The 53,270-nt window shown below is 31.6% G+C and overlaps 1 protein-coding gene across 2 annotated transcripts; it reads right to left on the bottom strand.

The window, feature by feature from the left end:
- Positions 1–5,515: 5,515 nt before the first annotated feature.
- Positions 5,516–39,201, bottom strand: LOC134235174 (sex peptide receptor-like). Of its 2 annotated transcripts, XM_062717275.1 has the most exons (3): positions 39,023–39,201; positions 18,019–18,065; positions 5,516–7,798 (listed from the first exon to the last, which is right to left on the bottom strand). In XM_062717275.1, exon 3 carries the CDS (start codon positions 6,811–6,813, stop codon positions 5,560–5,562), a length of 1,254 nt encoding a protein of 417 aa, XP_062573259.1. In that variant the 5' UTR covers positions 6,814–7,798; positions 18,019–18,065; positions 39,023–39,201; the 3' UTR covers positions 5,516–5,559. The 2 variants fall into 2 exon arrangements, with proteins under 2 accessions (XP_062573259.1, XP_062573260.1); XM_062717276.1 differs by lacking the exon at positions 18,019–18,065.
- Positions 39,202–53,270: the final 14,069 nt, after the last annotated feature.

Here is a 53,270-nt window from a genome sequence, read left to right on the forward strand (position 1 = left end):
GGAGATAACAAATATTATTCAAACTAAAAGTCCAATTAACAGTACAAAATTGGAGCAGAGCGGACCTCCAAAAATATCAGAGGTGAGATCAGGGGCCATGGAGAAGGAAGCATTTCCTGCTGACCGACACTACCCGCCTTGTGCTCCTTGTCATAATCTGGAAATAACGAAAATATTTAATCAAAACTTTGGATTAGAACGTTATATTGATGTTATCTCCTAAATTTAGAAAAATATTTATAAAATTCCGTACTGCAAATCATAAATCGTTTGTACAATTTAATAAATGGTTTACAATGGTAATACCGCTGTGTGATAGAATACACGTATGTAAACTTTGATAACGTTTGTACGATTTAATAAATTGCTGATGAATTTCATTATCTATTAGAATGTAAAACGTTTGTACAATTAGAAAAATTACCTCGTTTTACAATTTATTCACGTACAGACCAATTTTTTATCGTACAAAAATTTTTTATGGAACGTAATGTCAAATCGTAAAAGCGGTTTCCTAAAATGTTCAAACGATTTATAAAAATCGTTTATTTTAAAAATCGTATAAACGATTTAATAAATTGTACAAACAATTTGATATATTTTCCTTCCCATTTTATCAAACAAATTGTACCTCGATTTATTATATGTTACCGATTTTTGTTATATAGAAATTATGTACCTCTGACCACTTATTATATATTGTACAAACGATTTATCAAATTGTACAAACGATTTATTAAATTGTACAAATGAACTTAAATCGTACAAACGTTGTCATAATCGTTGAAATAAAAAAAATTTTCTACATTGTTAAAATGGCACGAATACGCCGTCGTAACTTATAATCTGTATGAAAAAAACGTCAGTAAGCATTTGACTTATTTTTAAATTGTATTTGCTGACAAGGTCATTATATCGACCATAGAACTTACGAAATGATGACTTTAAACGAGACTTCTGATATTCTTATTTTAACAACTTGTTTGTCAATAGTTTACTTCGTTCTAGAATTTTTTTAATACGTAGAACATGCTCTCGCGTATCGAATCAACTGAGAGATATAACCATGTATGCAGGTGATGAAGGTATATTGCTGCATTAAGAAGGGAAGGTGACGATTGAAAAGTTAAAGTCATTACGTTAATCATAGAGCTGCTTTGTTATTAGATTACCATTAATGTCTTTTTCAAGTCAAATATCTAAATCTGAAACAGATGTGTCAGAATCTATGGTACCATTGTTATCAAGTTACAGGGATACAATGTATATCGATATCAACAAAAGTGTGGAAATAACCATTGTTAATTGACAATACCTCGTCGATATACAGCGTATTCATATATCGAGTTGAAGGCCACAGCAAGTACGTATTTTCTTCTTTTCACATAAATAGATGTTGCACAAATTTTGCTTCATAGAAATACATAAATAGGTCGGCTAATAACAGCTAAGGGGACAGTTATTCATTTGTGTGATGTAATCTGTAAAATCAAAGTCAAGGTCAATTTAATAATAAAAGGTTTTCTATTTTTCATGATAAATTTTGCAGATTCAACATACATTCCATGCAAGAAAAAAACCCAGAATAAAATGCATATTTAAATGTACAAACTGATTAAAAGAAAAATTTTTCTCAGATGTAGCTAGGCAGTATCAAATGGGAAACTTCCAACAGTAATGCTATCTGATTATTGTCAAGAAATAGAATACATGTATTGCTATACTTAAAGAGAAAAATGAGGGTATTACAAGTTTATACGCTGTTGTATATGAGATTGTGATTACTTGTGTGCAAGAAGTTGCCGCTTATCACTAAAACTGAATTGTGTACTGCAAGTCAAGCAAAAAATGATGAAGGTTTAGTCAAAATGACACTCTTCAACTTTTGTTATCAATCGAATCCAGTAAAGACATGAATGATTAAAACCAAACGTTTGTCTTTTAAATTCAAGATAAAAAGGAAATCAATACAGTAATTCAGTATCCAACAAAAGCCACTTTTTCAGTTTAATTTCCATTTATATTGATGCAACCAAAATGATCAGTTACATAAGAGCGTATGCATTAAAACTCTTTAATAAAGAAATAAATCAAAAAATCTAAGCCAAGTCTCCCTTTTCTGTCTCGGAAATCTTGTCATACATCATATCTAACCAAGGAATAACAAATATGTCAGAGGTCTGCGATTTAATGAAGTAGCTGATATACAAAGAAACGGTGCCATCAGAAGTTATGTGGTATCAAATACTGGGATTGTTTCTATTTGATGGGGCTTTGTTTTTCAGAGTAATTTTTCACTCTCTGACAGAAGATTCTATCGTATGTTATTAAGACCTGGCATCAGTGATTGATAACCCTTAGTTTTTTCATCGTAGCCTGCATTGGGAGAAAGCATCAAGTTTAGTATTTGTATTGTTCTTACTGCAACAAGGAAAGTATTTCAAATACGATTTGATTCTGTAATTAAGATATCTAAAACCTTATAATGTTTTGAATATATACTCAGACAAAATTGGTGGGGTTAAAAATAAATGTGATGGACATCACTCTCCAGGCAATACACAGGAAGACTGCTTTCCAAAAATTTCCTTGGATCCGCCTTTTTAAGAGATCTTACAACTTTAAAACAATAAACCCTTTTTTTAAAATTTAATTTCTGCTATATTAAAAAATATTTTTTAAAACGTGTATAGTTGCTTGAAATAAAACATCATGAAAATTGTTTTGTCAAAATTATAAATTTATTTTTTCAATTCGAAATATTTTGCCTTTACCTATTACTAGTAAGTCCAAACATGTAATGAAACATATGGACATAACGAACAGTATTCGAGATCAAAAGTCCATAGAACAATACAAAATAGGAGCAGGGCAATCACGAACCTCCAAAACATCGGAGGTGGGATCAGATGCCATGGAGGAGTGAGCTCCCGCCGTGTGCTTATTATCATGATCGGGAAATAACAGAAGAATCCATCGTCAATTCAGTGTCTAAATAATGGACTAACAATTAGTATGAAAAACGTCAGTCAGCATTTGGCTCTATCAGGGCTAGAAAAAATGAGGTAATGTTTTGAACCATAATAAAAGAGTACATGTATAAAATATTTAAGCCCGATACGTTACGTTTCAATACATTGATATTTTTTACCTGAAATTCATTAGATGCATTCAAGTCTATCTTTAACGACGTTTTGTGCATTTCATTTTGAACACCTATAAGCTTACTCTGATGGATGTAATATATATTTCTGCTTTTCTGGGTTGTTATCCTTCATGGTCATTTAAAGGTTCCTTTGCCACAAGAGACTCCTAAACTCAACTGTATTTATTCATCGAATTGATTACAAATGAGACCACATGCTTTTGTTTGCCGCATCATTCATGAACCTTTTATTAAAAGGCGATTTCTATTTGAACCGCAAATAAGGCCGCTGGACATTCGATTGGGCAAATATGTATTTCACAACATCTATGGGCATTACATGATTTTACAAGTTTACAAACAATACCAAATGTTAATACATCAATAACTAAATAAAAACGTATCCAAACAACCGTTATAGATGATTTGAAAACTACTTGTTTTTTCCTGTGTTTATTTTTTGCCAGCAGGTATTTACAGTCGAAAGCATTGTCTAGTTATATTTTCTTCATCAAACAACAGAATAATTTAGTGATAATATTTTCACATCACAGTACAAAAATATACAAAATGCAAGTAAATGATCATAATTTTTCTAAATGAGCACAATCAATAAATAAGTATTACACTATGACTCTCTATAACAATCTAAACCCAGAATATGCATACATAGATATGTGTGATTGTCAGGAGAGAGAGAGAGAGAGAGAGAGAGAGAGAGAGAGAGAGAGAGTCTTTCAATTCTTAGATTTTGTGCTTTAAAAATGTTTCTTAGAAAAATGTACTAAACAATGTCAATATCTATTTTTTAAAGGCAGTTGATAGTGATAACTCGAGAATTTTAAACAAAATCTTAATTCATGAAACAATTATATATAAATTACATGGATATCATTAGTTTCCAAATAAATCAAGAATTGATTAATTTTTCTTCAACAAAAAGCAGACGCTTGAACTCTCACTTGTTTCTAATGAGTTTTAGGTTTTATTGTTTGTACATAAAGTTTCAATATAATATAGGAGAAACCTTTCTTGTTTGGATTTCATATATTGAAATTGAGACTTCTCTCCTTGAGCAATGTTGATGAATTACGTTGTTTTCATAAATGTCTTTAGTATTTTAACATTTAATAGATAACATGCGAGTTTTCTAGAGAGTGGAAAGATATATTTTTTTCCTTTTGAAAATAGTCATATTTATGGATTTGCCGTTGAATCCATTCTGTTATACATGTCACGTCTAGAACTGCGACATTCCCTCCTCAATAGAACCTATTTCCCACGTCTTAATATGCTTTAATATCTCGAGAGAGAATCAGTTCCTAGTTGGGCCATGTACAGGTCATCGAGCCTCCAGGATTTGATGCAGAGTGACACTTGATGAAGGAGAACATGGATTCTCCCTAAAAGCCCGGGATAAGTATGTCTTTTAACAGTTTTTTTTTTTACTGTAATGCGATTAAATGAGGTACATTGCTGACTTTTACATTTTGAATTCTTCATACATTGGTTATTTGTTGATTTTTTTCCCGTTAGGTAATAAAATGAATCAGATCAGGAAAGACATAAAAACAAATATGACATTTTTTTTTCAATAATTACGAATACATACAATAGTTAATTATCATTAAAAAGGCCATTCATCGTTAATACCTCATCAAAATTGATTTCCTAGTCTCTCCGGATATCTTATTTGTGTCTTATTGAATAGCTTCTTTAAAAAGCTCGCCAAATTTATATCTGGTAATAATACGTGATTGTTAGCTGTAGTACAATACTATCTAGCTGTGAACCCTAATTACTTGCGTATTTCCATATTAAAGAAAACGAAAGGATGACCAATAACTCTGTTGCATACAATCTAGATAATGTTTAAAACCATGCCTATCGACCATCATCTAAACGAATATAGAAGAATTTCTTAGTAACAATTACTCTTACTATTCTTCTTCTATTAAAAGAAAATAAGGTACATAAAGGTTTTAGTGTCAACTGAATAATTTTTTGCTTTTAAAAGTAATAAAAACATCACTTTTTTTATTTGGAAGTTTTCAGTCGGTTAACAATGATTTTATGAGAAATGTATAACAATATGATTAGACAAATAGAATTTCTACTACGGTTACTTGTCATTTCTTTTGTTTTAAAGATACAGATCGCTACTACTGTATAACATAACCAACAAAATGCTAAATCATAATATTTGATTTTCTATCATAAACAATTTACCATCGAGTGCAAAAGCAAAACATAATTTCATTAAAAATTTCCAGCATAGTTATTTATATAAATGATTTTCTATTATTTCGTAAGATGTACATTAAAAAGATAATAATTATATGAAAATAACCCATAAAACAAATATTGTGCTTTTATTATCACGGATTTCTCTGAAGAGGAAAATAAAATCTTCATCATCCATTCTTTTTATATTCAGATATCTCTACAACGTTTGTTTTATTGTCTTCTTGGTGCATTTTCCCATTTTCCTGTGGTACGGCCGTGTAGTGGGAACATTCTCTTTGCAGAGGCATAGGTTTGCATGTAAATATTCTTTTGAAGGTTTCCCTAAACTGTCGGCTCATTGCACAGTAAATGAGAAAGTTAAGAGGATAAGACACCAGGATAGCTGTATTAGACACGGCTGTCATAAGTAAAAAGTTACTGGTTTCAGATATGTGAATATCAAGCGTATTTTGTATGCTGAACAATATCATAATAACGCCAAGGGGCAGTTCAACGAGCAGAAATAATCCCAAAACAGCCACCAGCATCAGAGTCGTGCAGTTGCTGTCAGCCAGTTTCTTAGATTCATTTTTCTTATTTTGTCGCAACAAGAGTCTACGTCGTAGCTGGGCTTGACGCATGGTCCGGATAAGAAGAGCATTTAAAATCAACAGAAGGGAACAGGGAATGAAGTGGATAAAAATGACTCGAAATCCAAATATAAGATTAAAGTACAAGTCCAAGTCTTCTTGCACAAATGGTCTGTATGGAAACAGACAAGTTGTAATTGTTTTATTTGGAGATCTCTTTGAAGGTATCGAGTGTGGAATAGATTCTGACTCAATGAAACGTGTTGTTTGTGTTAAAGTGGCCACAACATATATGCCAACTGTGGCTCTGATGACATTAGGAACGGTGCAGACTTTTCGGGCGACATCAGTGTGGCAGACATAAATATATCTTAAAATGGCTAAGAAAACGGTCAGCCATATTGAAGCAGTATGGAATATCATTGGCAGATATTCGGTAAATAGTTTGTACACATAACACCAATCGTATGGAGGATATTCGACGTAATTTCCAAGCGTAAAGAAATAAAAGTACATTGGAAGAGGAAAAAGTCCCGTAAGCATATCTGCCAGGGCCATAGCCGCTAATATGATATTAGTCGGTGACCGCATGTGTTTCCGAAGAAGAACAAGCATGACAAGAATGTTGGTAACGATAGTTACTAAAATAAAAATAATAGACACAATCCCATTGATAGGCACTATGTAAGATTGTCCAGGATTCATAATTGGTAAAATATCCTCGTATCCCATGCCGTTACCTGGAGTACTGGCGTTATTGCCATTTGATCTGTTAAACATTTTCTCTGTATGGTCGTATGCAACGAGGGCCGTGAAATTATTTGAAATTTCAAACTTTGCTGACGTCATCATGAAATCAACGTAAATCAGGATGTAGAAGTTTCCATTTTTTCACATTTTTTTATTTTTAATTTAATCGCTCGAACTATGTCCATAAGAGTGACCGCATGCTCCACAATTTTAATTCTTAACAGTCATAATAGATTATTGGATAATATGAATTCAATTTTCAAAGTCAATGTTGAACCGAATGAACAAATAAAAAAAAATAATTACACCTTACCTAAGGATCTTGTAATTTATCTCCAGAGAAAGTACAAGGAATAAATTTATTTTACGCTCACACTTGTCAAGAACTACCTCTGTTCCCGAAATGAGATCTTTTCCTTTTGAAGCAGATAGTCCCTTTGATTTCAAAGACCATGGCTACAAGAGGTTTGTCTGGGATGAGGTTCCGTGAGGTTTGGTGCATAATTGTCCATTGTCCGACGATTACAATGACAAAAGTAAAAACGGAGACTCCTATTGATTGTGTGGCCGCTTTTATGTCGTCATTAAATACTTGAATCTGGTGCGATACTTATCATTGCTATTTTCCGATACAATCTCGGCTTCTTTAACAATGCAGGCAATTGTGTTTTTGTGAGCAAAATTTTTATTTCTAAAAAGCCTCCAATTCAATTCACAGTTTACTGTTCCGATGATGAAGTTGTGTTTAATTATTGGCCCCTGATCGATGTCTTTTGGAATATGTCCCGACCGGCAATTAGTTCCAACCTCAGCCTATGCACCGATCCATACTTGTCAAATCTCTCCCGTGGTTTAAAGGTTATTATTTCACTGTAGCATCTCGAACCATGCTATTAAACTTTTACAATAAAAACACCGCTACTTCATCCTTCGTAATATGCACAATTAACATGTCACTTTATCAGCTAATGGATGGTTAAAAAGCTTTTATATACAATAAATATTAGTTGATTCGGCACTTAATCCAAATGTCTTGTCTAAATAGCAATATAAGGTGAATACTCTGGACATATAAATGCAGGAAAGCCTGGAAAAGAGGAAAAGAAAGTACAACTATGGTTATTCACAGACGAACACATTAACGACATTCATTTTCTCGTATATCAAAAGCATTAGATGTCCGCACAGGTAAATATAAATTGATGAAGCTTTTAATTTTCATCCTTGGTCCGAAAAGAGAAAGAGAGAGAAAAAAGAAAAATCGATGCACTCCCATAGTATTTAATTATGTCTGCACTTATAATCCTTCTGGGTACTCCTACTCAACGCTCCAATTTTTTAATGAAATATGTTTTTCATAAATAGCAAGATTACATTATGAAAATATAGGCATAAGTAATATAAATGCATACTGTATATTCACATAGGAAGGTAGAATTTATTTTAAATCCCAGAGCTTAAAAAATGTAGATTTATCTCCTGCCGCGTCTGATTCACTTTAAGATATAGATCGTCTTTATTGCGCTATATACGTGGGAGCAAACATGCCACGTTATTTAGAGAAAATTATTTGCAAGAGTATATTTTATTTATTTCCCTACTTTTATAACTAGAATTGATATTGACACTAATTAATGACCAATAAAAATAAAATGTAATGAAAACGGCTTTAAAATGATTTAACAGGAAGAAATAAAGATATGATCTGCGCTTTGCAAAAAACAATGGAACGTATATGTATGAGGAAAGTAAAATTTGACGTCTGATTTTCAAACAATAGAAAGAACGCAGCATTTGTACACCTCCTTAATAGCTTGGAAAGTTATGAAAGTAATATGTTCTATTGGGCGCCTGCATGCATAATTATACTATTTGCTACTATACTATTATACTATTTGCTTATTACTTCAAAAAATTCATTTATTTTATTTATTTTGACAGAAAAACAAATTACTTGGTATTGAAATAAAAAAAAATTAAAACTCCAGATATCCTGTGATGAATTCGAAGGAAAAGAAATTAATTAGATATAGATCTCCGCAACGTCTATAATTGTATATATAATTATCAATGAAAATGATTGAAATAAACTGATAAAACTTCAAAATCCAACAAAGACAACGAATCTAACAGGACAAAAAGAAAACGAATCCTGAAAACACACTAGACTTGGAGAAAGAGCTGTCTGTATTGATCAAGTAAATGAATAATCTTTTTGTCAAAATGATATAGAATACAAACATCTGTTGGAAGCATGTCAATCAAAGTAAGACCCAATGATATGTTGTTATTGCTAACAAGGTCATTATTTCGGGCATTCAATTTGCAAAATGCTGACTTAAAACGAAATATTTGAATCATGTCTCCGTTAAAAAAATTAATTGTTCTCTTTTGGAATATGCGTTTGAGTATCACATCAGTTAGATAAAAGCAACATATGCAAGTGATTTTGGAATATAACTGTACAAAAAGGCAAGTTGACAATGAAAAGCTGAAGATATTATTATAGTTTAGTTATCGGTTTGTCACCAGGTCTACAGTCAGGAAAGAAAATCGTAATAGTAAGCAGATCTATATGGTGGGCTCTTATGCATGAAATATGTGGAGATACCGAACAGTAGTCGAGCTGTTCAATGTCCATTATACATTACAAAAAGGGAGCGGAACAACACGGACCTCCAAAACATCAGAGGTGGGATCAGGTGCCATGGAGAAATGAGCATCTTTAATTTTGAGTTCACTTGATTAATGTACCTTTAACATATATTGTTAGTACTATTGTTGAGCACGAACACAGCTCTATAACAAAAAACGAGCATAATTATAAAAAAAACTGAAAAAGGTTCACACAACAATTTTTTTTTTAAAGTGTCTATGTGGTCGTTTAGGTAATCGATCATAAAAAAGATGGGATCCATTTTGTATTAGATATATACACAATCATTTTGTGGCACTTTTTTTGCAAAAAATTGTTTCATTTTCATTCAGCATTCTTTTACCTTCCAACAAATCCAGTCAAAAATATGCAATTAGGTAAAAATAATGAACAGTGATTAAAAGGATTAAGACAAGGAACACACGGCGGGTGTTTGATGTTTTGGAGCTAGGTCTGTGTTTGCTTTGATCCTTTTTGTATTGTTTAACGGACTTTTGGATTTGAATAATATTGTTCGTTATCTCCATATATTTCATTATAAATATTATAAATATTAAACAAATATGTGAAAAAGGCATAAAACTACGAAAGCCCAGAAGGCTCATTCGAGATTCAAGTTTCGAAATACGAGATTCAAAATTCGAGATTCAAGATCCAGATTAACCAGTCAAAAGGCTCATTTGAGATTCGAGATTCGAAATACGAGATTCGAAATTCGAGTTTCATTTATCAGGAATATATTTATTTTTGCATTGTCTACTTTATATAAAGGGTTGTTGACATAATAATAGAGTTATAAATAGTGACTAAAGATTAACAAAATCCCCACCCCTACCCGCCACACCTGCCACTTTTTCCTGACACTGAAAATGTTATTTTAAAAACTTGAAAAGCAATGTAGCCTTGATAAATAAAAACCGAGTAAATTAATCTTTGACCATAACGCTATGGTCAGAGACTTAAATATTAAACCATAACGCTATAGTTCTGCAGCTAATTTAGACTAATCTACTGTTTGATATCAGATAAAATGAATGCTGCATTTATTCTAATTCATATTTGCAATCTGTATTGTATATATAATTGGTAATTAATTCAAGAAATCAAAGCCTTAGATGAAGATAAGTAATTGAAAACTTTATTTATGTACTGAGTATTCCCTCTAATGGGAAAACGAACACGGTTTTTATTCATCAAGGCTACATTGCCTTTCAAGTTTTTAAAGTAACATTTTCAGTGTCGGGAAAAATTGGCAGGTGCGGCGGGTAGGGGTGGGGATTTTGTTAATCTTTAGTCACTATTTATAACTTTATTATTATGTCAACAACCCTTTATATAAAGTAGACAATGCAAAAATATATATATTCCTGATATATGTATTTTATTTAATATTTAAGAAGTCATAATATAAATTGAAGTATATCTTGCTGATCAAAAATCCAATGATTATTTAACTTTCCTTCTATTATATATAACACTCTTTCTTGCATTGTAATTTCATCAAATGACTCATTTGTTATAAATATATTAAACGATTTATTGATAGATAAAACATAATAAAGGGGAGTAATCAAATGTTGAACCCGCATTTGATTGGTTAATCTGGATTTTGAATCTCGAAACTCGGAATTTCGAATCTCGTATTTCGAACCTCGAATCTCGAATGAGCCTTTTGATTGGTTAATCTGGATCTTGAATCTCGAATCTCGAATTTTGAATCTCGTATTTCGAAACTTGAATCTCGAATGAGCCTTCTGGGCTTTCGTATAAAACGGATTCCATGTACAGAGAAGGGACCATATCTTGTTGACAGGTCGCACCCATCGTAAGCCCTATTAACGGAGCATCACGTGGTCAAATTCAGTATAAAAACAAAGGCATATCAGTGAAAGAGGTCAAAGCAAGACATGTAAGAAAATCGATGTAACAGGTCCAAGATGTCAACCTTTAAAAGAAATAGGTTTATTTTGCACCCAGAACCGTCTATTAACTGAGTACTTTTGTTCTAAATATCTTGAGATAAATATCAGGGAAAAATTTAATCTTTTTTGGTACAATATTGTTAATATTAGGAGGCCCCTTTCAAAACATTTTTTGGAGTTTATCACAAATCCAACATGAGAACAAATAAAAGCATATAACTCATTTTGTATCTCTTTCTATTTCATTTCTTTTTAGGATACGATATTCTTTGAATAACTGTCAATTAAAACCAATAAAACGTCAATTGTTCACATTGAAAATGATAAAGTTTTCTTTTAAATGTGCAGACCGCCTGCGTAATTGAATAATTTTGGTTTGCGTCTAACTTGAATGCTTTTTATTAGATTTAGCTAGAAAGAAACTAAACCAAAGCGACATTTGGAACGAGATATTAAAATACACCGTGAAACATATCAAACCACTCTGTCTTAAGCGGAAGATTGACCTAATTATGGATAAGCTATACATATAGATTTAGAAAACTTACAAAGCCCTAATCTCACGTTTCCTTAAGAATTTCTTTTTTGAAGTTATAATTTCAAATTAAACACACCTTAGAAGACAAATTTAATTTCATTCCCTTTGTGTAAAGCTTAGGTAGGAATATGAAGTTTTTTCGCGGCTGTGTTTTGTTATTCCGTCTTCCTCTTATTTCGTCTGCGTTTTTTTTTTCACCCAGCTTTGTTTTATTCAATGAAATATGAAGCAAATGCTCTAAAAACCATTCGAACAATACAAAGCAGGAGTAAAGAAAACTCGGACCTCAAAAACATCAGAGGGGGATCATGCGCCATGGAAGTGCGAGCATCCACTGTCGAGTGGCCACAACAGCCGTGTACTCCCTGACTAATCATTAATAAAATTCAATTAACCTGTCATAGGTCCTGCCCTATCTTTTCCTATCTGGCGTTTTGCTTACCTTCATCAACTTATTATGAACCTGGCCTACCAAATCGTCTTTATCTTATGCCGACATGCATATATATTTTCATTTAAAACACAATGCATACACTGCAGCAAACTGATGAGACAAATTTTAATTGTTGTCACTGGCACCGCACATGTCCTAAATTTTACATTTATGTATTTATTGCTATTTCTATTTTGGTGATCAGGCTTGGTGAACTTTTTTTTTGATCCAGCTTAACATACATAGAGCACACCGACACCATTTTAGTCAATTGAATTGTTACTGAAAGGTTTTGACAGAGCTCCGTCATGGAAGCCTCTTTTATAAGACTTTTATTCCCTTTTCAGTCAGAACTATAATATTTATTGTAAAGATTTCCGTGGAGTTTTGGAATCAAGTATATGTACTGTACATTGCATGCACTTTCTATTTTTGTGTTATTTAGTTCTTTCTGAATAAATACAATTTTCAACTTCACAATTTTCAAACTTTTTTAAATATCATAATATGTGCAACTATAATCATTATGACAAGAATGTTCATTTAAAGTACATACATGTACAACATTTCTGTAAGGTAAACAAAAACTTATATGTTTATATCACTTTCCCTTTCTAAGGTAGAAACTCTTCACAACCACAGACATTTATATTATCAAAATATTACAAACAACCAAATTCATTTTGATTTACAATACTTGTATTGTATTTCTGGTCCTCGTCAAAATATTTAGAAAGACACATACATGTACATCTGGCAAATAATCTATAACAAAATCTTTATTCCTCAAAAGTATACTAACAGCAGTAAATGGGAAACTTCGAGAGAACTATGTAATATATGGAGATATAAATATGCACTTCTCATCTCCTGAAAAATGAAATATGCACAAGTCTGCTATTTGCAACCTAAATAATGAAATGAAATAAATTGAGGTAACGAACTGTATTTTAGATCAAAAATCTACCAAACAATACCAAAATTGGAACAGAGCAAGCAAAGTTCGAACGTGGGATCAGGTACCATGGAGGAGTGAGAATTCCGTACCACCGGTCACACCCGCCGTGTGCTCCACGTCATGATCGAAATAGAGGGAAATCCGACGAAATCCGAAATATAACTAATTAAGGAAGTGATGACTTGAAACTAGACAGCTGATATTCTTGTTTCAGCGTCTTGTTTGTCAATAACTTACCTCGTTTTAGAAATTTTTAATACATAGAGCATCTCTCGCCTATAGCATCAGCTGAGAGATATAAACCCCGTAAGCAGGTGGTGAGGGTATATTGCTGCAACAGTCAGGGAAGTTCACGATTGAAAAATTAAAGACATCACAAGGCTTGGTTGTTAGATCTCCATTAACATTAAATGTAGCTGCAGTTCTGTAGCTCTCCGAAAAAAATTATTGATAGACTGGAGAGCTACAGTGCCACCCATTGAAAAAACTGTATATTTATTGCGCACAAAAAAGTGCGCTCGATTCTTGATTAATTCTACCAAATTCTTACCTCAATTGCAAAAACTGGAAGATTTCAAAAAATTCCTCTCTCCTCTATCAAGTTCTTTCGTAGCTGACATCTGAACGAAGCATATTTGACCGAATTATCTTTGAAAACAAAATGGCAGTATAAATAAGCGAAATGTCCGATGATTGCAATATCAGGGCCAGGAGGAGTATTAACAACAATTATGAGGAATGTTTTGTTGTGGAAAGAGTCAAAGAATATGTTAGGAACACACGGTTAGTAATATTTTGAGACTACAGCTTTAAAAACATGGAGAAATAAATCGAGAACCGAGCGCATTTTTTTGTGCGCAATAAATATGCAGTTTTTTCAATGGGTGGCTCTGTAGCTCTCCGGTCTATCAATATTTTTTTTTTCGGAGAGCTACAGAACTGCAGCTACATTAAATGTACCATGGGCTTGGCGTGGTACATTTATGTCCTAAACATATGTTTTTGTTTTTATTTTGGTGTAAAGAATAATTTTCAAGATTCTCTTCAAAATATGTCTTAATTAACCAAAAAGGAGATTTTATAAGGTCATTTTTTAAAGAAATCCTATTTGTCATTTTCCAATTATTATTACAACTTTTGCCCATCAATCCGATAAAGTGGAGACATAGAGAAAAAAAAACAGAGTTGATTTTTTTTTCTTGTGCAAATTAAATTCTAAAAATGTCTACCTTAAATAAAGTACATGTAATAAATCAGAGTGCCAAATTTCACATAAATTTTATTGATGATGTCTATCACATTAAAGACATTAATATTTAGAACTCCGTAGCATTGTTATTTTTGTGTAAAACTAAATCACCTTAAAACTATAAATTTATTGCCTATTGTAAATCTTGTCAACAAGATACTGATATCTTTCGCATCTTTGTTGCCAATTACATACAATACTCTATTAGTGCAGACAATATCATTTGTTATATTCGCAAACTCTTTTACATAATCGTCATTACTGAATATGTTATCTTTCTGAACTTTTCAGTACGCGTCCCAGTGGAAACATGCTGTAATAATCAGAAAATATCCCATAATTTTGTCGTAAAATAATCAGTTTTCTTTTGTTGATTGTCGTAAATTGAATTAGTGACAGAATATGACCCTGATCGATGCCCGTGATAAGTGCTTCACAGGAAATGATGTAATAATATGTCAACGTTTTATTTATCTAGAACTCCTTTTGCCTGTCTGTTGATGCGTTTTACATTAAAAGAGGATTTTAATGATTCTAATAAATGACCGAAGCGCGACAGAGAGTAATTAAAAAATTGTTAGACGAAGTTTTCAGAGGTATGAGGAAGTTGAGGTCTCAAGAAATTTCAATGGTGTAAATGATGGTTATAATCAGACAACATAAAAGAAGCTATAAGACATATCAGGCATACGTGATGTCTTTGTATGTAAGCTACATGTATATTACAAAACAATTTGATGCCAAGGTAGCAACTTCATGAAAATGATATACAAGCATGTATGATTATCTGATTGCTGGTTAGTATGAAAACCATATCTGTTGGCTTCAACTGAATAATATTCATGGATTCTTTATTTACATGTAAACATGGAGATATGACAATATCTTTTCATATGCACCAATACATATAGTTGAACAGTAATCGATTAGTTGTAGATATGGCGTAAAATAATGGGGGGGAAGTGTCGAAAACTTGTAATTTACACAAAAGAAACTTTTCCATTACACTTGATAGCAACTGTCTGCACTTAGTGTCCATGGTCTCACTTTTAGTGAGAAGTTTAGTATCATCATCGTCTAGGTCAAGTGTAACAGTAAATTTATTTCTCAATTTAGAAAGGCAATGTCCTATAATGGAAAATGGAGATAGGGTATTGGAATGAATTAGCATAGCTAATAGATAAACATGTACATTAAAACGGATTACTCTTCTATCCGGCTCTTTAACCCTTTTTAATATGGTGTTTTTTGCAACAACGAGGAAAGTTGTAGAAAACGCACATCAATAAAAATCACAATTTCGGAGTTTTTTCTCGCAGTTATATCAATAAACCATTAATTATGACATAAAATATTTACATTTCATAATTGTTTTGCACATCATTAAATTCTGCAGAGTCTCACGATTAAAATGATACTTGATTTTTTGAAATCCGTTAATTCTAAGCGAAACTATTAATTTTTTTCAGCAACATGTGAGAAAAAAGAGGGCTTATCGGTCAGTATTGACCGATACGAACGTGAAAGGGTTAAGAAAGTGATTTATAACTTTTGTACCAAAGAGGACTACATACTTTTATGCTTACTTATATTTTATCTACAAAAAAGGAGAAAACATTTCTCTTAAGGTGGTTCGATCCTGAGCTTTTGGGCAGATTTTGGTCTGGACCTTTACTTCTGAAATTCTCCATCATTTTTAAACTCTAACATTAAATCTGGATTCTACAATGCAAATTGAACTATATTCAATGAAAGAAATACGATTAAATTCCATTCAAGTAGAATTTAACCAGGAACTATATTTTTGTGGCGGAAGGTTTTTTTTAAAAGAAAATGATCAGATTTTCCCTTTTGAACTATATATAGTACTGTTAATTTTAGATTCCTATTTTTCTATGCTGGTTGCACACAAAACTGTTTTTGTAGTAAAATGTGTTATGCTGGTTCTGAAATATCTATTAAATCATTTCTTATGAATTCTTTCAACGAATTACGACAAATATAGTAAATATATCCTGAAAGGCCAGAAAAAAAATTGAGTTAAATCTAACATAAAATGACACCTTTTTGATAAGATCTAAAAATTTACATCATATACCCCCACTTTTGATGTTCTTTTCTGAATATTTAAGACAACTTTGACTCAGGAAAAGTTTAAGACTTAAAAATAATTTTCTTGCTTATTTAATTTTCAATCCAAAAAAAATCACGTTTTGTGAGTGCAGAAAGGTAAAATAATTGAATATGCAAAGAAATTTGAAACTTTTTTAGTCACAATTTTAAAGTGTCTTTTTTTAAAATAGACTTATAATTTATTTTGTTCTTTATTTGGATAAAAATATTGAAGGTGTAATTTTTTATTTAGACACAAATTTCAGTGCAAAAAAGGTCATATTAAATGTATTGCAGCGAAAAAATAAGCATTTTGAGCCCCCACCCCCCATTTTTTTTAAATTTGATTTTTAATTAAACAATGTGTGTAGAAACTAAAAGTATACTTGACAAAAAAACTTTTAAGATTTTTAATATCAATAAGCAACCTCGTTAAATAAGTCGTACATTATTGAGAAAAAAAATTGGAAAGTGGTACTATGCCACGAATATAGTTTTCACGTCTTATCATACATAAGGAGGAATTTGTTTTGTAACAAACCTGCACCTTTCTCAGATCGACATGAAACAATCTCACATAAAACACAGGAATAATATTTGAACTCACTACGACCCATCCGGTGATTTCACTGTAGTTTGTCAAAATGATTGCCAATAAAATGCCCATGCAAAGCACGGGACCGGAAGAATTTTGACGAAAGTCATTTACAAAACTATGTCATCTGCTGTCAGATATATGTCTAATTAAGTGAATTTGAGCCACACGTCTTTCTTCTACTGGGGCCTCATAGGAATGTGCTTCATACCAAGCCAAAATACATGTGTAATTTGTGATCGTCTATATGACTAACTTAATCAGTCTAGGGCAAACAATAAATGCATTATGGTCTTTTTATTGTGCATCTCCAGCTTTTCTTTTGATACTTCTTGTTCTGTTGGAGATATTTTACATTCATTTTCGCTTCCTAATTGATATTCTGAATATTTTGTGAGATAAGGTAAGGGAGAAAAAGAGAGAAAGGGGAATGTGGTATATTTTGAGAAAAAAGTAAATAGCATGCCATAATGCATGTATAGTATCCCGTATTATATGATTCAATTCTCTGATAATTTTAAAAAAGAAAAAGAAAGCTTGCCTTATCATTGCAGAAAAAATACAGAGTAGATATCTTTCTTTTAATGGTTTCCTTAAAAAACTTATCCAGGTACGTTATTGTCGAGAAAATATGTCGAACATCTTTAGTTTAGGAATTTTACATCATTACAATAAAATTTAGACTCGAAGATGTACTGAAATTGTATTTATTTTAAAATACTAGAAATTTTATTACCTAGCTTAAAAATGAAAATGATTTCTACATAAACGATAACATAATACAATACGAAATTTAACTAAGTAAGACCAAAATATTGAACATTTAGAATTTAAATACTCTTACCAGATTGAAGAGAGGTTCTAAAAACTGGCATCAAGAATATGCTTCATCTGGAATCAGAAAAGATCAACTGCTGTGATATTGATATGCCTACCAGAAGTAACTTTATTATAATACATGTTGTGTATTATAGATCGTGTACCTATTTACTAAAAATAATATATTTCGTCTTGATGTTTCCTGCTGGTGATTCTTTTTGGAAGTGAGATTTTAGATGCTGAGCATAAAATAGTTTACCATTGTATTTTATTTCAGTTCAGAAACATCCTTAACAATGTTAAACTAGAAGAAAATTTAGAAGATTTGATAGACAGCCATTTGGCTAGATTATCTGTATAACAGTGAATATATTAATTTATACATCAATAATTCGGAGGGTAAAAAGGACATTTTTTAAAGTAGCTCTACTGGAATACTTTTGAAGCAACATTAACTTAACTGATTAATGATTTTGAAAACGATAATGAAACAGAACACACTGACATACAAACCCCCACCCTCACACAATCCAAAGTGGTTCGCTGCTTTTCTGAAGGAGGTTGGATCTTGCAATAAAAAGTTAGAAGACTTTTAAAAAGAAATTCTTGTAATATCTGCACACAGAGAATCTTATCAACTTTTTAAAAAGGGTAGCAATATACTTCCCTGGCGCTTTTGCTCATACATTTAAATAACTACACTTTTTTTCTCAAATTTATATTCGAATTGCTTCAAGTACAATCTAGTTCTTTGTTAAATAGGTAGTTGGTCATTGCGGATAGAAACTTTTAAAATTACTGGAGTTAGTATAATGAATTATATGGAGACAATGAACACTATTTAAGCTTAAGAATCCTCTAAACAATACAAATTTTGAAACAGAGCATGCATACACGAACCTCTTAAACATCAGAGATGGAATTAGGTGCCATGGAGGAGTGAGCATCCTCTACCGATCAAAAATTTGTGATTATTGTACACTCATAAAATGGCAGTTTTCTTCCATTAAAATTCTATTTCTTTTTCGAAAGTCATAGATTTTACTAATTTAAAAAAGAATGTTGATCAGTTATTTTTATATTTATACGAAAAAAAAAAAACGGAGATAAACTTTGTGATTGTATACATAACGTTCATGTTGTTTTTTAAATTTTATGCCAATCATATGAAAACTATCAATAATTTCAAAATAGAATTAGTCCTTTGGTATGATTTGTAAAGAATCGATAGGTTTTGAAAAAAACATCCTGGTTTTATTTATGAAAAGAAAATAATGAAGACGGTTGTGCATATGTTCTTTATGAAGTTTTAAAAATTTAATCTTTATAATAATTTGTCAACGGATAGGCAGAAATACGTCCTTTTTTCGTTTTTGTGACGATACATTGACTTAAAATTTTTAAGAACTGGTAATGCAAAAGTGTTAGAAAATTTAAACAAACTCTAGTACGAAAATCCCCCATTTATTATTTTAGAGTCAATATTTATGTTTTTTAAACTCTCCAATAAACAGGAAAAGAATGTGAACATCTCACAATTTAATTTTTATTAATTATTTCTTTTATATATATATATATATATATATATATATATATTTTTGACAACCTGTAATGTTTCAAAACATGTAAACAGTATGCTGTGTGGCAACTCACTTTGAAAAAATTATGCACTTTGAAAATTTTTTTCAAAGTGTGTTAAAATTGGGACAAAATCAACGCACTTTGAAATTTTTTTTTCAAAGTGCATTAAATTTGGGACACATTAAACGCATTTGAAAATTTTTTTCAAAGTGCGTTGAATGTGTCCCAAATCAAAAATTTTTCAAAGTGCGTTAAGAATGTACATAAACATTTTTACCATGGGGACATTTAACGCAGTTTGAAAAAAAAATATGTATAAAACAAAAAATTCTATACTTATATTTTAGTAATTAAGAAAATCAGTTCGTAACAGTCATATCTTTTGAAAAACTCTTAATTTACATGTACTCATTTAACCTCATTGAGAACAAAGAGAAGACGAGTTGAAGGTCTCTCAGCCCAACTTTTTTTCTTATACATGTATTGTACATAGCCGTCGGTAGCAAATTGAAAGAGGACCCCCTAAGGTAAGCCCAAATTTTCAATGCCTTTATAATGCTAATCTTTGCAAAACATATATGTACCTAAGCCCCCCCCTCCCCCCTTCCTGGTACCGATGCCTATGCTACACCCAAATATATGTACGTATTTGCATAACTTGTATAATAAATTTCAGTAAATAAATTTTAGTTTACATAAAATGCATGCAGATTGGAAAAAAAATAAGTACAGTAAAACATTCAAGAGGGAAAGAATTTTCAAAGAGTGGAAAAATCAAAATCGCTCACTTATAACGAGATAATTACCTCATCATCGTTATAAGAGTTATCGTTATAACAAGATTATCTGTTATAATGTTGTTCTCGTTATAACGAGTTATTTTTCAAAGTGCGTTAATATCTCGTTATAACGAGCACTATCTCGTTATAACAACTTATTTTTTCAAAGTTATAAATTTTATCTCGTTATAACGCAATTTAATTAAAATTATTCAAAGTTAATTTTTCAAAGTGCGTTATAACATCTCTGCCCTTTATCAAATATGATATATTTAAAAGTTATATATGCATATGCATATAAAATCCCATTGGCTTATCTAAAGTTTATAACTAGTGTGTAATTCGAAAAAGCTTTTATTGAAAAACAGCAAACTAGTTTTTAATTGCTTTTGCATGGGTTGTGTACGCCTGTGATTGTAGATCCGTTTATGTACAAACGATATGATTTGATTTTCTTAACAGTTAGTATTTCATTTATATTTGACATTACATGGAACTCAAAATACTTGTATGTTGTAAATGAAGTTATTTCGCAGATTAACACAAAAAGTAAAGGAATTCATATCCCCCTATTTCAAAACAGTTATCTCAAAATAAAAGATCACACTGCAAGTGTATATAATATATGTTATTTTAAACATATATAGACATCATTATCATGTATTAACATGGCTCACTTAGTCATTGATTATGAAACTTTTTCCAAAACATGTATATAGCACTTTTATGAAGAATGATTTTCATTTTGTATTCTTAATTGTCACACCAAGCTGCGTTCACACAAGTTCATTTGTATATTTTTTTAAAATGTGTCCTTGGAGACGTTCACGTATAAATGTGTCACAATGTTTCTGTAAAATTTTCATAATATCAAATTGTGATTATTGACAGCGAAGATAGTTCAAGATTAATATTATTTAAACGTTCTACTGCAAATAAAACGGAGATCTTTTTATAAATTTTAAAGTTAAGTTCGCTGATAATTATTAAACATCAATGGCATTTACAGCCATTTTTAATTCCTATATTTCTACTAAATTTCACTGCGCTGGCTGCGTTCATTAATACGTTTCACAATGCGTTTTATCTCGCTATAACTATAATCATTGATAGGAGATAACTAACTTGTTATAACGAGACGCTTTCGTTATAACGAGTTAATTAAATCGTAATAACGAGATATGTAACTCGTTATAACGAGATAATTAATCGTTATCACCAGGTAAACAAGACAAAATAACATTTAAAAATTTCGTTCCAAAGAGAAAAACTCGTTATAACGAGCATCCGGATAAATCGTTATAACGAGATAATTATATTCGTAATAAATGTAAAACATTTTTGTTTAAATATTCAAGTTAACGAGATGAAAAGACGTTATAATCATGCCAAGAATTAACTCGTTATAAAAAATGATTTAAATAATTTATAACTAAATTATTAACTCGTTATAATGATTAAATTTTTTTTATCTTCGGTTCAGATGTGTTGTTAGATTTTCTTTGAATTTAGGGAAAGAATGTCAAAAAAAAAATAAACACACTGAAAAGTTTCACGTACAAAATTTCATCGAAAGTTATCAGAACAAGATTTGCAATAATGTTTTCTCTTCCATTTTTTCAAAGTGCGTTAATATGGTGCAACAAATACGTTGGAATTATTTTTTCAAAGTGATTAAATATGATCCCTTTGCTCTTGCAATTTGAAAAAATTATTGACAAAGTGCGTAACAACGTGCGTTGTAAAGCGCATTGTGATCAAATATGTTCTTTTAAAAATTATATATGGGAGCGCAATGATCCCATTGGTTTATTCAACATGTGCTATCGCCGTGTAATCGCAGTCGAAAAATTCACAAGACGAAAAAGATCACTGGAAGCATAGAAAAAACGCGATTGCAGAAACGCAGTGCGAAGGGACTCCGCGACATCTCCGTGAGGTCTCTGTGGAACGCAGTCTACGATTTGCGTTAACAGTTAGTATTTCATTTATATTTGACATTACATGGACCTCAAAATACTTGTAGTAATAAATCGAAGCTTATTTTGCGATTAACACAAAAAGTAAAGGAATTCAATGCGTTCTTAAAGTTAGACTGCGATCAAAAGGCGTTTTTTTTGTTTATTTTAAAAGTTATTTTAAACATATATAGACATCAATTATGTTTTCAACATGGCTTGTCACGGCGCTGTAGAAACTTTTTCTTCATACGGCGTATATAGCACTTTTATGAAGAATGATTTTCATTTTGTATTCTTATATATTTAAATATAATTTTTTTTAAAAATATTAATCGTCTTTTAAACTAAATACAGAAGCAATGTTCTGTGCTTTTATTCCAAATTTTTTGAGACCTCTGGCTGCACTAAGAAATTGGAAAATATTATACCAAAAATGATGCAGACACACATCAATACTAAATAATGAAGAAACATTCAGATAAAAAAATTAATTCTTTAATATCTCGGTGAGATTGAAATAAAAGATACCACAGAATCTGACACTCTCTTTCATATTTTGATATTTAACTTGAAAAAGACGTAAATGGCAATCTAACAAACAAGCTTTTAACAACCAAGATAAACGCAATGGCTTTAACTCTTCATTTGTCAACTTCCATTACGTATGCAACAATATACCTTCATAATCCGTATACGTGCTATATATCTCTCAGTTGATTCAATACGCAAGAACATGCTCTCCGTATGAACAATTTCTAAAATGAAGTGAATCATTAACAAACAAGTTGGTAAAACAAGAATATCAGCATTGTTGTTTAATTCTATGGTCGATACCATGAACTTGTCAGCAAATTTATCATTATAAGCCAAATGCTGAATGACGTTTTTCAAACTAATTTTTAGGCCGTTTATAAAACACCAGAATTGTTGACGGGTATTTCCGTTATTTCGCGATCGTGACAAGGAGCACACGGCGGTTGTGACCAGTCAACAGGGGATGCTCACTACTCCATGGCACCTGATCCCACCTCTAATGTTTGAGAAGTTCGTGCTTGCTCTGCTCCAAGTTTTTATTGTTTAAATGACTTTTTAGTTTGAATACTGTTTGTTATCTCATATATGTCATCAATTCTTTTTGAATGTTTTATTGATGTATTTAATATATTCATTTTAGTGAATGAATTCTATCATCTTTTTATCATATTTGTTCAATATACAATGAAAATGGGTATAATAAATATTCAAAGAATGATTGATGGCTTTAATATTGTTTAACGCCTCACTAAAAATACTTACTCAAACAAACTTTGAATGAAAGAGTTGCAGAGATTTGCTAATGTTTGAATTAAATAGTCTTTTACATCAAGTTCTTAACCAGCCAAATAAAGCCTGCTATCGTATAGCTAAAATCCAGAGTTTTGAAATGGTTTTATTTTAGTTTCTATGGTTTCTTTTTGTGGGGAAATGTCAAAATTATTTATAATTATTTCAGTTCCTTTAGCCAAAGTCATTCAATGCTGATCCCTTATCTTGTTTTTTGTTGTTCAAGTAAACAAATGGAATTCATGCAATTACTTAAATTAACTTGTCTCTTTTAAGAAGATATTTTATTAATTATTATACGATTTAACGACTAGAAATAAGACATAATGTCATAAAATGATATAAATACTTCGTGTCATTAACAATTCCTGTTTTTTAGTTTTGTCAGAAAATAGATGAAAAAACTACTCACACATGAGGCCATTTTGCATACTTTTTTAAATGGAGGAAAGAAAATAAGATATTTCCAAGGAAATAAGTGGACGGCGTCACATTGTCTGAACAATCTACACACAAACGTCTTCCGGTGTGTTCCGAAAGGCAAGATTGCATCCAGCAATCATGTGTAATTGAATGTTTGAAAGCAATTACTCTCCGATATCACAGTTGCATTTCAGTGTCAGACCAAACGAGGAGGGAGGGACTTTAGATATTTATTATAGTTTGTGGATCTCGTGTTAAGTTTTTTCGCCCATAATTATATTTATAATTTGCTGCCATGTAGTCGCAAGTATGTTTTCTTTATGATAGTTTTTTATTACGACAAATAAACACACTGATTATATCACGGTATCAGTGCGACTTTGACTGCAACAATACCTTTGAAGTTTTTATTTGATTTAGGGCCATTCTGCGCTCTAACTGTTTTGCCAGAATTCGATAATAAAGCAATTTATGAAGGTAGAGACTGTAAAGTCTAAGAGTACGTCACAATTATGCTGTTACTGTTATATTAAGTTTGTTATAACGACCAAATTGCTTTCGACAGACAGTGAGATGAGGAATGTAACAAAATAATGATTCTCAGTACATTTATATGCATTGAGGTTAATCCAACAACACAAATATCGAAACAAGTAATGAAAATTACCTTCAAAACACATATATATCAGACTTTTGCACACAAAGCGATATCTTTTAAGATTTTGATTGGTTAAAATGGAAAATAATGAAAATTACACTTCAACAGCAGTCTCTCTACAGACATTCATACATTTCTTTTCATGTTTAACATATATATTTTTCAAAAGGTCTCCATGGAGTGTAATTTCAGCCTCCATTAACCAATATTTGAGGCACACAAAGTTTCCGATAAGAAGTGTGTGCATTTCTATTTGAAGCCAGAAAATTTTGATTGGTTAATAATCTATAGTTTTGGTGTGTGTTTTATATATTAACATTGGAATTTTTTTTTGGAAAATGAGACGTATACAGTTTTTATTTCTTCACTGCAATATTTTAGCATTAACGTTTTAAGTGCACTCATTTTAAATTTAAAGCTCTCTCGGATTCAGATCCAAGAATTCACAGATAAACACATCAAATTTTTTCATAAGGAATCGCATTAACTGATATTTGATGGTGAAAACACATTGTCATTCTATAAAATTGCAGTCATTTTTTAAAAATAATACAATATTTAAATTAAGAAACTTCAGAAAAAAACAAACAATTAAAGTTATGATGCTTCGTATATAATTTGTTTTAAGGTTTTACAGTTTTAATTGATATAACAAAGACATTATTTTCCCTATATTTTAAATGCCAAAATTAATTATCAGAATTGTTTAAGTTTAGTATGGCATAAAAAAATTCGGAGTTTCCAAATATCAGATAATTTGAAAATACTTAATATTGGTAGAGAGCATTTAAATTTTTCTAATTTTAAAAGCACCATATATAATGTGCCAGGCATATTTTAAAAGCAGAACTTTTCAGCAATTGTTCTGTACATCCGTTTATATAGAAAGTTACACCAAAAAAGAATTCCGGTATTAAATCTTATGGATATTTTGACACAAAATTTTACAAGATACAAATGACAATGCTTAATCCATTTAACCTGTTCAACAGAAGATATTATTCAGATACATGTAATTTAGGAAAATTCTTTACTCTGGTACCTGTATTGTTCATTTGTAAAACATCAACATGATTCATTGTAAATTCCTTATTCAGTTGCCATTCATAATTTCCAAAATGTCAAGCAAGCGCATTTATCAGTTACTTTTAATATACCAAAAAGAGAGTCCATATATTTATGAACTTTTCAGCAATTGTTTTATTTATATGTTTTATTATAATCCATTTAATGTTCAACAGAACTGAAATTCTTTTCTCATTTGCAAAATATCAACATGATTCATTGTAAATTCCTTAAAATTCATTTGCCATTCATAATTTCCAAAATGTCAAGCAAGCGCATTTTATCAGTTACTTTTAATATACCAATAAAGAATTTTCATGATTAAGTTTATTTTATGTTTTATTATTTAGTTATAAAGTTAACTTTTCTGGAGTTTGTCTCTATTAATTTCCCGATCATGACAAGAAGCATACGGCGGATGTGACCTGTCGGCAGGGGGATGCTCACTCCTCCATAGCACCTGATGCCACCTCTGATGTTTTGGAAGTCCGTGTTTAATTGCTCTGTTCCTAATTTGTATTGTTTTATGGACTTTTGATCTTGAATACTGCTCGTTATCTCCATATGTTTAAACACTTCTTCAAGCAGCAAAATAATGTAATTGTTTCAATCTCTGAAGACACTTGTCCGATTTATGTATTATCCATATCATCCACAAATGATTCGTTAAATAAAGAGTGACGAACGAAAATCAAATAAAAAAATAAATTTAAAATTCTGATTATTTTTTTTCCAAATGATAAGGATATATTTTTTAACTTCTTCAATTGTTAAAGCTCATGAATGATTTTTTCCCAAAACCTTCATATATATATATATTTTCCAAAATTAGGATGAAAGCATAGCTTCTCTTCAAAAGTAGAACATTGAGAGTATACACATTTTGAATTACATGTTCTCAACAATATGACATGTGTATGAAAGAAATAGTATCAAACTGTCTTTTGTATAAAAATCACTTTAAGTTCATCAAATCATTTTCTCTTCTTATCCTATTGCCTATTAAGTGATCGAGTTGTCCTGATTCAATTCAAATTTCTAGCGCTCCGACATAATATATAAATGAAGACATTTCACATACGTTGTGGTTGGTCTTTTCCCAAAGCGCGGTGCATTGGAATTGAAAGTAACAGATCTTTCGCAAAAGACCTTAAAAACCGAGGTTCCGTGTCAACATGCAATGATAATCATTCAAATGAAGAACTCAGAAGGATTTAATAATAGCATTTAATTAACCCTTAACTAACGTATAGTCGCTGCTGTTAATTTATTTGTGAGAACCAAAGAGAAAAGGAGAAGGGTTGTTAGAACAGTTGCTAGATACAGCCATTTATTCTTAACTTGTAAGGATTTGGTGGTGTAAGTTTGAAATCCAATTTAGGTATGGCGTTTCTAATTTACTTTGGTTGTGGGGAATATCAAAAGTATTTAACATTGACATGTAATTTTTTAGAATTAATTTTCTTGAAACTGAATTTACTAAGAGAAAAAAGTTTGATATCACATGAAGAAATCAATCAATCTTCTTATAAACGGTACTTGTAAAAATAAGCCTTATAACTGTAAATGTTGAACAGGTTTTGTCAGCTTAAGCTAGGACATGCAATGTTTTGATAAATGAATGTAACATATTTAATTCTCTGTTCAATTTTAAAATACTGAAAACAGAATCAGAAATGATTCGAACTTTGCCATGCAACCATTAAATACTAGTACAACATTTAAATATCCATCCTATCATACTAATGAAGAAAAGCTGTCAGTATAGTCTCACTAAAATACTGTTACAACAAAGAAAACAAATCTGTACAAAGTGCGTAAACATGAACCCCAGGAAATGCCAGTGGTGGGATCTGGTTCGCAGGAGAAGTAAGCATCCTCCGTTGACCAGTCACACCTGTCGCTAGCTCTCTGTATTGATCGAGAATACATAACATTCTGCTTTCGAATAAAGTAAAAACACAAAGCCTTAACAATTTTTTAATACACATCAGCCAACATCGACCAAACTATAGGTTACATTTGCTAACAATGTCATTATACATGTAGCAAAAGAATAAACGAAATAGCCAGTCGGAACAAGGTTGTTGAAATCCCTGTAACATAAATTTATTTGTGAGTAGCCTACCTTTGGGTTATAAACTGATCCTACGCAGTGTATGCTCTTGGGTTGCGAATAATTTGGCAGACTGAACAACAACTGCAGGTGATAGCAGAATATAATGAAGATAAGTTGAAAATCTCTCGTTTGTCATATCATTCAGATGTTAGTTAGCTCTTATCGTATATAGACAACAAAGCATCTAAATATGAAAGAGATGCAGAGAATGTTGTTTCTGTCATTTAAGGTTTTCTGGATATATCTAGTCGACAATTGAATCGATAAACTATTTTTCATTTATAATTCTGAGTGTCGAGTTAAAAGATAGGGTAAACGTTTCTTTTTCTCATGTAAAAGTTTATGAATAAGTTTTCATAGGAATATAGAGACAGTCGGTCAATAAAGGAAAACAATTAGTTATAAACTGGGATTCGAACAGAAGACGTAGTTTCCTAAGACTACATCCAGAGGGAAAATAAATTTTCAATTTAACAATATTAATAACAAGAAAATAAAGTAAAGAGCTCCACTTTAAAAAAAAATGTCTTTGATGTGAAAATGCCTTAATCTTTTGTGTTGAATGATTGTATAAAGTCTTTAAAATGCGTCCATTTAGGAGTTATTGATTTCGGTAAAGTTTTGATGTCATATTTTAAAGTTCTTTAGTTTATACGTTAAATGAAGAGTTTGAGTTAAAAATTCTAAATAACTGAAAATGTGATATACTGTATAGAGGCCAAATAGTTTTTCATGTTATAATTTTCTTTCTTTAATGTAACGTAAGCTTGATATTTCATTTTCTCTATCTCTCTATTAAAGTATAGTCAAATAGGGAATATTTTTCTTTAAAAAAATTTTTTAAAAGTACTCTGAGACATCAGAGTACAATATGACTATTTTTTTCATTGGCACATGTACTTTAGTCATCAGATCTGCGGCAATTCTATCAGAGTTGCAAAAAAGCAAAACATAAAACTCTTAATCTGTTTACTTAGATAAATTGTACATAGATACCTACGTTTTTTTCGCATAATTCGTATTCTGATTAGGAATCAAAGATATAATATGCAACATTAGAGAAATATTTCAGCTTAATAAAATCAGCATGTTCTATCTGTCAAATTGGTTTTAAAGCTTATTTTCCTTGCAATGTGGGTTATTGATATTGCAATGAAGAAACATTTAACTGGTTTGTATGACGAATCTTCGCATGACAGTTATCCCTTGTAATAATGTTCGAATTACGTAATCAAACTTTGAGAAATATTACCAACTCCCTGCAGGTTTATTCGCCATCTAAAGCGGTTTTATTGGTAAAGCACTTCTTTTAATAAACGGGTCTGAGGTGTTACAGTGTATTTAGATGCTGAATTGTACATCTCCTGATCAAAGTTAATACTGTATCATTTACAGGTGAATCACTATGATATTTTCAAGTACCTATGGAATCCGGATAGGGCCACGCAGTTCACTATCGCATCATCGCACCATCGAGATTTGAGTCGATGGTACGATGACGCGATAGTGCGATGACGATGAAGCGATGGTGCGATAACGATGAAGCGATGACGCGATAGCGCGATGACGATGATGCGATGGTGCGATAATGCGATGGCGATGATGCAATGGTACGATGAAGCGATAATGCGATGGCACGATAGCGATGCTGCGATGGTGCGATAGACACGATATAGCATCGCATCATCACTATCGCGCCATCGCAACATCGCCATGCCATCGCGTCATCGCATTATCGCTTCATCGCGCCATCGCATCATCGTCATCGCATTATCGCACCATCGCATTATCGTCATCGCGCTATCGCGTCATCGCTTCATCGTCATCGCACCATCGCTTCATCGTCATCGCACTATCGCGTCATCGCACCATCGACTCAAACCTCGATGGTGAGATGATGCGATAGTGAACTGCGTGGCCCTATCCGGATTCCATACTTACCGTACAAGCAGAATTTTTACCGAGGATTTAATTTTAGCATTACTAGCGAGGGTTATGAGATCGCTAAAATTGAATATCACTAAAAATTAATAGCGTTTTATTTGTATTAGGTTCTTATGAGAGCATTTTAAAATCGTTAAAATTACTTATCGTTAAAAAAATTCCAGGTTTAAGCACAAATCGCTAAATTTGTGTTTCGCTAAAATTTCCATTTATACTGTATTTCTTTATACGCCTATATATAATGAAAATGGGATGATAACGAACATTGATCGAGCTTTAAAAAGATTACATAGAATGTTAATCTGTAAATATGGCATAAACACAGATCCTTAGAAATTTCAGATATGAGTAAGCTGTCTAGAAGGACAATTATTTGTCCATCTATAAAAGCTACTCAGAAATCTTTTATAAATGAAAACAAAACAAATAAAGATATTTTCCAGTCGGCATGGGATGCTCACCCCTCTATGGCACCTGATTACTCCTCCGACTGTTTGGAGGTCCGTGTTTGCTCTGCTCCAATTTTGTATTGCTTAGTAGCTTTTTAAGCTTAAATATTGTCTCTTTTTATTTTATTTCATTTTTTTGGGTTAAAAATAACAAACTTGTAAATGTTTTATTTTTTCAGGAGATGAGAAGTGCATATCTCTAACTGTTTTTTTTAATTGCCTACAAAAAAGTCTCAATCTTAACTCCGGGAGAAAATTTATTAAAAAGTTTCTAAATCTCTTTGAATATGTTTCAAGCTTAAATACCTACTGAGAAAATCGACAGATCTAAAGGTGATTTCACTAGGTTACGCTAAAATGATATTGTCGAAGAAATAAAGAAATCATCATTATATTTCTTTTTTTCTTTTTTTTTTGAAGAAATGATAAGAATTCCATTCTCAATTATATATTTTATATTGAGGCTTCTTCTTTATCAAGCAGATCTTCTAAAAGGTACGTAAATATAAATGAATGCATTTCACTAAATTCTCTAGATTGACAAGAAGATAATGATAGCATTTTAATTAAATTACATTGTTGGTTTCACTGGTGATATGCAATATATGTTTTGAACATTACACGACTCACATTCTTCTTTCGTATCACTATGCAATTATTTGCTACAGATTACCCATATGAAGATGAATATTTGTGTAATAAAACACCAAACATTTTCAAGTTAAGATAGAAGATGGATTTCCTAAAAAGACTTAGAAAAAGGACGCTTATCATAGACTTCCTACAAATCTCATGACCAAAAAAAAAAGACTGTGAGAAAATAAAAACATAAAAAAATTAATATAGTTTGCGGAATAGTTTTAAATTACCCCTTTCCTTCTTTTAAATTAAGAAAATTAAGTAAAGACTAACTCTTACATTTATGAATACTATCCTATAAAAGCCTCAAGTAAGAGCAAACTTTTACAAAAAGTCTCCAACTCTCTTTGAATTCAAATGCAAATAATAGAGTTATTTAAGGAATGACTCTATTTCTTGGCCAAATTATCCCAAACCAGCTTACACTCGAATTATTTGGCCAAGAATTAGAGTCATTTCTTATAATTTAATTTTAAAATAATTAAACAACTGTGGGTGTAAAATTCTGTTGCTTTTTATGAGTTCAAATTTGCCGCTTAATAAAACAACCGTAGTAACGGAAGTGATGGGAAGCGAGGGGAGGTAATAACTGATACATAGACCTAGCAGCCATGATGTTTGTTTACATGAGGTACGATCGAGCTACTGTTTGAAGTAAAAGGTACATTTATTAAATCTGGACTTTTCCATGAATCCCGCATTATAAATATATAAACACCTTCACACCATCCCATATTCATGATAGTAGTATTGCACTGAGTTGCACATCCTTCCCTCCCCCTCCCTTCCAGTTAGAATGGAAATGAGGGGATTGCATGGATACAGATGATTCAGCTGCTTGTCAAGGGGTGTGTCCCCATATTAAACCAGATTATACAGAATAATATGCGTTCCTTTTTGGAAATCAACCAATGACGGGCTAGAATACAAACAAAATTAAATTATTTAGTCATATTCAACGGGACAAAAAAGCAAAATTCTTATGTGAATGTACGATTCTGTGATATCATTTCTTTCTGTAATTGTTATCTAACTTGAATTTTATAAACGATTGTGTTCTTTGATTATCCTTACCTAGCTGAATATATAATGATACAACTTAGCGTTTAAAAAAGAAAACGCAGTAATTTTTCATGTTATATCCATTCGACTGATTCGATCACAATGTAGACGTTACAAATAAGAGATATACGTACGCCCCTGTACTCTACAAGAAAATAAGTATACTAATATATAATTACACTTGAGGATATTCTATGCTAAGGCAAGGGTACTTGGTTTTAAATTACTGTTTTGGAAAGATCTGCAACAGTAAAAGTAAATTTGCCCAATCAACCTGTAATCAGTGTTTCTGTAATTCTTCAACGATCAATAAGCATTTAGATAGCCTAAAGTTAAGCTGTCGTAAATTGTACGTAATTGTTATTTAAGAGCTAAGAACTCAGATTCCAAATCCGATTGTTTCCTTTATATCTTTTTTTAAGTTAAATGATAGCATGAATGATAATCATAAAGAATAAAATGTATCTAAGAACATTTGAAATCTCATTGCCATTATGTGATGTAACCTAACATCAACATTTGAGAAGATTAAGTCTTGAATAGAATAGAATTTTTATGCCCCCGTAAACGAAGTTTCGGGGGTATATAGTTTTTGTCGTGTCCGTCCGTCTCTCTGTCTCTCTGTCTCTCTGTTTGTCCGCAAAAACTTTAACCTTGCCCATAACTTTTGATTTAGTTGAGCTATGACTTTCATATTTCATATGTGTATTCCATGTGACAAGACCTTTCTTTGGGTACCACCAAATTTGACCTTTTGACCTTGGAGTTTGACCCACTTTTACATGAAAATTTTAAACTTTTACTTTGGCCATATCTTTTGAACAGTAGATACCAGGACATTTATACTTCACATATGTAATGTTTGTTAAAAAACCTTTCATTGGATACCAACAACCTTGTCCCTTTGACCTTGACCTTGTAGATTTCTATACTTGTGAAAAAACTTTAACCTTGGCCATAACTTTTGAACGGTAAGATATAGGGCTTTCATACTTTATATATGTAATCCTTGTGAGAAGACCCTTCATTGGATACCAAGCACTTTTACCATTTCACCTTGACCTTTGATTTGACCTACTTTAAAAAAGCAAACCTTGACCATAAACTTTAAAGGGTTAAGGCTAGTGCGCTCATACTTTACATATTTCATTCTTGTGACAAGACCTTTCATTTGCTAACAAGAAATTTGACCCTTTGACCTTGACCTTAGAGTTTGACCTACTTCAAAAAAATTTTTAACATTGGCCATAACTTCTGAACGGTTAGGGCTAAAGCTTCCATACTCTACATAAGTATTCTATGTGGCAAGATCTTTCATTGGATATCAATTACCTTGACCCTTTGACCTTGACCTTGGAGATTTTGCACTGATTGAAAAAAACTTTAACACTGGCCTACTTTCAAATTTCACAATTGTTTTCCAGTGAGAATACCCTACATTTGGTACCATTAAATTTGCATTTAAGAAAAGTTTAATCTTTGCTATGTTGCCATACGGGGGTATCAGTGTTTCACAAACACATCTTGTTTTTACATGAAATACAATTATTTAGTATTAATTATTCGATAACCTCAAAATAAGTGCTTCCCCAAACAAAATACATCCCGCAATCTCTGCCCTAAGACTGACTTTTTACTATATATACTGATTTTAGAATACCATTTTACTTCAATGTTAAACTCTAGTGCGTATGCACCTGATATATAAATTAATTCTTTTTTTTAACCAAAACCATAATTCTCAAATATACCAATATCCAAACTCGCTTATGTCATTATTAACTGAATTATTTGAAAATGGTCAAACATTGTGTTATAATTTTTTGAGAACAATACTGCTTGTTTGGGGAAGCACTTATTTTGAGGTCGTCAATGGAAACACCACTAAAAATCGGTAACTGACTGAATTCCTCGCCCTCTTTATACACTGGAAGCTGGGATGACTTATTAATCCTGCTGCAAGATAATGCCCCGCCACGTGTTCTGCTTGCCGATTGTAACTATTCTTGTACAGCGGAATATTCATATGATTCAAACTTGTGACCTTTCATCCATCAAACACATGTAATATGATGAAATCAAACTAAATTACATCACGTGGAAAATCCTTAATTAGTAGTGTAAGCTGGTATTTCATGGACTTAAGAGTGTAATATGAAGGATCTGAAATTACAATTTATCATCGAATAATATAAGATGCATTCACAGAGTATAACATAACCAGCACCTGTCTCATACCAGCAAAGGTTGCTTGGTTTATCGTAAAAATCGAAAATAACTCACAATAATTTCGTCAAAACTCATCAAAAGCGGATCGATTTTCACACTTAATATGTAACCCAATCATCCAAGTGTACTCATATACCAAAAAAGTGCTCATATATTAATGCATGTAAACAAAATGTGCAGAACCAAATGAGGTAGTTTGACAAGAAGACAGGGGCAGCCAGACAGACATGAAGAAAACCTAGTATCCATCTTACAGATATGGCACAAATGAAGAAGAATAGCACCGTTAGGCCTTCTCATACATAACTTATATGACTACTTAAGTTTGCAATGAATCTAGTCATTTTACTTTAAGAACTAACCAGTACAAAAGCAGAACGCATACATACCTTAGAAATATCAATATCCAACAACCTTAAATTTAAATAAAAGTGTTTGATTATTATTCTTAATTGTTAATTTGTAGCGAAGAAATTGAATGCCTTGAAAAAAGAAGCATTTTGAGAGTACAACATAAGCAATACCCGTCCTCTACCGGGAATTTTTATATTGCTCCACTCAAAAATTTAAAAAAATCGTAAATGTGCAACTCTGTCAAATATTATTTAAACGGGCAAAATGCATAGGCTGTCTATATAACTTATCAAAGTAGACTCACATACAGATCTCACTGTGGGACGCGGAGACAGTCCTTCACTTGAGTCCGTATAAACCAAGGTCACGTGTCGCAGTAGGAACAGGCACGAAAAAGATCCTTCAATGCTCAATGGCCCTAAATGCCGAGTTTTGGACAAAAATCTCTAGCTCTCCAACGGCAAAAGGTGGCGTGAGTAAAAAGTCTAGAGAGAGGGACGTTAACAACATACAAACAAACAAACTCACACATATTTACCAAAATTTCAGCTCATCTTGGATAAATGCAAACAAATTTGCGACAAAGCGTGATTGGATGATGAAAATTAGCAAGTATTTTTCAAATAAATTATGTCTAGACCAGGAAAAATTATTCAAAATAGGGGAAGGGTCTGAATGAAAGAACTGCAAGAACTGCAATTTCGCAGCAAATTCATGCGTTGTTCGCTCAGTGGTTACAAATATTGAAATAGTGTAGAGTTTATCAAGTCACACTTATCTATATCAGATATTGTTATAGGTGAGTTTAATTTGACTGCGTTTTACTGTGACATTTATGTGACAGCATTTATAATTCAGTGTTGATTCAAGTATGCCCAGTGAGACATGGATGGGATCATAAAAGAAATTCAAAACTTAACACAGAAAATGTGATTATACAAGGAATATTTTTCAAAAAGGAAAAAAAATGTATATTTTTATCCTAAGCAACTAAAAGTTAACTTTTATTCTATTTCGTGCATTAGTATCACACTGCATTTTAGAATAAATAAAGGAATCGACAGGAGAAATTTTCCTAAACATAATTTTCCTGATTTAATTTTAATTCAAAACGCTCAATCAAAAACTTTTAAGCCAAGCTAAAATGTATTTTAGATATCACGTTTTAAGGACATGACAAAACATAAAAAAAAAATATGATGAAATATGGAGTTAGCGAACAGTTTTCATGATCAAAAGTCCATAAAACAATACAAAATTGGAGCAGAGCAAACACGGTCCTCCGACACATCAAAGGTGGCTTCAGGTACCATGAAGGAGTGAGCATCCCCTGCCGACCGGTCAAATCTGCCGTGTGCTCCTCGTCATGATCGGGATATAATCCATCGTCAATTCAGTGTGTAAATAATGGACTATCGATTAGTATGAAAAACGTCAGACAGCATATGCATTTGACTCAATAATAAATTGTATTTGCAGACAAGGTAATTGTTTCAACCATAGAACTTACGAAATGGTGATCTTTAATGAGACTGCTGAAATTCTTGGTTCATCAACTTGTCAATAACTTACCTCTTTGTAGAAATTGTACATACAAAGAGCATGCTCTTGCGTATCGATTCAACTGAAAAATATAAACTCCGTATGCAGGTGATGAAGGTATATATATTGCAACATAAACAAGGGATGTTGGCGATTGAAAAGTTAAAGTATTCGCGTTTATCATCGAGCTTGGTTGTAAGATTACCATTAATGTCTTTTTCAAGTAAAATACCCAAATATGAAACAGATGTATCAGACTCTGTGATATCTTTAATTATCTCAAGCCCACCGGCATATATCGTACGGTCATAAAGAATGAAAATAACCATTGTTAATTGACAATACGTCATCGATATATCTAAATGTCTATTTGAAGGCTACAGCAAGTGTTTTCTTCTTTTCAAGCATAAGATTTTGGACAAATTCTGCTTCACATGAATACAAAAATAGGTCTGCTAATAACGGGGAGCAATTGGTACTCATGGGAATTCCAATAGATTGTTGGAGGACCTGATCACCAAAAACCACATAGATATTGTCAATCAGAAACTCAAGCATCTTTTTGATGTCAACTTTAGAGTACTTGTATGTACAATCAGAATGTTTTTAATCAATAAATTTTGCAAATGTCCAATGACAAGGTAAATAATTATCGTCACTAGTTCAATTTTATTGAAAAGCAGCTGTCAATGATATAAAAAACTCTGGACTTTAATTTATCTTGTTATGTACTGAACACAGAAGAAAAGTAAATTTTCAATTGGTCCCTCAATCGATAAATGTAAGATTTGTAACACACTTCTGATCTTTACATATAGACCAGAATAAAGAAGGAAAGGTAAACCATATACCTCTTTTTCCGTAGAAATATTTCTGTGGCCTTATAATATTCATAATAAATTTTCTGTTAGTGAATTTACTTTTTAATCACTGTTGACGTTTTATCTCCTATCGTTAACTAGCCTTATTATGAAATATTTTTAGAAAGAAATATATTTTATTGAAGCATCATCAATCTTAATTTTATAAAACCTGGGACATTTTACATTGCCTACTCAAAAATGGTATCTCAGGGGGATTTCTGAAAAATAAATGATATAATTTCAGAATTGCAACAATTGAAATATTAAATTTCTATAGAGGGAGATGTCCCATGATGTTTGTATTACAATATCTTCTAACCAATAAATACCCCCTAGCGTATCTACAGCCATAATAATCATAAAACGTGAATGGTTCAAATTATTTTCCAATCTTCGTCGTCTTATTTATTTTCATTTATCACTCATGTTCAGAAATGAGTAAATACTACATCCAAGTTTAGAAAGAATGTCAATCTTATCCTTTGTTGTATAATAGGATTGCATAATATTAAAGTATTATCAATAGCTTAAATATGAGGTAATTTACGTTTTTCATCGTTAGGGGAAATACTATCTCGCCACCAAAAAGTTTGTTCACTAATGAGGGAATAGACATTTGGCATTAAATGTGATTGATGTTTTAGAGATTTCTTCTACGTATATTCTTGCAAAATGTATTCATAAGAATAATAGTTTCAGAAAAAATGTATATTACACAAAATAATGATGTTTTAGCTGTAGTGCTGCTAATAAAGGTTAAATACACTAGATTTCAGCGTATTATTCGACAAATGCTATCATGTAAAAATGGTTAAAATGGCAAAGTGAAAGAAAGAATAATGAATAAATGCAACCAATACAGAAGATGTAATATTATTCTTGTTCCAGATTTCATTAAACAAGTTGTTTAAAAACACTTATTTTGCCTTTTATTGATCTGCTTTACTTCAGACATAGAAATGAAAAAGAAAAAATACTGTATTTCAACAAAGTCATCTCCATGAATTTCTTTTTTTGTTTATATTTTTTAACCTTCAAAGCAATTTTAGTGTCTCGGGATAAAATGTCGAAATAGGTTTTACTTGTTTTGATTTTATTCAAACAAGTATCTGATAAATAAATAGTGAAATGTTTAGCCAATTATATTAAATGTAAGATAGGGTCTCTCAGCTAAGAAGAAGCTATGTTTTAGAAATTGAACAAGGCCAGGCCCCTTCCTATCCTGTTGAAAACTTTCCCCCTTCAGTAGTTATCGTATTTTATCACACTCAAATAACAGTGTTGTTGTTCCACCTGTTCTGCATAAATAATCCGAATCATGTTGGAAAATTGAGTAAACATTTTTAAAGTACAAGTTAATAAAAAAAAATAATTTGAGATATCTATGAAAAACAAACATGTATTCAAACATGTCAGGAAAACGCTTGAAAATACTTCAAGCTTATATTAGCTTTGATACAACAACATCACAACGAACTGATCAGCGCATTTATATTACAGATATACGATTTTTTGTGATGATTGATTTTACCAAACATTGCAATGCCTAGTTTGGTTCAACGTCTTTTTCATTTATTACTAAAGCAATTTTTTATTCTTATTCTAATGTCATTAGAAAAGGTTGATTGATTTATATAAATATTTATCGAACTTTTTCTTCACCTGTGTGAGTGAAACTGCATGAAGAAGCCAATATATATATATATATATATATATATATATATATATATATATATATATATATATATATATATATATATATATATATATATATATATATATATATATCCTAAATGTCGGATCAGCATAGATACAAGGTTCTGGAAATTTATATAAAAACTAAAAATGAAAAATAGAAATTGTCAAATTTTTTCCCCTCATAAAGAAAGTTTTTTCATAAGAACAAAGGAAAAAGAGAAACAAAAACAACTAGCATACTACCAATATTTTTTTTTTACATAAATTTACATCTAATTTCAAAGTTCCATTATAAATTCTTGATTCACCTATTGCAAAAGAAACCATAATAAAGACTCACCTTAAAGCAGGTCTCAGAATAAAACGTTGAACATAGAATACGTCACAACATAGCGATTCTGCAGAATAAGAACAGATAAATTAACGATGAAGTGAAACCCGAAGACATCTTTCCAACGCATGAAAAAAATATTATGAGAGCTTTCTCTCTCTTTCTCTCAGTCGTTCTTGCTATAAAATGAATTATTGGCCCTCTAGCTGTCATCCCCCACACACTTTTAAGGGAGTGCCTAAGGGTCTAGCCACCAGAATTCGACGCATCTGTTCTCAGGAGCAAATTTGATCGACAAAAATGCGACAAGACTCTCAATTTAACAGAGTCATGTCTTCACATCCGCGGGCGGAAGGAACACCCTCTATCGACTAATTAGCGAGACCATCTTATATTAAGAGGAGTCAAACTAGCGCTCCAGGAAGTACAAAAATGGTTTAACGACATCTTTAGTTTCTTTGTCAACTTTCTGGAATATGTTGGGTCCTCTTAATTATGCATTTATGTCTATTTTTCCATTTTATTAATTTTTTTTAAATTTTATTCAACAGAAGAGAAAGGTTTATTATAACTCTGTAACATATCCTGTAAAATTTGATTTCAATCTCGGGAGATTAATTAATTTACCTCCTCAGCAATCTCCTGGATAGTCACATACAGGGTTTCCTTAACATGAAGTCAAGAACATCGGGAACCCTTCTTAAGCAAGTAATAGTCACATTTTGTTGAAAGTAAATTGCCGAAGCTCACCCTCCCCCCCCCCCCCCCCCCCCACACACACACACACACGAAATAGGATTTTCCTTCGGGCAAACAGCCCAATATTTTTTTTACATAAAGTCAACATTATAAAATATTGCAAAAGAAACCATAATAAAGACTCACTTGGTAGTGTTGTGCATTTAAGATCCGGAATACCATTTATATCGACTTTTGCTTTTGCCAAGGCTTATTAATTTTTCCTATACATCAGATTCTCGTGAATTCACCACAGTGGGTCGAACTAATTCAAACGAAATATCGAATTTTCCTGCTATCTATCAAAATTTAATGTAAAACAAGTCTGAAAATTGAGGAAGAAAATGGATTTACAACTGAGAGCTCTCTTTATTTAGTAAAGACCATAATCTATTTTTTAACTCCCCATCAATGGAATGTTCATTTCCCTGCTTTTCGTTAAGTTGTTAAAAAAAATTGCCTACTAATTTGGAAGTTAAGAATAAACATAACACAAATGAAATCTTAACTAAAAATAAACCATCATGTACCAATTTACTGAAAAAACTTAATAGTAACCTGACATAAAAATTCAGGATTGCAATGATGCATTCTGGTGTTCTAAACATGATGATGCACAAACGCATTCCAGGTTATAAACCCTCTGCTCACTCATATATAATGTTGCTTGAACCTTAATGATTTTCCAAAAGAAAAGTATTTTATAAGTAAAATACAAACAATTATAGCATAGCTTGCGGTGCAAAATTGGACAAAATAGACGCTTCAACTTGGTAAATTTATAAATGAAAAATAGACATTTATGTCTTTAAGAGTTATCTCTCTTATCAGAGTATCAATGTACAGTACCTTAAATCAACATTACACAGTTTTCATTCTGCAATTTATAACAGAAATTAAGATTCATTTGAAACTTTCTTGAAAAGTCGTTCGGGAAACAATATCTTTCAGTCTAGAAAGAAAAATATTTTTTAAGATTGAATTACTAGTACATGTACTTGCATCTGAGATGATACGTATTTCTCCAATTAATTTATTACAGTAATTATTTGCTTATATTTGAGTCTACAAATCGTTCGATTTTTAAAGCTTTTTTCCCGAATTAGAACATCAATGGTTCAAATCATTTAACGCATATATTAGTAAAATTAATGCATAAATCTAGAAGTATTTTTACCAAATTTTACTAAAGGACTTTTCTGTTCTTTAAGCTTTTGAAAAATTTTAAAACAAAAATTATTTGATTTGTATGTCTTATATTTCGCTTTCTCCTGCATCTATGTCCCTCGGATGAGACTTAAAAAAGCCAGGCCCCGTGCTCGATTGCCGTGTTTGTTTGTATGCTGTTTAACGTCCCTTTCGAGAATTTTTCACTTATATGGAGACCCCACCATTTGCCGACAGAGAGCTGCAAATTTTGTCCTATACTCGATACTTACGGTCATTGAGCAGTGAGGGATCTTTATTGTGCCAGCACCTACTGTGACACAGGAACTCGATTTATACGGTCTCATCCGAACAACCGGTCTGAAGGTCCAACATGGGATTCGAAACCGCGACATTGTAAGGATCAACTCCTTCGCGACTCTAGAGCAGATGCTCAATGGCCCTGAGTGCCGATTAAAGGTCAAAAGAAACACGCACGCTAACTCTCGATTCCCGCCTACATTTTGGAACCAATTAATTCAATATGAATAGCAATTTGGCCATAAAATATTTGTTTAATACAAAGAACAGTTCAATGGTATTTGATAAATCGTCCTAATACTAGCGCTAAACAGTAAATTATCCATAAATCCAGCTCTTGAAAAAAGGGGGGTAGACGATATTTTCCATTGAAATCGGAGTTTCAAGCATCACCGTATTTCAAAATAGTCTTGGATATGATTAAATGTTCCTTATATCTTTTCTTATGTTTTAGGCAAATAAATAAAACATAAATATTTCAACTAAATATGTTTCAGTTGTATATCGTTTTGAAATTGGTGGAAAATAAGCATTTTTATCGTTTTTTGTCAATAAACATATGTTCCACCCCGTGTCACACAAAAAGCTTTGGTATGAATTTGTGAAATAACATTCCATATTACCTGTAAAAAGGAATTTTTGTGACACGGGGGGGGGGGGGGGAAAAATTTTTAAAAATATTTTCCGTTTTCCATTGATTTCCATAGTGAAAAACACAAGTTTTACCAAAATTTTAGAGTTATCTCTCTTAGTTTTCCCAAATAAGTAATGTTTCATGAAAATCCATATAATTATCTATAAAAAGTATTAAAAAAATTCATCGAATATGTTAACTTTTGAAAATTGACTTGAAGGTAGGCGGGAGAACAATACTATCGTTCGCAGTTCTTTGAAGCCTTTCACCGACATATGGTCACGTCTCATATGAGTGAAAATTCTTCGAATGGAACGTAAAACAATATACAATCAATCAATTTCCTTTTCATATCTTTAAATTTTCCGATACTTAAGAACATGTTCTTTAACTTTCAATTTCAAAGTGAGAAACAGTGATTATAACAACCTCGTTTCAAGTCAGCACATTGTAAATTTAATGGGCTTAATATTGATCTTATTAGCAATTATTGTCATTATTATTTATTAGTGGGCCAAATTTTAGCTTGCATATATCATACCAATTAATAAAACGTTTTTGTTTCTTTATGCTAAATTCGACTCCAGGATGGTCTGTCTACCTGATTATTAGATAGGGACTACAGCGGGTATCACAAGTCAACAAGGGATGTTCTTTCCTCCTAGACATATAGTCCAACCTCTGGAATTTTAAAGGGTGAATGTTTTTACATGTACCCTATGCCTAGAACAGAATTGTAATAGATTTTTTCTATGACCTCTGTTTGTTTATTTTTATATTTTGCATTGGTTTAAGAGAGGGTTTTTTTTTTACCAACTACAATAATTTTTTGTTAAAGAATTCATTATGGCTGTCCGTTAATTTTTCACAATTTTAACACTCAAAAATGTGATTTGATGTTCTTTAATTTTGTGCAACAATCCCTGTTGATTTTTCATGCCCAAATGTAAAATAAACATCACATTAGTCAGTTTAATTTGTTATATTTAATATTCGCTGTGTTTTTCTATTAAGCAAACTGTGAAATTGGTTTGAAAGCCACTTTCGTGTATACTCACGCGTAGACATATACATGGAGAAATGTGCGGTTATGTGTTGCGCTCACAATGAGGCAACAGCGACGTTAGTAAAAATTCAACTATATATAATGCAGCGAGAAATTCAATGCTTTCAAACGTTTAAAATGTAAATAAAAGGAATGTTTTTAAGTTTTGTGTGGTTCATTGGCGTGTAACTCACACAAACTTGCACAAAGGAATATTTTTCATGAATCGCTAGTGCGCTTAATTAAATATGCCTACGTGACAAGTCTGTGTGATTTACACACCAATGAATCGCACCAAGCTTAAAAACGTTCCATGAAAATAAATATTTCCAAATAATTCTCCTTCTCATTCTATACAAATTAGAAAACTTTCAATTTCTCATGAACTTCCGTGGATGAGCAAGAATATCTCCATTGTGATGTAAATATATATAGCTATGAATTTGATCTTTGAAAATTCATGAGGTACATAAACAACAATGCTTTACAGGGATATATTACCATGAAGCGCTAATGCCATTTATTAAATATGCAGGCATGAAGCGTCGTAGTTCATGTCCTCAAGAATCTTCAAAAAATTCAATTCATTTGTTGAAAATCAAATATATGATAACGAACACTTATCAAAGTCCATTGTAATGAAACGAATCAGAAGCAGAGAAAAATTGGATCTACAAAAATATCGGGGATGAGATCGAGGAGTAAGCATCCTGATTCGGTCACACCCACCGTGCGCTCCTTGTCACGATCTTGAAGACATCTGACCATTCAGTGTGTAAATAATTGCCTAACAATGAGTATTAAATAAGTCAGTCACCGTTTGGATATTTTCTGCCGACAAGATTATTGAATCGAAATAGAACTTGCAAAATGAAGACTTTTAACGAGACTGTTGATTTCATTGTATCATCCATCGTTTCAGAAATTGTTCTTACGTCAAGGCATACCCTTGCTATTGAATCAAATAGGAGACATAAACACTATTTACAGGTGATAAGAGTTTATTGCCACATAAGTAAAGGAAGTTGACGATGGAAAAGTAGAAACCATCGTGTTTAACATAAAGGTATTTTTGTAAGGGAAACATTTACATATTTTTCTTTTAAAGTATTTAAAGATGAATTAGTACAACTTCATAGTACTTGTGTACATCCATAATATTAATGTTTATTTTTGCAAAATAACTTTGCCAATGTTCAATGACAATGTGAGTTAATTTACGAGTTTCACTTTTTATTGCAAAAGCAAAGACTGTAATGTCATAATACATTGATTATAATTTACCTAAAGGAATCTTTGGATCCAATCTCTGACGTTTTGGGAGTCCTTGTTGGCTCTTCACCATCTTTGCATTGTTTAGTCCCGTTTAAAAGTAATCATTTCATAAGTTCAATTAATGGTCGATACAATGACCTTGTCAGCAAATACAATTTATCATTGAGTCAAATGCTGACTAACGTTTTTCATATTAATTGTTAGGCCATTATTTACACACTGAATTTTCGACGGATTTTTCCATTATTTCTTTCCCGGTCATGACAAAGAGCACACGGCGGATGTGACCAGTCAGTAGTTTAATTGACTTTTGATCCTGAATGTTCGTTATCTCCATATATATTTCATTTATATAGAGTGCTGAAAACATAAATTTTGATGTGATTTGTTCTGATAAAATTATGAGTTAAAATGTTTTGAAAGCTTCTTTGAATTTTTGAGTATCCATATCTGTATATATATATTGTACTTAACTCCTGAAGTTTCTCCCTTATATGTGAAATGCAGTTTTTTACTCTAACTTCAAATGTGAGCAGTGTTTCCTTCCTCAAATTGAAGCGTACTAAATGAGAACATCTTTTTTCGCTGTAATATATTTGTCCTTAACACATGTATAATATGGCGAAAGGTTTTAGTGAGATTACTGTCTCATTCTAACTTAGAGCATCTATTTAAAACTTAGAGCATTGTTGAAGAATTAATGTAATGAATGGCACTAAACATACTTTATTTTGATACATTATATACTTATTTTTTCTTTTTGCTATGTTTAAACAACCAGCAATAATCTATAGAGAACAGTACACTTCTATTTTAAAGCATCTATCATTTTAAGTAAACGAAGTAATTCTTCCTGGAATAGTAATCTTTTCTAAATGCATTTGGTCTATTGAATTACTCCTTTTTCCTTTGGAGTGGATGATAAGTCATGTAAATAGAGCTACAGAACGTCACATACTCGTCAAAAGAACCAATATTGGCGATGCTTTTTGACCCATTGACAGTGATAAAGCCCTAGACAACAAAAGATTAACGCGGAAGGGAACCGTTTATGTTGCAGGAAAAGATTCATTTCAACGTAAGGACATACAGCATTATCACTGAACTGAAAGAAACAAAAGCATACCAATATAGAATTTATGCTTTACTTTCCAAGGGTTTGTTAATATTGTGATACACCAGCCAGCCTATAACTGTGAATGGCTTCCCTTCAGATTTCCTCTCTATTATGCTATATCTATCATGTATTGTCACTTTGTTAAATTGTTTCTATAGGAATTAAACGTCAAGTTTATGTTGCTGATCAGAATTACAGGAACTACATGTGTATTCTGTTTTTCAGTGGAAAAGTGCAGCTTGATTAACAAAAGTGTGAAATAGTTGATCAAGGATGATAAATTAAGAGGTTTAGTGCTGAATGCTTTTATAAGAGCTACATTAATATATTTAGAGAAAGTGCCAATGACTTTCATTTTGGGCCACTTTGTTGCTTTATCTATAACTTTTACCCTGTCATTCAGTTGTTTCAGTTGGGGATTTACTGATATATATGTATGTGCACATTAACATAGTATTTGGGTTATACTTAATAACATAAATGTTAATATGTATATATGACTGAAGTAAAATTTTACTAGTCTTTGTAAAAATGCTCAAATATAACCAAATTTATTGTAAACATCTATAAATAAATGCAATACCAACATAATAAAAAAAATCGTAGATGCTACATAATGCCTACGCATTTACCATTTGAAATAATATCTTTATGGACGCTTGGTCAATATCTTGATATCTATAATCATAAGATTTTCTCAACAATAAAGTGATTGTTCTTTTCTTTGCATTACTGTTCAACTGTTCCATGTCCATCCTTTTGATTTCCCAAGGTAGAACCATTTAACTGAAAGTCCAGAGAATCTTCTGTGTCGTGGGTTTGATTAAAAATCTCATCTGATTTATTGCATTGCCCTGGAAATGCATAGTACCCTTCGCCTTATTGGCCCTTTTAGCATTTCAGTGAGATAATATTCATTTCCAAAGTTTGGAAAGTTTAATATCAGAAAAGATAATTTTTGTCTGCTTAATTTTTTTTAAAATTCTAAGTACCCTCAAACCGATAAGATAGAGAGAGAGAGAGAGAGAGAAAGAGATGAAATTGCAAAATTCAACCGAGACTCACCGTAAACAAGATTTACCTTCTCTGATAATTTTTTTCATTTTTCATTTGACAATCTTTAAGCAGTGAGGAATCATTTTTGGGCAAACATTGAAGGAATCTTGGTCAATACGGTCTCAATGACTGGTGACCAGGTCCAATAACTTGAGAATTGACAATTTATTAAATCGACTGTCCATTTCACAGTGAGTGTATTACATCATTGAAAGTCAAAAGAAATTTCTGCTCAACAAGTGACTGATGACTTCCTGATGCAGATTGATTTAGTATTATTCATTTTAACCATGCATTTAAGTGTGCTTAATACTGGGAGCATAGAGAAATGTTTTCAAAAAATGTTTCTTCGCTATATGGATCAAAGAAACCCACCCCTCTACAAAAAAAAAACTGCTCAAGGGACAATGAATTTAAGAATTCTCATTTCACATAAAAGTTATCCCTGCTAATCACAACCGTTCAAGAAGTTTGTCCGCTAAATGCCCATGGCCAATGTAGTAGAGCCAAAATCTCTAATTCAGGGGCCATAAAATATACATGAGAGGGTTTCTTATTACAATTATTCTTAAAATTACTATTAATTGTTTGACTTGTTGATTTCAAGAGTAAAGAATTTTTGAACAGCATAAATTTTGGTTTTTTTAGTCCTCCCTTCCGTAAAGACAGGGGCCGAGATAGATATAAAAAAGTTTTTTTCCCTTTACCCATAGATGCTAGATATTAAAACTGGCTAAAATTCGTGGTTCCAGAGAAGATCGATAGAACGCACGACGACGGACAAAAAAGATAAAACACCAGACTTTGTTAATCAGAAGGCTTTTTACAATAAATAAATGTAGTTGAAAAGTTTGTAGAGTTGTACGTAGCATTCATGGCGCTAAAGTATTTGCTTATCCCGTTAACATTCAAAGCCCCCTGTTTACGCAAAGACTTTCTGGAAAAGGCATTCATTAGCATTCTGTTCAAAAAATCGATCTTCGATATTTCTTACCATATTAAATAACAATTAGAGAATGATGATTATTGGAAACATGCTGAACACGTACATTGTACCTTAAAACAAAATTAATCTTGATGTGGTTATTATTTCATCACGTTACAGGTTACCTAACATTATACCATTCTTAAATGCACCATTCATGTCCAAAGAGAGAACAGAATAAAGTTTGTCGATCAGCTCAACACTTGTCAAATATCCTCATCAAATTAACTAATGGATATACAGGCCTCTCTGTCTTCAGAATTTAAGCCCACATATGCAAATCATTTGCGACTCTAGAAAGCAATCCCTGTTTACTATCAGGTATCGTTGACAAAACAAAACGAGCCATCAGGCGTTATTTTCGAGGGGACATACAAATAAATCCACAGAGTAATATAAACTATAAATTAATTATTGGATGGAAGGCACACCTCCCTCTTGAGTATCTTCATCTCTATCTCATATTTAACTTTTCTTGATTGATAGCAAAAGAATGGCTAATTACTTGATTCAGGTATATGTGAATAACACTGGATATTTCTTTTCTTAACCTTGAAATTATCAAGTTGCTCAGATCCGATTAGTTTGGACTGTTGCGAGGAAATGCAAAAACTACAAGAGCATTTTTTTCTGGAAAAAAATAATAATACATACAAATTCAATACAAGTCTTGCAAGAGAGTACTCAAGAATTCTTTATCAAACAGAGATAAAGCATTGCTTTCTTATTTTTATTTCTCTATTCTAGAGATGAAGTTCACATCTTGCTTTTCTTATATTAAGAGATTTTTTGTGTATTGCCTCAAATCTTTTTTGTGAAAAGAAAGAGCGCGCGTCCACGTAAGACATTGGTTGGCCTGCGAAGTACCTGATCCTACGCTGTACATGTATTTCAGAGGTCTGTGTTTGTTCCGTTCATGATTTGTGATGTTTCAATGGATTCATGATGCGACAGCCTTCTATTTGACACAAAATGAAAACAACGCACAGGTGCAATGTGTATGCTTATTTATTAAAACTACCGGGGTAAATGACAAGATTTCTTATGTTATTAAATACAAAATACCACACATAGTGAAGCACATTGTGTATTATTTTGTAAACGAAAAACGTTCTGCAAAAAACGTCTAAAAATCGGAAGCTAACAATATTATATTACAAGGTTATGCATGATACAAAAATGTTCAGTAGATATAATTTGTATTGCAAATCTACACAGTGTCAAGGTTGGGGAAACATCCGCCTCAAAGAAAATGTACAAGAAAGGCAACGCTGCAAACGTCATTGCAATAGAAAATTGTAAACAGAATGAAATAAAAATTTTTTTTACCTTACCGTGAAAAAGTTGACATATGCAAGCCAAATTCACAAAAATGAGCTAATCATAGTTTTACAATCGATAAATCCTATTTCGTGGGGGGGGGGGGGGGGGGGGGGGGGGGGGGGGGGGGGGGGGGGGGGGGGGGGGGGGGGGGGGGGGTTGTGGGTAACTTTTTTACGGACTGTAAACTATAGTTAACAAATTTTTCTATTTTACATCTGTAAACATAGTTTGCGTTAATCTATTTTTCACATCCGTAAACTTTGCTTAACACTGAAAACAATCATTTGCGATCGCAAAACATAAATTATCTGCAATAAGAAAATTTCAATCGATTTGTAAACTATGGTTTACAACTCTTAACTATAGTTAACGATCGTAAATTATAGTTAACAGACGTGAATCTATGTTTATCAGCAGAATCTATTGTTAACTTTTTATTACAGACAGATAAACTTAGATTAGCATTCGTAAACTATAGTAAACAACCGTTAAATATAATTTTACAGATGAAAACTATAGTTAACGAATTGTTAACTATAGTTTAAAATGTAAACTATAGTTTACAGTCCTATCAAATGTTATCCAGAAGCTTCTATAAACCTAGTTTATCAATGTAATAGGTTTGTCCATTTTTGTGAGTTTGGCGTGCCATACATACGTATTTAATAATAAAAGAAGAATGAAGGGGACTCCCCCTTGACTTTTGAGAATGATCACTGTTGTTTTCAAAGTTAAAAAAAAATTAGGATATAGGTATATGCAATACGCACATTTGATATCCACATCTATCAGTATTATGACGAGATTCAAAGAGTATACCATTCGCCGTGAGTGAATTTTCTTTTAAAAAGTGGATTTGGAACAATTCAAAGTAATTTTAAATCTGATATATTTATGGTAAAAGTTTACATGGAATAATTTTTTTAATACTAAAGATAAAGGGAGACAAGTGGGAGAAAAACAAGCGGCAATGGAACTTAACTTTAGAAACTTATGTTCTTAGAACTTTATGTTCTGCATAAAAAACGGTTCTGCTGACGTTATGTTGTTCTTCATCAAAAAGACTTGTTAGGTAACAGGCTTTTTTTGTTGGGAGGGGGTGTGTATTATTTTTCGAATTTAAAATCTCAAGTGTTGAACACTTACGCAAAGTTATCAGCCTATAAATAAACGTTAATAATATTTCTACTGTAAACATAATTTCCATTGTAAACAATGGTTAATATTTCGTTAACCGTTATCATATATTGTAATTTGTAGATTTTTTTAAATCCAAAAGTAGTCCCATGACCAATCATGCTTTTGCTATTTTTGAGAAGAAGATTTTTAAAGAATTTTCCTATATATGTTTATGTAAAACTTTGATCGGCCATTGTGGCCCCGCCCTACCCCCCGGGATCATGATTTGAAGAAACTTGAATCTACACTACCTGAGGATGCTTCCATATAAATATTATCAATTATGGATTTGCTATTCTTGAGAAGAAGATTTTATTTTTAAAAAAAATTCCTCTATATTTCTATGTAAAACATTAGTTCGGCCATTGTGGCCCCGTCCTACCCCCAGGGGTCATAATTTTAACAAATTTGAATCTACACTACCTGAGAATGTTTCCCCAAATGTTTCATCTTTCCTGGCAAAGTGGTTCTTGAGAAGAAGATTTTTAAAACATGCCACCAAATTTTCATTAATTCCCAATTATCTCCCCTTGAATGATGGCGTGATCCTTCATTTGAAGAAACTTGAATCCCCTTCACCCAAGGATGCTTTGTGGCAAGTTTGGTTGAAATTGGTCCAGCGGTTCTTGAGAAGAAGTCGAAAATGTGAAAAGTTTACAGACAGACAGACGGATAGCTAGACAGACGCCAGACAAAATGTGATCAGAAAAGCTCACTTGAGCCTTCGGCTCAGGTGAGCTAAACACTTAAGTTTCTAATAAAACTCTGTGCATGATTTATTTATCAGCATTTTGTCATTAAATAGAAGAAAAAGATTGAGTTTTTTAAACGAAATTTAGAGAAAGAAATATTTAAGAAGGACAAAAGTTGTTATTTATTTCAAAGAGAAATGTAAACAGCATCACAGTAATATCAAATATTATATAATAACATATACATATACCACAGAAAAAAGTAGAATGCATTTTAAAATACAAATGTTTAAAGCAATATGAGCTGATTTTTGAAAATTTTATTTTGCTGTTAAAATGTATTATTATGATAAATTTGTATGTAATTCAAACCTTTGTGATCAATTAGACTTTTATTTAAAGCATTAAATTGTTTCTGAAGAAAGACTTCTTTACAATCGAATATACAGTATCATATAAGAAATCATTATTGTACAGGACGACAATAATGCAATTTTGATTCAATAAAAGCTTATAACCTCTTATATAACAAATATGAACAACAGAAGTTTATAAACATTTTTTTTCTGCCATTCAAATACGAGGGTTGATCCAAAAGTTCGTGGAATTTTTTCATATTTTAATTGTTTTTAAGTGGAATTGGTTGAAAATTACAAATGAAAATATAGACACTTTATGAAAATTTTAAATTAAAAAACATTTTAAATATCTTTGATAGTAGCTTTTTGGCAGTTGCCAGAGAAACGGTTGTTTGGAAATGCGGGGGAGACATTAACGCGTTCATTTTCATTTTAATTCTCAATACGTGAAATAAGAATTAAACCGCCCAATGTGGTATATAAAACGAAAATTATGTCATTATTACGATTGCTTGATCTTTTATAAACCTTTGTGTGAGAGTTTTACTGATTTTACTGGATATTTAGTTTATATGTTGATGATTTATTGCTTATTTTTAAGTTTTTAGACAACGTCAAATTTCGGTCAAGTCACACTTTTTGTGAAAATCCCGGGATCACTCTATTTTAAACGCTTATATTATTGATATAGGCTTAGGAAAAATGCATTTAGTTACTGGTTTTCCAGTGGCATAAGAAATTTAAGGAAAATAGAACTTCCATGGACGTTGATAAAAGGTGTAGCCGGTTTTTGAAGGATCTGTTTTAAGTGTTAACCCCCTAGACAAATTAAAAGCGTTAATGGACATAGTCAGCTGCCGTGCTGTTCTTGACATTGCTACTGAAATTGGAACATCATATGGAAAGATTTTAATCAGTATAATGAAGTTTAATGTTTACTAGTATCATACAAGCAGTATACACAAGGGATATTGAGAGGTAATGGTTAAACAAACAACATAGGTCAGTGCCCCTTTTGACACTTCTTAATCTATCACAGTAACATAGGAATCAACAATGTAAACTGGGAAACAATAGTTAATCCATTTCATTTTATCATTTTTTTTTTAGAAAAGATTTCTGCATGGATATTATATTTAAATTAAATCAAAATAAAATACCCAAGAATTGTTAAAGAAAGAAGGATTAAATTAAATACTTGTACCATAGAAATTGTAAAATTTAACAGTTTTAATTTCATCATTTTTAATCTAAATTTTGAAAATTGTAATATTTATTTTTGTTTCTTTCATAAATTACAAAAAACATAAATACACAGATATCACAGGCTAAATACATGTAACATGTTCAAATTAAATAATCAATGTTTATAATTCTGTCATGTTCTAAATTTTGAATTTAGCGGGTGGGAGTAAATAAAATTTACTCCCACCCGGTAAATTCAAAATTTAGAACATGACAATTCGTTTGTCTGCATAAGGGTTACAACTACAGTTGTATATATCTTTAGATGACACAGATTTAATATTTTAAAACATTGGACAATGTGAAAAGATAAAAATAATATTTACTATTAAAGTCTAGTATATAAAATACATGTATCTAAATATTAAATAGCTGCTTTAATTATATTATACGTATACTGAATCTTATATACTCATAATTTCGATTATTGCACTCATAAATGCAAAATTAAAAAAAAAGATATAATTTGAATAAAATTGTAGTGTCAGGTCTTTAGTACATGTATACAGACATGGTTGGTCAGGTCTTTAGTAGAAATGGTCGGTCAGATCATTCATATAGACATGTGGTTGGTCAGGTCTTTAGTAGGTAGAGTCGGTCAGGTCTTTAGCATTGGACATGGCCATGCAGTCAGGTCATTGCAATATATTGTTGTAATGTCACCAATATTTTTTCAATTGCTTAAAAAAAAGATTTAGTATAATTTTTAAATTGTATGAGTATTAAATACTTTAATTATAGTTTGTGAAAATTCACATATGTCTATAAATTCAGACAGTTTGCTTGGTCAGGTCAATGCAATTTTTTATGTACTAGTTCATATTAAAGTTCATAAATGTGTGTTTTCATGTCTGAAGTGTTTAATTAATTATATAATTTCATATATCATACAATTGATTATGATATAAACATAAAGTATGAAATATTTAAAGAAAGATAAAGATTTTAAGTGATTTTGGTTTTGGTCAGGTCAATTTATATTTGTGGTCAGGTCATTTCATATTAAGTCAGGTCATTAAAATTCAATGATATAAACTAATAATTGAGGTAAAAAATGTTTCTAAAATCATTTTATCTAAAGTATTAGCCATTATAATGAAGAAAATCTTTTAAAACATATCAAAATATTTTAAAAATATAAC

The sequence above is a fragment of the Saccostrea cucullata genome, unplaced genomic scaffold (genome assembly GCF_032062105.1).
Source record: "Saccostrea cucullata isolate Sc308-1 unplaced genomic scaffold, CSIRO_AGI_Scuc_v1 ctg11373, whole genome shotgun sequence".
Lineage (NCBI taxonomy): Eukaryota > Metazoa > Mollusca > Bivalvia > Ostreida > Ostreidae > Saccostrea > Saccostrea cuccullata.

Bases quoted from the DNA above. Each gene is read 5' to 3' on its own strand.
- LOC134235174 (XM_062717276.1), bottom strand. From the start codon at position 6,813: ATGATGACGTCAGCAAAGTTTGAAATTTCAAATAATTTCACGGCCCTC.